Genomic DNA, 72089 nt, shown 5'->3' with positions numbered 1-72089 from the left:
TTACAACGCAACTTTTACCACGTAGTGCCTTTACAACGCAACTTTTACAACGCCAACCATTACAACGCATTGCGCTGGGGGGCGCTCTAGGATAGGGAATATGTTTAATGTACTATCCAACACCTTCCCTACTATCCACAGGGGACTGGAGTTGGAATAGTAAATTAAACAATTCACTATCCAGCGCCTAAAAACACTATGCGTTGTAATGGTATGCGTTGTAAAAACACGTTGTAAAAGCATGCGATGTAAAAGCATGCGTTGTAATGTCATACATCCGTGAAGATCGTTTAGTTTCTACTAAACCTTCCAATTAGTAAATATCATTTAACATATTCAGGCACACTTATGTTAATCAAATTCATCTTTATTGTTAATACATATGTACTAGATTAGATGGTTTAATAATTTTTTAGTCAATACAGTTCAAGGCACACATTAGGAGTAAATGTATTATTCCTACACTAAATGCACTTTAATAATAATGTCAAGTGCAAGACTTATTTTATTGTAAGATCATACAAGGTGCTAGGTACATATTCGTGTAAGGTTTTCTTTATGAAATTGTAACGAATGTATGACGTATCGAAGATGGACAAGTCATTTCATCAATGTCTTATCAAATGGGCAAATCACAATCTGGTTGCTTTCATTATCTTTCTCCTGGAATTCTCCAGAAATTTCACATCATCACAGTATTTGCTCTGTCTATCTTCTAGTTCTGCATCTGCTCTATTTCTCTTCACTCCCTTCCTTCCTTGTGCACGTTTGTATCCCTGATAGATTACAAATGAGAATAATCCTCAAAAAGCAATTACCACTAAGGGCTTCAAAAAATTTCAAAAAATTCCACTACCTAGCTTTCCAAACAATATGCCTATAGCAGAAAATCCATTCCCTATTGCTGTTAAACCTTTCAAATCCTTCTTTAAGTTGATAATGTTCATAATATATTTCTTCAAGCCCTGACTTTCGTCTGAAATGTAAGTACAACATGTTAAACTTTTAACGTCCACAGATTCCACCCCCTTTTGCTAGAAGGATGTCTAATGCAAGTCAATTCTGCAAAACCATTGATCTTTTTGCAATCATTTCAGAATCTATAACAAAAAATCCTCTAGGTGTACTAGAGGATAATTTATCAATTGCAGTAGAAAGATTTCTAATATTGTGTGAGTTAAGTATCACTTCTGCTGATAATATCGGAGCACCAAAAATGTCTCCTACACACGATTCAGGGTTGCGCAGGGTTTATATACCCTCCCGAGGGCTCAACGGATGTAGCTAGATCGCGTGTGGCACAAGGGGTATATGCCCATCTGGAAGGTTCTGGAATCTTGAAGAAAACACTTGTTAGTGCACTCTTTTTGAACTTGGGCAGAATGGCAGGCACAACTTGATGATCAGAACCAAATAACAGGAAACTAATGTATACTTTTTTGGTCAAACGTTCATAATGTAAAACAACACCAAGGCCCCAGTAACTGTGAGAGCAAGACTTGCCATTAGCTCACAGGATTCTGGGGGAAGCTTGCAGGGATTAAATGGAAAACAACGCCAAGGCCCTAGTAAGAGCAGGTGCAATATACTCTATTGGTTCATGGGTTCTGGGGGACGCTTGCAGTGATTCAAGCGCAATGTAATTATGGATCTTGGGAAACATCAGTCATGGTATCATAGCATGCCGTAAAGTGCTACAGGAGTGAAGCAACATGAGCCCTGCGCATTAGGACCACTACTCAGAGGGTGCAAGAGGGGGTCATGGCAGGATAACTATTAGTCAAACACTGGGTTCTGGCATAAGTTAACAAACCGTCTACAGAATCGGGGACCAAAAACTGTCAAAGGATGAAACATAACAATGCTCTCGCACTGCTCTATGCTGACACTTTGGAAGCCACAGCTTTAAGATGGCAGGGCAAAGCAGCAGCTACAGGATCAAGAGTGGTAGAAAAGTATTCATCACATCAAGTCTGCAAGCATTCCTGTGCATCTGGGTTAGCACTGAGAGAGTGCAACCATCCCTCTCACTGCTAAACAAAGCAACACATTTATTATATTCAGGCATTCCCAGTGCCAGGGCACAGCAGAGACATTCTCTCAGGTCTGGGAAGGTACGCATGCAGCTGTCATTCCATGGTAGTGGATCTGATGCATCCTTGTGTGTCAGCAACTGTAAAGGCTTGGCAATCAGGGAAAAGCTGGAAATCCACTGTTGACAGTAGCCTACCACTCCCAAGAACATTCTGACTTCTTTCTGAAAAATTGCTGGATTCATTTTCATAATCGCCAAGATTCTCTCTTGTGACAACTTGCTCGCTCCTTTCTCAAAGTGATGTCCTAAATACAGGACTTCTTACAGTAATGTGATTTGGTGTGGACAGTTTATGTCCATTTTCAGCTGGGAGGTTCAACTATGCAATTTTGTCTCTTTTGCAAGCCTCCTGTGTTTTTGACACTACCAGTAGGTCATCAATGCACTGGACTAGAACTGAATGATAATGCATCACCAGAGACTCCAGACTCTTTTTGAGTATCTGATTGTAAATTGATGGGCTCTCCATATACCCTTGCGGGACTCGGCACCATGCCAAAATACGGCTGCCGAAATGGAAAGAGAAAAGAAACTGGCTACTGTCATGCAATGGTACAAAAATTAAGGCTTGGCACATGTCAATAACAGTGAACCACTCGGCCCGAGCATGTGATAATGGATGTCTTGTTGGCTCAATTTCGGGGCAATCAACAGCAACTTTGCATTCAACCCACAAATCACCTGGAACCACAATTTCAAACAAGGTATTAAAATCATTCTATACAACTTGTGATATTTTTATAAATTGATTGACCTGTCTGTACCTTTCCACTGAGTTGTCTCTGAATTTCAGAAAATCATTTTTCCTGCTCCAAGGTATATGGATAAACACTCCCCCAGGAACTTCCTTTGGGAAGCATTTGTATATCCTCATTTTCCTCCTCTGTTCCAGACAGAGACAATTGCATCCTGACTGCGTTCAGTTCCTTTTTCTTTGCAAATCTTCCTCCCCATTTATCTAACTCACTCCACTTTCGAACATAGACAAATAATTCCTTGATATATAATTTCATTCCTGATGGTCTCATGCTTGCAAGATCTCTGTCACTAAAGCTTTACCAGTATTTTCTTTGTAAGGCTTTAGATTTCTGCAAATCAATTCCATATCTGTGAGCCAATTCAGTTAATCTGTCTGGTAATATCTTTACACCGGAACAGTAGCTCATCATCCTGGTAAGTATTCATTGTGACATGTCAGGAGTTCCAGTTTTAATTTCTTCAAATGTTTCTTTCAATTTAGCCACATCCATGACCTTTTCTCTCTCCGGCACCTGAATACTTTATCCACTAGTTCCAGGATTTCCACTTCAAACCTGGGTGTCTATGATTCTAAGCCAATTTTCAAGTTCTTGGGCAGTTCGACCTGGTTGTTCTGCTGGGGTATTAAGAATTATCTCTCCGCTCTAGGCACCACTACTTGCATTAAGTGGAGAGTTCAAAAGAGGCATGTCAGATGTTGGCATTTCTATTGGAATCTTATTCCTAGGGGTACTGTAATTCACATTTGGAAGCTCATTTGTTGTAATGCAAAAAGAACAATTGATGAATGGAATAAGGAACAATGTCAACCATTCACCCCTAAGCCTAAATCCATCCTTTTTTGTTCACCATGTCATTCCAGTTTGGACCCAGCCCAGCCATATGCAATTCAGTCTTGACTGTGCCCCCCATGGAAACAGTAAGCCTGAACTGCCAGGAAAGATCCTCCTTGGACTGGAAGCAAGCATCCTTGGACTTGTTTCAGGGTATCACCCCTCATCAGCCAAGCTAGATTGACTCCAGTGGCATGGTGAGCACAGGAGCAATCACTTGGCAAGACGATAGATTCAACCCTGATCTGTGGCTGGGGGTGAGTATTTGATTTGTTCAGCATTCCATCCATCATCTGTTCTTTTTGCATTCATTCTAGGCATGAAAAGGAGTGATGATGTCTGAGGAAATCCCCTTATTGTGTCAAACACTATCTAATTTAATGTAGGGTCTGCACCAGCAGCACATGAGGTATTCCCTTGTGTTGGAACCATGGGAGTCTGAGGGATTGGTTAAGTATGGGTGAAATTTGCGAATTCGCGATACGCGAATTCGTGCGAATACGTACTCTCGGTCCGCAAAATTTGCGAATCTGTATGAATTTGCGGATTTTTTATTTTTGCGTGTTCGCTGTTTTTTTTTTCAGCGCAGCGACCGCGTAGTTACCCATGCAGTCGTACATGGGTGTGGCCATCTTGTTTTCAGTGTTCGCGTTGCGTATTTCCGTTTCCGGGCGCTAGTTGCATGCTCGCGTTGGGCATTTTTACTACATGCGGGGCTCACGCGGAAAATATCGCGCAAACTTACCCATGTGGTCGCAATGGGCGCGGCCATCTTGTTTTCATTCACTGAATATCGGGCAAACTTACCCACGTGTTCGCAATGGGCGCGGCAATCTTGTTTTTCATTCACTGCTATGGTTCTTGGCATGCTTTTTCTATCCTGCTTTAATCTTTGCAATCCTTTGTTTGTTTGAACTTTTTAAAAACATTTTTACTCATTATCTATTCCTCTCTTATTCTACATCTATATTTTGTGTTTTTTTTCAACTTTTTGTTACTTTAATAACTACTTTTTTTGTTTAGCTCTCTCTTTTACTTACTTTTTTTTCCCTATTCTTTTCTTCTTTCACCTAGGACCATGGCAAAGGGAGCCGGCAAGTCTAAGGGGAAGGGTCCCGCACACCGTAGATGGCTCTCTTGCAGGCGCTTAAGGGGGGAAGATGTAACTGCCCGGGAGATCTTTAGTGCGGTGGAGGTGGCCGCACTGGTTTTCTTCGTCCATCGCCACCTCCCCAAGACCGTCGGGGCTGGCGGCAGGCCCGGTATCGGGTACGTGCTCCGGGAGCGTTGCCAGCTATGGGGGAAGGTGTGCCGGGCCATATATCGGGAGTCTGGGGTCCGGCGCACCTACAACCAGGCGACGCACCAGTGGTCCGACATCCTGGACCGGGAACACGACCTGCTCGACCTACTTGGAGTCGAGATCCCGGGCCTTGGTGAGTAGTAGTAGCTAGTATTTAATCACTACTTTGTTTTCTCCTGCTCTGTGTTATGATATTCCAAATATTTGTTTTTTCCAATTAGCCTTGGTGATTATGTATGAGTGTACTCTACAGAAGTGCGTAATACTAGACACCAGAGATTACATTGCAGATAAATTATGTTTCAAAAGCTTCTGTGATTGCAGGTGCTCGCCTGCTCACTGGCAGTGCTACTATGCTTACTTGTTTTCCATTTTGTGCTCATTTGGCCTGAGTGATTATGTATGAGTGTACTTTACAGAACTGTGTAATGCTAGACACTAGAGACTCAAGTCCAGTCCTACCTTTGTACTCCTGCCACTAAGAAAAGATAGTGCTGGTGGATTGATAGGTTGAGTATATTATGACTGGTTATTTACTATTTAGTAGGAAACTTTTTAGTGGTCTGCAATTATGACGGACTGTGTCTGTCACTTCGCATGCTGCGGAGTGCTGCCTGCCAGTCCTAGTAGAACCTTGTTGTAGTTGGTTTAGTGACTTACATAACTTTCCAACTAGACGGTCCGCGAATCCAGCAATACTAATATCCTAGTAGACCACCTCAGATAGGTCAATACATTTAGTGCAATTGTTGTCTATTTCCCCGAAATAATTTGTTATTGGTTTTTTTAAATGTTTGATTTGGTTGACAAAAATCATCCATGTTTGTGTCTTTCTTTCATGTTGTACATCAGCGTCCCCCAGGGGAAAGAGGACAGAGGAGGAGGTCGCGGCACCGGCGGAGCAGGAACAACAGGATAGGTCTGCCGAGGGCTCCTCTGCTGGCCCCAGTAAGTTTTCCTGTTAATATTATTAATTATACTTCCCTATCTTTTACAGCACCTATTTATTCCAAACGTTCCTCATAATTCTAATTTTTTCCTAAATCGTCTTTGATCTTCTTCTAGACTGTTTCTAAATTCTTATCCTGCCTCTACTATGACTCTCTGTGCTATCACTAGATTATTATTAGTCTGTCTGTGTAGCTAGCTAAGCTTGCACAGTTGGCAAAAGGTGTTAAACAAAACTTCTACTAAGCATCAATAGCTCTAGGCACTGAGTGCAGTCCTCTGGGTTGTCCATAATGTCTATTGAAATCTTCTAAATGTTTATGCTTTGACAATTCCCAACAGTAAAATGTCAATGGCCACCAAGAATAAGATACTGGTTTACTTTTTGATTGGATAGGAGGACATACTTTTACTGTTGCAGGGACTATTCTGCACAAACAGAACTATGGACAAGAAATAGGGCATTGGTGATAATAGGCTCAGTTAGACTTTCCACATACCTCAGTCATGACAGAAGTTGAACCCCCAATCTCCTTACTGACTAGCTAGTGTGTCAGAGTCCTTATTTAGCTCCTGAATGCAGCGATGATCCCCAATGATTATACAACCCAGAACATAAGACTATGGAGTCAGAGTCCCGACCTCTCAGAGTCACGGACTCATACTTGCAAATTGCGAACCCTTTCGCTCACTCACTCATGACCAAAAACCACAGAGTCTATGTAAGTTTTAAAGCTTTATTAAAAGTAAAACAACTGGCTCTGTGTGTACTCTGTAAACATTTAAATTGTGCATTATATAAAAACATTTATTAAAATCAACTTCATAATATAAGATAAACGGTGAACGACTGAAAAGTGGCTGATTTCACACATAAATGTGGGAGAGCCCTCACCTGGTTGGAACTTAAAGTCTTGGTGGGGATGAATCATTGACGACTCCCACTAACATTCAGATGATCTTGCTCTTGTTCGTAGAAGGGAAGCTTCTGTCTGTCATGAGAAAAATGGTGCATGTTAAAAAGCAAGCATTCATCAGTTGTGCCAAAAAGTGTAGCATCACATGTTATGGCTAAGCATAAATAAAAAACACCCTTCCCTGAAGAAAGGGACATTTTTAGTTTAGACTAGAGAGTCACAAGTTATTCAATTTGTTTATTGGTACTAATAACTTTTTTTCATTCCTAGACAAAATAGGGAGTGGTGTATATGGCATCTAAAAATATTAAATATTTTTTCAAGGCGTAACACCATCGGCACAGCCAACCACCAGTGCCGGGGCCAGCATGGAGGTGGGCACTCCAGGGTTGGATGCGGTGCCACAGCCAGCAGAAACTGCTGTGGGGGATGCCACGGTAGTGGCGGGCAGTGGTAAGCTATTATATTCCTTACTTATTTAGATTGCAAATTGGGCTCTCTGCAGGGGTGTGTATGTTGTACAGTTCAAGTATACTTTACTGTTAAGAAGACTTACAAATTTAAAACTAAGTTTTTGTCAACCAGGTAGAAGACAGTCACCCTTGACTTCTCATTAGTAATAGCATTAGCGGCGGGAGTTGACCAGTAATGGCCTCCTCTAAATTTGATTTCAACTCAGCTGTGAAAGTTTTATCGAGAAGCCAAGTCAGATTAGAGATGAACTTGATGGATGGGATGAACGAAAAGGGAAAGAAGGGTGTAAGGAAGGACGAGGGAGTTAAAATTAATGACTGGCAAAGAATGATACGTGTTTTTGAATGCTGCCCGAGGTGGCTGGGAAATTGGAATCTGATGCATGGCCGGTTGAAGGCTGAAGCAAGGATGGGTGGAAGGAGAAAGAAAAGAGGACTGCCTGGGTGGTTGAAACAGAAACTGTATGTGTGCGCAATATATCCTTTGGTTCAAATTCAAATGCAAGTCAAGCACGGATGCATGGCTGGCGGTTTACAAAATAAAATAAAAAGGGTTGTTTTTTTTCGTTGAGAAAAAGTAAGGTTTGTCCAGTTGAGACATTAAGAAGAATGATTGACATTAACTTTGAATGGATTGATGCCTGGATGGTATCTTCCTCATAGACAGCATAGGTGTATGTAGACAGAGTAGACGGTCACTGGATGAAGAGTGTTACTTTGAAGAGCATGTAACACCGCATGTCCGTGCCAGAGTAGCAAAGCCGAGGAAAGAAGTTGTAATTTTTCAGAATACTACCATGACTAGTAACAGTAGTTTGCAAGCACAGCATATACATGGCGATTACGGGCATCACTCACTACCTCTGTTAAATTCTTTTTTACAACCCTGTCATTGGCATTGATGTGTGGCCTATCGGTGTTCAGTCAATCAAAAACAAAGCACCTAAAGTCATCCAATATGTAAGCAAATATCCTGTGAAGGGATAGTTGATCATATTATCTTCTTCCTTTTTTTGTAGTAGTAGTCAGGGGCAGGCCAGGGTGAAAGTTAAATTAATTGAGCAGTAGCCCTTGTAACAGAGTATGGCCAGTGCCACCCGTAATAGAAAAGTAAGAGCTTCACCACCTGCATGTACTGGACTGGTAACAGTAACGCAAGTCTGTGTCATCATGGCTTGCGTCTGTTTTTCTCGGGTGTAAGTTGACTGCGCTGGCATTATGCCGGCTTCCACAAGTTTACGTACCAATTTCGCTAAACAAGAGAGAAGAAGAAGACTAGTGTACTGTCTGAGTCTAAAGTAGTGAGTCCATATAATGCTAGTAGAATTCCTGAAACTCCCACTAATGTTATAGCAGAGGCCGACGAAGTGGGAGGTTAGATAGATACATGCCACAAATGTTATGTGCTGTGCTTGCAAGTTGCTAGTGCTACTGTGACACAACTTTCTGCTGAATTATTTTGTGTTAATCTTAAAGAGCATTGGTTACAGTATGTTTTTCTTTCTTCATATAGATACTCCTTCTAAACTAACTAGGAAGGAGTTGGCTAGACGGGCCCGGCAACGGAAGCTGGAGGCAATTGTCGCCAAATTACGGCGGCTGGTGGCCCAGGAGGAGGAGGACACGCAGTCTCAGTCAAATACAACATCCACGACAGCAGCAGCATCCTCCGCTGCCCCTAGGTCATACGGTCAGCGTAAACCTCCAGCAGTACGGAGCCGCGGTCCGGCAGCCACCCGCCACCGCTGAGCAGCAAAAACAACAGCTGCCCCCCACAGTACCTGCAAGTGCAAGGGTCGTGTGCGCCGATTGACCCTGAGAGTGTCCCACCTTGAACAGGAGGTGGCGAGGCAGAAAGCCCTGCTCAAGGACCTCCAGAGAGAGCTGCGTGACTACCTGGCCAAAGGACACCGCCGGCGGAAGTAGAGGAGAGACTGTCCCTTGCCCCTTTTTTAAAGACTTTTGGGGGGGTTAGAATTGGGCGGTGGGGGTTTTTTACTTTTGGGGACTGATTTGATTCATGGACATTGGTTGGGGTTAGGGAGGGGGGTGGGTCGGGTCTTCTTGTGGGATAGTTTATTTTTGTTAGGGCCCAAATTATTATTTCTTTCTCTACTTAAACATAGCATACACTTGTTTTTTACTGTTTTGTGGGGGAGGCGGGGGGGGGGTTAACTGTACGTTTGTTTTCCTGAAACTTAACTGGCTGGTTGATTCAAATTGTCTAATCGCCCAAATTTGTACAAAAGTGCCACTGACAGAGTTAGTGAATTCAATTATCCTACTACTTTACTAGTACTACCATCAGTCTCTCCTCTCCTCCTACTCCATTATTCTTCCTCCCCAAAAATGCTTATCTTACCTGTGATTCATGTTTGAGAATAGGGATAGGCACAGGGCTGGGTGCATGGCAAATGGCGATTAAGGTTAGCTATGGAATCCTGGACAGATGAAATGTAATTGTTGTGGTGGTAGTAGTAGTGGTACACACTGGCAGTAGCAGCATATGAAAAAAAAAGGAAATGAAACATTGAGTGGCCTGAGCGTAGCATTAGAATAGTACGATAGATAGTACAGTATATAGTAAGAATATATCCTCGAATTCCTTCACCAGCCTTGAAATTGATTTTATGTTGCTTTGACCTTATCCTCCCCAGCAAGTGTGTGGAAATATTATTGTCATTTAGTCACACCTCAATGAAAACCACACAGCCCAGGGGGAAGAGGGTTAGGGTTTGAAAATTGGATGGGAAAAGGGTTTTTTGGAAAAGTTTTGTGGAGAGAGGAAAAAAAACACAGCATGGACAAACAACAAATGAAGAAAAACAAATCTTTGGATACGAAGATATCCATACATCTTTTAAGGGACATAAAGGAAGTGCACTACTGCATGCATGACGTTGTTTGCTAAATGGATGGTTAGGTTACTGAAAAGTATTACTTACTACAACTTACTAACTATGAAGAAACAATTTGACAGTACAGGGCTGCAGTAATTACTCAATTTCACTTGCCTATCTGCCCTCAGAGAGAATTAATAAACACTTATTAATACATTAAATTAGTTTTAAAAATAGCAAAGAAACTTATCAAATAGCTGGAGGGATGAATTTGAATCAGAGAGCAAACAAACGCACAGAGTTACACTCATAGAAGTTCACAACAATAACATTATTTAAAAGATAAGGAGAAGTGAAGAGGATACTGTAACTGTATGTTGCAGTTGTCCTGTTCAATTTGGGAAGTTGCATGCATCCAGCCATTCCTCTTATTCGCGGTACTCCTCCATTCCATCTGACGCTCTGTCGATCAATCTTGGTGACCAGACAGACACACTGTCCACTGCCTGCCTGGCGAATGCGGAATTGCGGATCGCTAATGGTAAGCCTGAGTTAATCGTTTTTCCCATCGCACAGGGTAAAAGCCGGCCTGTAATTGTTGATTGAAAAACAGGAAGTAATATTAAAAAACACCACGGAGAAAAAAATATAAGGTACGGTGTGTAGTGCAAAAATAACACTTTCAGTTTCAGAGGTGACAGTAGTATTACATACAAGCATCATTTCTAAAGTGCGTACTCTGAGTCTCCTTTTCTAGGATAGCAATTCACACACAGCACAGCAGGCCAGGGCCATGCAGACGGTCAAGCCAGGCACCACTGAGTGAAGCAACCTGATGTAGCATACCTCTTTGACACAGACAGACAAAGCATATCTAATTGTAAGCAGCAAGCCACATAGCCGCAATTTTACATGAACTGCTGTCTGGACACTGGCATAACAACACTACACTGGCTCGACCACTCCATACCACGACTAGACAGACATGTAGCTCTCCTGTAGTTGTTGCTGATTGGTTTACCTGTATGCCACTCACGAAATGGACATAATTTGTCCGTAAATCGACGATGATGATCGATCCATCCATCCTAGTGAGTGACTGTAATGAAAAAAGATATTATGTAACTTTGATAATCAAGACGCATCATGGTATATTGGCAAACTCAATGTTGTTCATGCAGTCACAGTCTACACACACAGTGAGTCCAAGGACATTTTGCATATTAAAAAATGCAACGTAGTGGCCGCTGCAGTAGAAGTTCAATTTGAATTAAACAAGGTAAAAAAAACAGAGTAGACTTGAGTTATATTTAGTGTGTAAAAGATTAAATAATAACAGAAGACATATGATGATTCATTTCATGCACAACAAACAAACAGCAATTGCTTTCATCAGAGCCAGACAGCCAGTGCTGTCCACTTCATGCCATCTCATTATTTATTACCTGTTCCACTTTTTGTCCACATCTTGTTCTTAAAGTGAAGGCCCACAGGGCAGCCTCTCGTGTCAATTTCAGAAGTAACTGTCAGCAATCAGCATATAGTCAGTAATTCCAATCCCACTTCTTTTGAGGGGACTCGTCTACGAAGCGACTGTTTCTTCCTTCTGCGTAATCCAGCCATCTGCCTTGAGGGAAATGGATAGGGGTAGTCTGGAGGAGGAGGATAGAGGAGCATAACTGAGTTGTGAACTTGTGAACTTCAGGATTGCAGACAGTTGCACCTTCAAAAAGGAAATAAGATGAAGACAGTGATGCTGGTGGATTTGTTGTGATTAGAGTTTTGTTGTGGTAAAAGTTGCAAAACCAAGTAAGACACACCGGAGTAAAAGTGAATAAGGAGTCAGGACGGAAAAAAAAGGAAGCCAGTTTCAGGCCTAGGTGTCAGGGAAGTAGAGCTCGTCCTCAAACCCTGTGAATTGAGATGGGAGTAGGTCAGCTAACAGAGAAGAACTTCCATCACCTAAGTCGGTGTCCTCTTCTTCCTGCGTGGATTCACCTATTTTGTAATCTGGTGGTATGAAGTGCTGATTCATCTAGATCATTGTTAACCTCTCCACATTTTTGGGAACGAGGCGGGTCCTTTTTGAAGTTACAATGGCACCAGCAGCACTGAAAACATGTTCAGAAGACAGGTTTGCGAGTGGGCAAGACAAATAATTTAGAGCCAGCTTGGTGATCAGTGGCCATTGACCCCTTTTCCCAACCCAATACAGCAATGGGTTGTGATCAATGTAGACCTCTGTTGGGTCATCCAGATAGGCCTGAACCATCCATTCAAGGTCATCCAGGGCTGCTCCACTTTGAGTACCATCTGTGGCCTTTGCATCAGCACTGGAACGAGCAAACTCTTGATGAGTTATCCAATCCACTTCCGACAATATTATGGCTGGGCCTGGTGAAGGTGAGGATGATGATATGGTTGCTGGTGTAGGTAACAGCTGTGAGGGAAAGTGACTGCCTTCGGCCACAGAAGTGGCGCAGGATGGCCTGCTGATTCAGTAGTACTTCTGCCGGTTCCTTCAATTTCCTGCCGCTCTTTTTCTAACCGAGTGGCTGACAGAGCTAGCCAATGTTTGTACTTTGAAATATCTGCTTCAGTAAAAGGAATGAATGCTTTGCTGGCCAGTGCCTTTTTGTACCGTGGATCCAGAATAGTGGCACAAATGTAATGTTGTTCTGTATGTATTTTTTTAAGCCTTTCATTATCAACTAGGCGGGCTAATAAGCTCTCCGCCAACGGATATCCGTTTTGCTTGTCAGTATCATCTTTGAACGTTGAAGACACCGCCTTCAGTTGGTGCTCTAGCATGCGCAACAATGGGATAGCTTTGCCCAAAGTACAGTCCTCCCTGTTGACTTCACGCGTGAAGACCTCAAAAGGACGAAGCATGTCTGTCAGGCTTTTAACTAGGTCCCATTCCTCCAACTCTAGCCTCATGTCTTTCATAGAAGAACCCCGTGCAAAGACATACTCATTGATTACCAAGCACTGCTCAGACAGACGTTCAAGCATGTAGAAGGTTGAGTTCCAACGTGTTACCACCTCCTGGATGAGTCCTCTGACTGGCCCTCTTTGGTCATGTTGAAATTTCCTCAGCTGCTTCAGGGCCTTAAAAGAATGGCTGCAATGTGTGCAGATTCTTCGGCAGGTGGTCAGTAACTTGCTGACTGTGTTTTCTTTTTTCAATAAATCTTGAACAACAATGTTAATACTGTGCGCCAAACACGGCACTCTGAAATAACCACCATCATTCATGGCCCTAACTATATTACTGCCATTATCCGTGGAAACATAACCAATCATGCGCTTTCTTGGATGCAACCATTCAAAGACCTTACTGTTAAACTCCAAAATGTTTACTCCAGTATGAGATTTCTCCATGGCAAACATGGCTACTGTTGCATGTTTCTGACTAGCTTGAAAAATTGTGTCAACAACACCTGCAGACATCTTTTCTCTAACCCCTGCAAAAGAGACCCAGTGTGCAGTGATGCACATGTAATCAAGGGCTTGGCAACTGGTCCACATGTCTGTTGTCAGGTGGAAAGTGTAAACAGCACTCTTCTGCAAAGCTGCCCCAATAACGTCCAGCACCTCTTGATGTAGGGCTGGAACCGCAACGCTGGCAAACTAGGACCAGCTAGGAACCTTCCATTTAGGGCAGACTGTTGCCACAAATTGTGGAAAACCCACCCCTTCCACGAAAGAAAAAGGGATAAGGTCCAGCGCTAACATTTTAGCCAGCATTGCATTATAAAGACATGCTGTTGGGTGATTGCGTTCAAATGGCGCCTCCGACCAAAACATGCTTTTAATGGTGGTCTGGACCGTTTTCATATGTGATGAGGAGGATCCAGACCTCTTCAACCCAGTTAGGTTCAGTGATGTACTTTTTCGCATTGGTGTCTCTACCAGACTACTCTGCCTCCTTGATGTTGTTGGGGCAGAGGAGGTGTGGGCGCTACCACTGCAGTGCTGCTGCCAGGGGTACTGTGTGCACCAGAAAAAATGTCTCTCGGTTGTTCACCTCCCCCCTGCACGATCAGCTCCTCTTCATCATTAGATGCAATATCAATGTCTACATTTGGATTTGTACTTTTGGCTTTCCGGATGTTACTTAGGTGCACCTCCCACTGGATGCTGTGGTGTTTTTGGAGATGACCTCTCTGGCCTCCGGTACCATAGTTGGTACCAAGCTTACCCCGACTAACTACTTGTTTACAAATCAAAGAAATAACGTGGGTTTCCGCCTTTTTGCTAATACTAAAGAAGTCCCAAACTGGAGAGTTGAGATGTCTGGTGGTGGTGGAGGTGCTACTTTCAATACCAGATGAAGCGGAGGATGAGCATGGCTGAATTTGACTCTGTTGTGCACTTACAGCACGACTACTTGAGGTAATGGAGGTCAAGCTGGATGGAGGTCCCTGCCGGCCCTTCTGACGAGAAAATATGAAAGCTGTAGGTCGTGTTGGTATAGTAGTTACCTGTGTTGGTGGTGGTACCAGTGCCACGCCGCCCACATCCCGCTCAGCAGCAATTCGGGATAGGGTAAAAATGTCTGTCTGCTGCATGCCCGCTGGGGCTGGAGTGACGACTGTGATGACTGGGTCATCATCGTCAGACTGTTCATCAGCAGCAGAATCCTCCTCTTCTACTTCTTGTTCGTCGTCATCACCCATAAGTGAAAGCCTTGCGGGAACCTTCCTTTTAGGCTTAGCTATCTTTGTCGGCTCATGGCGTGCCTCCCTCTCAGACTGCATTGGTGGGTTCCAACCAAGATCAAGATCATCAGAAGGAAGGGGGCTTGAAGAAGAACTTGTACTAGCCCTCCTTGACCTTTTTCTTGCTGGGAATCTGGAAGACAATGGATCATCAGGAGGAGTGGCTTGCTCGGATGATACCTCTGCTTGAATCTAGATTTCCTGATGTGCCCCTACTTCTGGAGGAACAAACATTGTGGGCAGTTGTGCTTCATTCCCATGCGCATCTCCATGCACCTTTACTTGCACCTCTACTTGCGCCTCTATTTGCGCCACTCCTTGCACCTCTACTTGCGCCTCTACTTGTGCCACTCCTTGCGCCTCTACTTGCGCTTCTACTTGCGACACTCCTTGCACCACTCCTTGAGCCACTCCTTGCGTCTCTCCTTGTTGCACCTGTCGTTGTCATTGCGGCTGTGGTTGAACACTCGTCAGATGAGTTACACCCTGCGTTGATTGGATGCTACTTTCTTGCGATGAGTCAACGCCAACATCACTGGTCGATGGTGATTGAGCAATTATAGTGGTTGCCTTTGCGGCACTCATGTTCAACAAGCAAAAGGGAAACCCTACTCACAGAGAACCAGGGTACGTATTATATATCAAGAAACAGTGGTTCTTGTGAAAACATTGGTTGGGTAAATTGATGATTTAAAAAGCGCAATGGCAATAAGTTTGGGTCACGTGGATTTCAGACAAAGAGGTAGCCAAGTACACCGTCCATGAACAAAAACCAATTGCACACCAAAATACAGTAAAGAGAGAGATGCCTCAATGGACATAAAAGTACAATTAACAGTGGTCGAAGCAGAGGAAAATGGTTGTTGGATGAATCCTCTTTTATTGCATGAATGGCCAGCCGACACGTGTTTCGTCGTCAAGCGGTAACAGTGCTTGCACGACTCATCAGGGCGCTTAGCCGGTGATACTTCCGACCCGGCCCTTGCTCGGGACCAGGCTAAAGGTGGTAAATGGATGTTGCTCCAGATCCAGTAGACGGGTGTGGTGAAGATAATGCTCAACGAAGGAAAACAGTGCTCCAAAGTTCTCAAGTGCGTAATGCCACAACCGAGCGATCTCTTGCCTACCATTACCGATTTTAACACTCCTGTATCCTAATGTGAATGCTCGTTAACATTGGGTGGCATTACGCACTTGAGAACTTTGGAGCACTGTTTTCCTTCGTTGAGCATTATCTTCACCACATCCGTCTACTGGATCTGGAGCAACATCCATTTACCACCTTTAGCCTGGTCCTGAGCAAGGGCCGGGTCGGAAGTATCACCGGCTAAGCGCCCTGATGAGTCGTGCAAGCACTGTTACCGCTTGACGACGAAACACGTGTCGGCTGGCCATTCATGCAATAAAAGAGGATTCATCCAACAACCATTTTCCTCTGCTTCGACCACTGTTAATTGTACTTTTATGTCCATTGAGGCATCTCTCTCTTTACTGTATTTTGGTGTGCAATTGGTTTTTGTTCTTGCTTTGTATTGCGTGTGCTCCGCACACACTTGGAGGGGTTTAGGGCCTTTGTCCCCTCACCTACTTGCACCCGGACCTACCTATACTGTACACTAACGTGCGCTGTGCGCCTAGTATTTCCCTGTACCCCAAAAAAACCCTTTTCTCCATAGGCTTTAAAGTACACCGTCCATATTTTTTTAAAGTTGTGGCACTCATGGCCTTGGGCCTAACTTGGCATGGTGGCACTGAGACCAATAAAGCTGAGGTGCTGCTCCCAGCTTGGTCCCCGGTGGACACCGCTGCTGCAGGCGTAGTTTTGTTTCCCCCAAAAAAGTGTCTGTAAGCACACCAGTCTCCTTGGTAAGTGGTGCCACTTGCTTCTTCTGCTCCTTCTTACTGTCAGTGGCACTGGCAACTTTCTTGGTAGAGGAGCTACGGCCACCTTTCTTTGGGCCCATCTTCTTAAGATGTCAGAACAGCAGGCCGCAGTTGCACGAGTTGCAGAGTTGTCTGTGGCCACACGTGACGTCACGTGATGTTGTGCTGCACACACCGCAGCAGGACTTCTTCCTGGCACTGATGATGAATGATGAGGATGATTCGTGGTTCTCTTTGTGCACCTGAAAGCAAAGAAAGCCAGAGGAACATCAGTTAAATAAATGTTGCATATGTCGTGCTTCAATTAATATTTGCAACTATGCATTTATTATTATTACAACACACCCAAAAACTGAAAGACCAAAAATAAAAATTGCAATTATTTCCAATCAAATATGGATGTTTACATTGAGAGAAGAGAGACCACACAGAGAGAGTTGTTTCATGCACCACTGAGTACCCCTGAGCATAATGGATGAAAGCAGGGCAGACTGGGTGCAGGCCTTTGGCACAAAGTACACTGCCTGGCTTCAAAATGGCCCCTTGACCCCCACCCACATGGCCCGGCCCTCCCTGGACCAGGCCTCAAAATGGCCCCCACCCACATGGCCAGGCCCCAACACCACCCCAAAAAATCGAAAAACACACAATAACACCACAATCCAATGCCATCCATGCCCTAAATGATGTTTAAAAAATTCAAGAGACATCCCACAGAAAGCCTTGGTCCATGCACCACTGAGTACCCCTGGGCATATTGGATGAAAGCAGGGCAGAGTGGGTGCAGGCCTATGGCACAAAGCACACTGCCTGGCTTCAAAATGGCCCCTTGACCCCCCACCAACATGGCCAGACCAGGCCTCAAATAGGTTTTGGGCCGTTTCCTGTAGCGGCACTTGGCCTACCAACACAGGTGAGGTACCATTTTTATTCGGAGACTTTGGGGAATGCTAGGAGGGTGGAAGTTTGTGGCTCTACACAGAGTCCAGAACTTTCCATCGAGGAAATGTGAGGAAAAGGGTTTTTTTGTTTACAACATTTGAGGTTTGCAAGGCATTCTGGGTAAGAGAACCTGGTGAGAGCCACACAAGTCACCCCATCCTGGATTCCCCTTGGTATCTAGCTTCAAAAAAGGTTTGCTAGGTTTCCCTAGGTGCTGGCTGAGCAAGGGTCACATTGCAAAAAAAGGGTTAGTTTTCACTGTAAAAATGTGATGTACTCACGTTGACTTTTGGGCCGTTTCCTGTCATGGACACTGGGCCTACCCACACAAGTGAGGTAGCATTTTTATTGGGAGACCTGGGGAACGCTGGGTGGTGGGAAATTTGTTTCAGCCCAGTGATTCCCAGACAGAAACGTGAGCAAATATGATTTTTTTCAGCTAAATTTGAGGTTTGTTGGGTAATCTCGGTATGAAAATGTTGGGGGAATCCACACAAGCCATACCTCCCTGGACTCCCCCCGGTGTCCAGTTTTCAGAAATGTCTGGGTTTGGTAGGTTTCTTTAGATGGCCGCCGAGCCCTGGGCCAAAAACCAAGGTGCCCCCCTTGTAAAAGCCAGGTCGTTTTGTGATTGGTAATTTTTATGTCTATACAATTAGTTTGGGGCCCTTTGCTGCCGTAGATACCTGGCCCACCCACACAAGCGAGGTACCATTTTTATCAGGAAACTTTGGGCAAAGCTGGGTGTGTGGAAGTTTATGGATCGACATCCTGGATTTCCCTGGGAGACTAATTTAAAAAAATGTATAGGTTTGCGAGGTGACCTAGGCTAGAGTTCAAAATCCACAGCTGGGCACATTGCAAAAAAAGGGTCAGTTTTCACTGGAAAAATGTGGTGTGCCCACTTTGTGTTTTGGGTTGTTTCCCGTTGCGTGCACTAGACCTAACAACACAAGTGAGGTATCATTTTTATTGGGAGACTCTGGGGAATGCTGTGTGGGTTGAAATTTGTGGATCCACACAGATTCCAGAACTTTCTGTCACAGAAACGTGAGGAAAATTAGTTTTTTTCTACAAAGTTTGTGGTTTGCAGGGAATTCTGGGTAACAGAGCCTGATGAGAGCCGCATAAGTTACCCCATCCCAGATTTCCCCGGGGGTCTAGTTTTCTAAAATGTATAGGTTTGGTGTAGGTTTGCTAGGTTTCCCTAGGTGCCGGCTGAGCTAGGGTTCAAAATCCACAGCTAGGCACATTTCAAAAAAATTATCAGTTTTCACTGGAAAAATTTGATTTGCGGGCCATTTCCGGTTGCGGGTACCAGGCCTACCCACACAAGTGAGGTACCATTTTATCGGGAGGCATAGAAAAATGCTGAGTGGGTGGAAGTTTGTGGATCTACGCAGATTCCAGAACTCTAAATCACAGAAATTTGAGGAAAATTGTAATTTTAAACTGTATTAGTCTCTGTACGATGACGAATCATAGGAGTTCCACTCCATGTTTTACCTGAGGCTGTCGCAGTGTTGGTGTGGTATTGATGCGGTGTTGGTGCTAGAGGCTGCTAGAGCAGCCGTGGCCCGTGGAGGGAGTTGCGGTGGGGCAGAAAGGCGGTGCGGGGGAGGGGGCGCGCTACGAAATTCGTTTTATTTATTACATTCTTTACTTACCTCCAATTATCCATATTTTGGTTTTTATCACCTCCCACCCTGCCCTTCCCCCGCCCCGCCTTTCTGCCCCACCGCAACTCCCTCCACGGGCCACGGCTGTGCTAGAGGCTGCAAGATACGGTGAAGGCTCCCGGTTGTCCTGATGCTGCCACAGCTCTGCTGCTGCCGCAGCCGCATCTGTGGTGCAACGGAGTTGCCATCTGTAAGGTCCCCCCTGCATGCAGACACATCGAAAACCAAAAACCGAAAAGATGAAAAGCTACATTGAAGCCCCCGAAAAGCCTCCAAAAGGCGCCCCCAGTAAGCAAACTTAATTAGGAGCCAGGTTGGGAGTCTGCCCTCGCGGGACTGCTCAACAGCGGAGTGAGCGGGGCAAGAGTCTGCCGACGGCGGACGGCGACTGGAGCCGCGATTTTCTTTGGTGGGGCCATCCCAGCAGCGGGGTTAGTGCCAGCCAACAGTGGCTGGAGCCACGAGTCCCCACAGTGGTAGGAGACACCCGCGGAAGAAGGAGCAGGAGCTTCATGAGCCCTACAAGACAACCCCAACTCTAGGCGCAAGGAGCTTGGTGCTACACCCGCACATGAGCCGCAAGCTCCCGCAGGGGCAGGAGCACCCCCGCAGCAATAAGTCACAAGTTACAAGCATCAAGCCATCAAGCCAGGAGCCGTGCAAGGGTGGGCAGGCAGTGCCACTAGAGCCTCCCTGTAGAGCCTCCACAGCCCTTCACAGCCCTTTCACAGCAGCGGTAAGGGCAGTGGGTACAGCAGTAAAAATCCCCTCAGCAACAGCAAGGATCCTGATGAGTGCTCAGCCGCGCTTGACTGTGGTGTTGGCCCAGCGCGGATGTCCGAGTTCTTCCATGTGCTCGCTGCTCTTAAGTTGACCAAGTCACAATCCACATCAACCCCTAAGGAGCATTTACCCGACCATTCTCCTAATCAGTCTCACTTTTCAATGCTAGGCATACGCCCATGAGTTAGAGGTTTTCTTGTAATAAATTACTTTTTTTGCCTTTTTTTGCCGTTTATTCAGTGCCAATTAACTAGTGCCTTTTAACAAGTGCTCTTAAAACAAGATTTAACTAAATCAAATCAAACAAAAGCACCAGCCTTTGCTTCACCTGAGCAGTTATTGTTTCACTAGAACTAGCCAAGGAAAATAACCAATTGTTTGCTCCCTGTGCTGTATAACTGAACCATGACCCCACCGGGAGTACCCTCTGGCGCACAAATCACCTTAAGCAGCGAGTAGCTTGTCAGTGGGGGCGTGCAAGGACCATCCTCAACCCTCACCCCGTTGCCCCCAGCGATAAGATCCGTAAAAACTAGGAAATCTCCATCTAATCTTTCAAAAAAAGATATTAAAAAAAGGCCCTAGACGAAACAGCAGCAGAACAATTGTTACATGAAGACCCGGCAAAATTAGCCGATTCACAGTTGCAACTGGGTATTGCCACAGAAATAGCTACAGATACAGCTACATTTCATCCAAACCCCAATCCCCAGTCTATATCTCAAGTCCAGCCTCCCCTCGTCCATCAAAAAATAAGCGGAGCGGGCGGAGCCGCTGTGCTCAAGGAAAATCAAACCCGCAAAGACACACACCCGAGATTGCCAGCCCCCCCAGTTTCGTCAACGAAAAAAATGTCTTTGCAGGACTATTTTAGAAGCTCAGTATCTTCCTCAAAGCTAAGATACATACCCCGGCCTCCTGCCTCAACGGATTCACCTTTACTCTCAGTCCCAGTCCAGCAACAAAGACTGGTTCAGCCCATGCTTCACGCGTATGCCAGTGATAAAGGTCTTAGTTCATCGCTTCCAGGCCTACCAAAAAAGAAGTATCAGCGAGCACTCCATCTCCTCAGGCTCACGTCCAGTCTCTCGACCAGTCCTTTTTGATTTCCAAGTAAACAATGCCCACATATCAGCTCACGTATTAGCCTCTGTCTCCCCACCCCCTTCACCCAAAACTGGCTGACCCCGCCAGGCCATCCCTCCGTTTGGATTCCCAGTCAGTTTTCCCCCTAGCAAACAAGCCCCATGTGCTCAACGTCCACTCAACAGCAACAACTAAAGTCCTCACCCCGCAAGTAGCAACCAGGGCAAACAAGCAACTAAGCAATCCCACAACATCATCACCAACTGCTAAAAGTTGTCGACAAAAGATCAACACAGGCTGGGGCAACAGCACCATTCCCAACACTCACCTGGACTTATCCTTCTTCACCAAAGAACCCAACAGATTGCCTGATAGCCCTTCATCTCTAGACCTAAATGTGCTCTGGTCACAACTCCTTCAAACTCTCCATTCTACAGTGTCAGCATTGAATTATCACTCAGACAAAATGGATCAACAGGTAGATTTATTAAATACTCTTGCCATGTACACCATAGGAATCGATCAAAAAATGGAGGCGCTCAATTCACTGATAATCAAGGCCCAATCTCAAGTGCAACTCGTTTAATCAGTATGCTTTTGCTCTCCCATCATCGACTCTTTATCCTCATCGCCCCAATTTCTGACATCAGTACTAACAGAAATTCAGAGGACTCCGGAGTCCAGGCTTCCTGACTCCGCGTTAATGGCTTCTCCTCACACAAACATTCCACTGACGAGCACATGCCCAACAATCCACTACCGTTTTCCCCACCATCGCCTAAAGCAACAGTAGTCTCTAGCGCTCTCACCGATTCAACAATTAACGACAAATCATCCCTGTCACCTGCCCACCGACTATCAAAATGGGAAAAAAAAGACTCCGGTAATCCAGTTAAAGGCTCACAGAGGCACCCAAAAAAACGATTCGTAATTATTTTACAAACAAACCAGCGATAGCACAGGCATCGAGTGCAGTGCCCACTGTCTCCACCAGTCAGACGCAAGTAGCCCAGCTCCGAACACCCCAAAAACAACTCTTACAACCAAAACGGAGTCATCACAAGCCTTATGGCACCCCCATACCCAATACATTACAAACCAATGATGAGCCAATAACTGTCAACAGGCTGGTTACAACCATGCCGCCCCCAAAGTGTCTATCATCCACCGAATCGTCGTCTCCACTCCAACCGACGATTATCAGCCAAGGCTCATATAGCACATCTAACTTTGCCAAAGAAGCCGGACCAGCAGTTCCCGGCAATCCAACCCAGGATACTTCGTTTGGCAAGCATGCACAAAATAGTTTTTACTTCAGCACCAATCAACCAAACAAGTGAGCAAGCCCCCACTAAAGCATTGTACATCAACCTCTGAACGACAGTTAGTAGACAATTTTACGTCATCCTTGCCTACGCCTGACGATATACAAACTCTGGCCATAGACTCCGATGAAACTAAACTATTGATAACACCAGAGTATACATCTCAAGGCCTGCACGACATATTAAATCGCGGGAACATAATCAGACTCTTCAAATCAAATCCAGATCTGTGCATGCTGGAATCAAAAGACATCCTTGCCATCAAATTTAAACCCACCATTGGCACTCACACGGGAGAATCAACCCTAATTACCTTAGCATCTAAAGCCATAAGGGAACAGGTTTGATCAAAAGCTGACCAATTCAAAAACTGGCGAATAAGAACAGCAACGCCCCGAGCTCCCCGATATCCTTCAATACTTGCTCCTAGCAAGGCTCCAGCTTCAAGCATAAACCATACCCCATTTTCAATTTTAAAGTCAGCCAGAAGTCACTCTCTAGTCGGTAACGGCGAGTACAGAGAAGTTCAGCAAACCACCAGAAGCAGAGATTGGTCATGGCTGCCAGCAGCTTTTTCCCAAAGCAGGATCGATTTAAATAACTCGGAACACAGTCTAACAATCTGTTCCTAGAGCATCGATGGTCTTTCGTCAAAACTGCAATCTCCGGACACACTCAGATTCTACAAAAAACATGACACCATCTTACTTCCGGAAAACTAACTATCAACAAGCAACCCACTCGAAGGGTATCTGGAATTTATATCGCCAACCACAAGACAGAGCAAGTATGGCAGACAGTGTGGTGGGCTGTCCATCTACGTGGCTTCCAGACTGTCAGTACATATTAGACATCGAACATTTGATCATGACTGGGTCACTGGCATCTTGGCCGACAATTTCTCTTCAGAGAGTAAGCTACTATTGTTAAATGTTTACATCTCTAGCGACAAAAAATCCAAACTGGACTGCTTGATCGAAATCCTATGCAACATCTTAACCACATACGGCGGTATACCATGTCTATTCTCTGGAGATTTCAATACTAACCTTTTTTACAACCAGTTGGAAAACTTAGGAATCACTTTCCCAGTGGTCCCCTCACATCTCGCCATGCAAACATTACCGCCTGGTCTCAGACCTTCTAAATTTGGCGAATATGCAGTTCTTCAACTTAGCAGAGTAGGCTTCATAGTAATAACCAATGGACAAACCCACTCATTTCTGGTCTTCACACTGGCAAACAGTGAAATGTTCACCCTAATTGAGTGCCATCACATCGCAGCACTGAGGGAAAGTGATCATCGACCCCAAATATTAACATTTATCCTTTGATATCCCTCACCATCAAACACTTGCTCACACAATATCAGACAGTCACACGGAGAATCTAAGATGAATGAAATGGTCGTCAAGCGTTGTCCCTATTGTTATGGAGAAATTTTGTCATCTTCTATGTTCACAAGGTTAAATAGACGTGCCTACTATCATCGGATGGGTAGCGCTTGTGAACAGTCTAGTAAACGAATTTCCGACAAAACCTCATTCCCGGGCAGATTCTCCCCAACCTCGGATTTCTCGCACAACAAAAACGTTAAAACAACAAAGAAACGCTGCTCTGTGCTGGACCAGAAAAAGCCCAGGAAACGATATTTTATTTAACCATTACAAGCAAGCTCAAAAAGCTTTTAAAGCATCTGTACATAGAGACAAACAATTAGCGTCAGACCAGTTCTGGTTGAAGTTAATCCATGCCAGCAAAAAGTCCAACACAAAGTTATTTTGGACCCTTGTGAACAGAGGCCCACTAGGAGGCAGAGGATACATCACCGCATACTAAGTGCAGATGACTGGACTAAGTTTCTATTCAATCACTTTAGAGAAAACTCAAGTGGGCAAGAGCCCTCTAGTCCCCATTTGACACTCAAATCCCGGCCACCACACACCAATGGTCATTCCACAGGAAACATTGGGCGTACTACCAAGGTTGAAGGTGTCTTGGATATACCCATACTTGAGTAGCCATGAATCGACTCCACTCCAGGGACGCTAATAAACACATGGAACTTTAATAAACAACATCGCCTGGATTATCAGGAGGGATAGGTCAAGTGGAGCACCCGGCCCCAACAGACTACCTCAGGCCTTGTTTAAATCAGACGAAACATGGTCAGGTCTCCTCGCACCACTGTTCTTACACTGCAGGCTTAACGATCACATCCTGGTTTCTTGGAAAGGTGCCATCATTCATCCCATCTATAAAAGTGGTAAAAGAGATGACCCAAAAAATTATAGAATGATAGCCCTCCTTGACATTGAATCCAAATACTATGCCAGTATCCTACTAGAAGAACTGACATCCTGGGTCGAATAAACACAGCATCTTCCCTTCAACCAGATGGACTTCGTAGCCACAGGTACAACCAGCAACCTACTTGTATTATCACTATTGATGGAGAAGGCCGACGTCCATTGCATGCAACCATATTGCTGCTTCGTTGAGTATACCTCCAGCCCTCCTACAAGCTATCATCCAACTCCACACACAGACCTGGATAAGGATAAAGTTGGGCGACGGGTCCCATGTCTCAAAAAAGATCCAAACAGGAAGCGGCGTCAAACAAGGCTGCATCTTGGCGCCCCTTCTATTTAACCTGTTTATTTCTGACCTATCCCCCATACTTGCCAAGGTCATCTCTCATCCACCCCAACTGGACGGGACCCGCATTAGCAACCTGTTATATGCTGACGACCTTGTATTATTGAGCCACACAAAGGTTGGTTTGCAGTGGCTTCTTGACGAACTTCTAGCTTACACATCTGAAAGCGCCCTCAAATTGAACTTTTCAAAAACAAAAATAATTCATTTTAGCAAACAAGCAGCAGAAAAACAGGTGTTTTTTAACAACAAACTATCGACATAGTGCCACACTATAAATATTTGGGAATTGTCCTTGATTCCAGAGCTTCTTTCACCAAACAAAAAGACGCCATCAAGTTTAAGGCACAGTCGCTGGAGTTTGCATCGGCAAAACTCTCAAAACACCTACTAGGACCAAGCCTAACCCCTCTGCTCAAGGTGATGAAGGCCAAGTTCACAAATTCCCTATCATATGGCCATGAGATTATGATGGGCTCAACAAACATCTTACTAAAGAAATCAACCACCAGTATCTTCAAGAGAGCATGGTGTTTGTTGAGGTCCTCATCTCCGGCACAAGTCAGACTAGAACTCGGTCTACTAGATCATAATGGTGTAGAGGCTGGTGCTTTTATCAAGTTCTGCAACAGACTGCGTAATTCCCGGTTAAACAGTCTTGAGATCAAAATCTGGAACAAAATATCAACCAGTGCATCTAGCCAAAAACATTGGCACCACTTGGACCAATCCCTACAGCTCCTCAGAGTTTTGGAATTTTGAGGAACAAACCCACCACAACAGGTACTGAAGAGCATAATGACGTGAAGCGTTCGGATCTGGTCTTTCCACTCCGACAGAGCAAAATTATCCAGAAGAAAGCACGCTTTGGCCGTTGTCTCCGATTATAAACTGGGGGTTGAGTCATCCTACCTATCAAGTACTTATTCATTCATCTGGAAGGTCAAATCCATGTCCCTAAGGCAAGGTGAATGGCCCTTTGTAAAGCATTTACCAACACATTGGTGCCTTAATCACACAATCGAATCTAGGGAATGCGGCACCCACTCCGAAAGTCTGGAGCACATAGCCTGCGCATGCCCAGCTCTGCTACATGACAGAAGGATCTTGCTGAGAGCGGAGTGGATCAAATTAGGCACTCGCACATGTCTCCAGGCAATAATGGCCACTATGAATCAAGAAAATATAAAGCTGAACATCCGGTTCACCAAATTTGTTGCCAGAGCTGCAAAAAGGCTGGGGAAAGAAAAGCAGCAATTATTTCGCCGGTTGGCCCAGCTATCACCCTGCAATAAAAACTCTAGCGCCCGCCGGCCTCCCTCAGCAATGCCCACATAGGACACCATATTCAGCATTTCAAAGTCAGCTGTCATACTTACTTTACTCTCTTTTTTTCAACTTTTTTTAAAATCACTCCGTGACTGCCATGTTACTTAACGAGCTTGATCTGTAAAAGACAAATGCATATTCTGACAACTTTTACATTTTATCCAATTTTACTGCTAGACTATTGCACTGCTGCTGTACTAACCTAAATTCTCTTTTTCGCTCCTTTTTTAAATGGTACATGTATACGTGAGTCATATGGTTTTAACATTTTGTTAGGATTTTTAGTAATCAAACAATAAAATTTCAATTTCAATTTGAGGAAAATGTGTTTTTCTTTGACAACCTTTGAAGTTTGCAAGGGATTTTGGGTAACAGAACCTGGTGAGAGCCACAGAAGACAACCTATCCTGGATCTCCCTGGGAGTTTAGTTTTCAAAAATATACAGGTTTGCTAGGTTTCCATTGGCGCCAGCTGATCTAGGGTCCTAAAACCACAGCTAGGCACTTCGGGAAAAAAAAAGGTTTGTTTTCACATTGAAAATGTGCTGTGCCCACTTCGTGTTTTGGCCCATTTCCTGCTGCAGGCACTTGGCCTACCCAAACAAGTGAGGTACCATTTTTATTGGGAGACTTAGGGGAATGCTGGGTGGGTGGAAGTTTGTGTATCCACACAGATTCCAGAAATGTCCATTTCAGAAATGTGAGGAAAATGTGTGTTTTTTTACACAGTTTGAGGTTTGCAAGGGATTCTGGTTGACATAACCTGGTGAAAGCCACACAAGACACCACATCCTGAATTCCCCTGGATGTCTAGTTTCAAACATGTACAGGTTTGCTAGGTTTGCTTAGGTGCCTGCCTAGTTAGTGTCCAAAAGACACAGCTAGGCTCATTGCAAAAAAAGGGTCAGTTTTCACTGGAAAAATGTGATCTGCCCATATTGCGTTTTGGGCCGTGTCCTGTCGCGGGTACTATGCCTACCCACATAAGTGGGGTACCATTTTATTGGGAGACATAGGTAAACACAGAATGGTGGAACATGTGTTATTGGCAATTGACTTTCTATGCATTTCTGCCTTCCTAATGTAAGACAGAGTGTAAAGAAGAAGTCATTTTCAAAAATGCCCTCTAATTCACTTGCTGGTATAAGTACCCACATATTCGGAGTTGTTAAAAATACGACTGCTTCTAAACTTCATATGTTGTTCCCATTTCGGATATACATAGTTTGTCTTGATACCTATTTTTCACTCTATATATTTTACCAAGTGAATTGCTGTATACCCGGTACACAATGAAAAATAATGGCAAGGAGCATCTCAGTTATTGGCTCTGGTCATTTCCGGTTCTTGGTGAACCTAACATTCCTATATACCCCTGCAACCATAAGGATCCAGTGGACATAATGGTATATTGCTTTCAAAATCTGCCGTACTTAGAAGATGTTACAGGTGAAAACGAAGGCACAAATGGTTGTTTTTCTCAACTCGTTTTCAATATATTTTAATTTCAACTGTTACTTTCTATAGGAAAACCTTTAAAGTTCTACACAAATGACCCCCTGATGAATTCAGAATTTCGTCCACATTTCTGAAGTGTGTAGCTGTCAAGGATCCATTAGTGTTTTCACATCAATTTCTACCACTAACTGAAAGGAGGTTGATAGCAAAACAAATAGGAAAAATAGGCTATGTCCCACATCAAATGCCAAAACTGTAGAAAATGTGGGCTTTCTGACAAAAGTCTGCCTGTGCCTGAAAACTGGGAAGATGGTGCTTTTACCACCACACACGCTTTGTAGATACCATTTGCAGAAAAAAAATGGAGGCTTTCTTCTTCGGCACTTTTTTCCAATTGTTCCCCAAAGACCCAAAATGTAGCTGTATATTGGCAAATTTCTCGGGCTCTTCCAGGGGAATCCACAAACCCTGGGTACCCTTAGAATTGCCTGGATATTGCAACAAAAAGGGCGCAAATTATGCATGAATAGGTAATGTGGAAAAAAGTTATGAAGCCCTAAGCACAAACTACCCTAAATAGCCAAAAAAGGCTCAGCACCAGTGGGGAAAAGGCCCATTAGTTAAGGGTTAACAAAGGAACACTATGAGTCTAAATTGCAATATTTCTAGAAATCTCCACCCAGAGAAAAGTCATAGTTCACTGTAAACAATTTATAAAAAGCCGCAGGAAGAAAGTAATGGTATAGTCGTTTATGAAAACCTTGTATGTATGCTGCCAAATCACACACTCTTATTTGCCAGTGCATTTTTGTAGCTGCTGAAAGAATACATAATACTTGCCATCAAGTGTGTACTTTCAGGATAAGAAATTGCTCTCTAAATATTCCTGCGACAGTTCACAAACTTTGCCCAAAGAAAAAAACAACAAGGCCATTGTATGTCAAAAACAGAACTTCTGTGTTAATGATTTTCACAGGACAACTTCAGTATATTGTTCTTAAGTAAAGAAGTGATTCTAGGGAACAGTGACACTTTGTGCTTCCAATATCGTAATAGGTACACAGCAACAAGGGAGAACATTTTGTTCACATCTTATGAAAAAGGATCCAGTCACTTAACCCCTCCCATGCTTGTGACGGAACCGCACCGTCACGAGCCTCGGGTGGGCTGTGCTGGTGACGGAGCGGTTCCGCTGATTACGCGCCTGCGCGGCGCGTTCTATTGCGCGGGCGGGGCCGTGACGGAACCGCTCCGTCACAAGCACAGCCCACCGAGGCTCGTGACGGAGCGGTTCCGTCATGAGCATGTGAGGGCCACGCGGCCTCCCCTTCCCCCTAGTGCTGCGGTGGGATTGCCGCCGCAGCGAAGGGGTTAATATGAATTGCTGAAATAGAGGAGGTTTGGTTGTCCTAGGGCGAGGGAGTTCTCTTCATGAATCCCCAATGTTTGAGTCAGTTCAAGTTGCAGAGTACTGGAGTGGTGGGGGCACAGGAATATTGCATCCAGAATTACTGCATATGGTCATATTTCCAATCCTATACCATGCAATACCACGTTTTCGGGACAGGGATGGAGAATAACATGTGGGTCCCAAAATTACCTGGCTCCTTTCCTCAAGTGACTCCCGAATTCTGTGCATATTTTCACACACAAAATTCCACTTGGTACATATATACATCTAAAATCTATATCTGCCTACATCTATCTACATTTATATATATATATATATATATATATATATATTTATATATACATATATCATAGCAAATCCCAACTTCACACACGAAGAAGGGGCACGCACACGAAGATTCTCAAATTGGCTGTTTTAATGAAGCGTGGTGTCTCCAGACCAGGCAAAAAAAATCACTGAATATATATATATATATATATTACCTACTGGCAGTCGCCAGTAGGTATATATAGTTAGGATTTTTTCTCTATGGGATTTTTGAAAATTCTATGTCTAATAACTTTGGCGTTTGTGGACGGAATTAGCTAAAATTTTCAGGAAAATTGCACATTTTGTTTCTGAGCAGCCCCTGAACATTTGGGGGGGGTTCGTTAAAGGGGGGCCGAGAAAAAAGGGGGGTCCAAAACGTGTTTTTCCCATGCAATTTTCCATAGGGCGGTTGGACTCGCTTTTAGCTCGAACGGCTGAATGGATTTGCACGAAACTTGGCAAAATTGTAGATATTGTTTGCCCGATGTGCCTTTGCTAGGTCTCAATATATGTGCTTCAGTTGATTTTGAGAAATTAACGTTAAAAAAATAATATATATCTGTAACAGCGCTCCGGTTAGCGCTCCGGTTCGCGTACCTGACGCGTAACGGAACTTCGCGAAGCGAAGCTGATTGGCTCTCCGGTGTCTGTCAACATTCTAAACAGTCCTGAGCGGCCGCCATCTTGTCTCTCGGTAGGATCGAGAGACAAGAGGAGGCCAAAACTAAGGGGGGAAATGACCATAAGGGGGCATAGTAGATCCTCCCTGACCCCCTAAGTTTGATGTAGAGGCTTTAAAAGGGCCCCGCGGGGCAAAAAAAAATAAAAATTCGTTTTTTTTGCGTGGGGAGCGCCCGGTACGCGCACCGGGAAGCGGTCCGGGGAGCGTACTATGAGGAAAAAAGAATGATAGACTTTTGAAATATTGTATGTTTATTGATTGTTCTTTTTGTTGTTTTTTTTTTTGTTTTTTTATTTAAGTAGCAATATTTATGATTATTAAATATAAATTTATTTTTGTGATTGTTTTTCAAAATTTAATAGAACGTCTAACATTTGACTGTCCGAAATGTCGTCATTTTCAGTGTCCGAAATGTCACTATTTTGAATGAACATAACTTGCAACATTTGAGTGTCTGAAATGTCCTCATTTTGAAGGAGGAAATCTACAGATTGTACACATTGTAGTAGTTCATGGTCCTGTGATTCATCCATGAATTCAATGTCATTTGGTTCAATGTTTTCTTGATTGGTCTCAGCAAGGACAATTTCAAATGACACTTTTTGTTCTCCTTGCATTTTGCCCGAAATTTGCATTAAAAATATATATATATCAGTAGAGATAGGGCACTGTTGGGATTAATTTTAGATAGGTAGTTTTTAACAGTGAATTTATCTTTGGGCAGTGTATGGTATCAGACTGGAAGTAGAAATTTAAAAAAGTGTATGTGATGAAACCTAAGTAAATTCAAAATTATACAAGACAAGCCTAAATCCATCCATAACTATAACAGAGAAGTCTATCTAAATCTATAACTATTAAAGAGGGATAGTATATAACTATCAGAATAAGTTTTTCATATTAACTTAAAGTGCACAATATACTTCAGTTTTCAAAATAACATCTTACCTTTTAAAAACAAGTTTAAGTTGTCAGTGAAAATGCTCTTGCAATGTACTTCAGGAAGTAGTAGTCAAAATGGCTGTGTTTCTCTCTCTTTCTTTATATATATTCAGGTACATAACCAATGAAATGTCAGGTAAAAAAAGTAGAAAATGAAAGTAACATTTTCATTGGTTGTCAATTCTAACACTTTAGATGTGTTTTGTGAAGTAATTTACCTCAGGGTATTTAGAGAGGTCTACAGGCTAAATGGCTAAATGGAATTCCAACCAAATTTGTGAAAATGGTAGGGATTGGTATGTAGTATGAGCTAATCTATATTTGGTGAAATTGTCTCCAGTGGTTTTTCTGTAAATTACTTTCCCACCTTTTTTAATTGAGCGCTTCCCGGTGAGCGCCCCGGTACGCGAACCGGCAGCGTTACGGTAGTCCTCCATTTTGTGTTTCGGTAGAATTGAGATACAAGATGGAGGGCAAATATTGTTCAGAATGGGTAGAAGGGGGCACGGTAGACGTATCCTGACCCCCTAGGTTTTCTGAGGGTGGCTGAGGAGGCCCATATGTGCAAAAAAAACCCATTTTTTTTCAAATTTTCGCGCGGTTAGCGTCCGGTGCGCGTACCGGGTAGCGCTCCGGAAAGCGTAAATTGTGAAAATTTGTAAAAAAAAAAAGTTACATTTAAAATTTGTTTATAGTGATCATAGTTAGGGTAGCTCTGAGAAGAGCTTTTGGGTATGTGGTAGATTTAGGTACTTATAAGTAGGTACCAATACATAGTTTTAAATTCAGGATGAAAACTCTGTTCCCCTCATCTGAGAAGTGAACTCCATCTCCTCTGTAGATATCTTGCATGTAGTAACGCAAGTTATTGTTGTACATGGAGCCCATTCCATGGTCTCTCATGTAAGCTGAAACAGACTTATTTACATGCTTCCTCGATTTCTCAATTTGTGGACAAAATTGGTTCGACCAACTCCATTTCTGTCTTTGGCATATATTTGAATATACCAAGGCATTTTGAGGAAAAAGTGCCATCAATTGGTCAAAGGTGTCCTTTAAAAGCATTTCCAGACCTACCCCAGTCAAAGTGCCCAAGTCATTTTCTCCACAGTGCACAATTAACAGGTCAGGTTTTGGCAAATGCAAAAAGGTTTTCACCAATGGTATCAATTGGTGACATCTTAATCCTCTGTGGCCAATCCACTTGATTTCCACATTTTGTAAATTGAGGTTGTGTAAATTTCTGTTATCAGCATACCTTTGAGCCCAGTGGATGTAACTATGTCCAACAATCCAGACAGAAAACATGGTGAGAGGAGGTTCTGCTGCAGTCAGATGAAGTGTGGGTATGAAATGGCAGTTTATAATGAAAAAAACTGTGGAGTTTCTGTGCTAATGATTCAGTAGCAGTGATTGGTGGATTTTGAGTTCTTTGAAAGATGTAATTTGAATGGTCAAGAAAAAATCATTTTATGAAAGATTGCACTGGATACGCAGGTGTACTGAGAGTTCAGAGTTCAATTGAAACATTGTTGTGTGAACTTGTAAACATGACAGGTCTTTCAGGAGGTGGTTGCTATGGAAAAAAGGCAGAAAGGGCAGAGGGGGGAAGGGTGTTGATTTGAAAAAAGTGAGGGAAGAGTTTTGATTGGGTGACATGAGAGATATGTGTGATGAATTACAGCATTTCTGTGCCTTTGTTGGTTGCAGCCTCTGGAGTGCATACCCTTTGCTCTGCTAAAGAAAAATTGGTGTGTGTCTGAGACTGTTTTGAAACTCAAAAAGGATTTGCTAAGGTGAGAAAAGATTCATTTAATTTAGATAGAGAATAGTATGCTTTAGGGAGAAAATTATGAAGAAAGTTGTGTATTTAAAATGTTGCTTTGTGTCAAGTGTTTTACAAATAGATTTAGTTTCTTTGAGTTTCATAGCCATGTTAAAAGTGACGCAAAAATGGTGCAAGGGCCTTAAAAATACGCTTTCATGGGTGTTAGGGCATTTTAAGTCACTTCCCCATGAATGTGGTTGAATAATTAATTTACTTGATGTGTTTAAGAACGTTTCTTGAAGTCATTTAGGTTTTCTTGATATGTACTGCTAGAGTTTCATAGGTTGCTTGGGGCATATTTACAAGGCCTTTGAGTCCCTTTGATGTTATTTTCCCCATTTTAATTTAAGTCATTTCCCCGTGGTGCAAGGTCCTTGTAAATACGCCCCCATGTGTGCTTGGCAAATTTAGATTTTGTTTCTTTGAGTTACATGGCCATGTTAAAAGTGATGCAAAAATGGTGCAAGGGCCTTAAAAATACGCTTTCATGTGTGTTAGGGCATTTTAAGTCACTTCCCCATGAATGTGGTTGAATAATTAATTTATTTGATGTGTTTAAAAACGTTTCTTGAAATCATTTAGGTTTCTTGATATGTACTGCTAGAGTTTCATAGGCTGCTTGGGGCATATTTACAAGGCCTTTGAGTCCCTTTGATGTTATTTTCCCCATTTTAATTTAAGTCATTTCCCCGTGGTGCAAGGTCCTTGTAAATACGCCCCCATGTGTGCTTGGCAAATTTAGATTTTGTTTCTTTGAGTTACATGGCCATGTTAAAAGTGATGCAAAAATGGTGCAAGGGCCTTAAAAATACGCTTTCATGTGTGTTAGGGCATTTTAAGTCACTTTCCCATGAATGTGTATGAATAATTAATTTATTTGATGTGTTTAAAAACGTTTCTTGAAATCATTTAGGTTTCTTGATATGTACTGCTAGAGTTTCATAGGCTGCTTGGGGCATATTTACAAGGCCTTTGAGTCCCTTTGATGTTATTTTTCCAATTTTAATTTAAGTCATCTCCCCGTGGTGCAATGCCCTTGTAAATACGCCACCATGTGTGCTTGGCTAATTTAAGTACTGACAGGGTGTGCTTCTACATAGGACCTGTGTTGTGTTTTCAAATTATGACCAGAAAAACGTTTTTTTTTTAAAAAACGCTTTTCACATTTATGAGAAGGTCATATTGGTGTCTGTTTCTTTAAATAAATATTTCAGTTTCCACTATGAATCTGTGAGAATAATATTCCTTGTTTGCCGGTTTAAAAACACGTTTCTTGAACTCATTAAGGTTTCACAATATGTTCTGCAAGAGTTTCATAGTCACTATGATGATAATGATATACATTTAGAACTGTGTAGGAGGCATGGAGAATCTGAGGCTTCTGTAAGTGTCAAGGGAGGTGAGTAATGTACATTGCTCTGTTGCATACAGTCCTCATCTTCTGCGTACTCTTGGATATGCTAGACTACATCTGCACAATGAGATACCTAAGCAAAGGAAACACAGGTGATGTGATTGTGAAATGAGCAAAAAAAATTGCAAGTTTTTCAATTACATCACCTGTGTTTCCTAATATTACGAATCACATTGTGCAGATGAGGTTTAGGCCTGTCCAGGGAGACAGAGGACGTCTGGCCTTTGTTCAAGAGTGCAGTGAACATGACTCACTTCATTGGTAGGCCTGCACATGTATTATCTCATTTGTACTCTTTAACAAGCCTAAATTTCATCTGCATCCCTGAGTAGGCCTCACCTCAAACAAACCTCTGGATAGGCCACACCTTATCGTCATCCTGAATCAATCATTTAAAGTGTTAGGGGCAGATTTATGATAGCCGTGCGCCTCTTTTGTGCCGCTCTTGCGTCAGTTTTGTGACGCAGCAGTGATGCAAAAGATGCACCATGTTGCAAGATAGGCCTCACTTCATTTGCAACAAGATACTGTCAGTTTAAACTGTAAACATTTAGGACTCTGTAGGGGGCATGGAGAAGCTGAATCTTCTGTTAGTGTCAAAATTGATGCATACCGTGCTCACCTTCTGCGTACTCTTTGATATGCTAGACTACATCTGCACAATGAGATACCTAATCAAAGGAAACACAAGTGATGTGATTGTGAAATGAGCAAAAGAAATTGCATATTTTTCAATTACATCACCTGTGTTTCCTAACATTACAAATCACATTGTGCAGATGAGGTTTAGGCCTGGTCAGGGTCACAGAGGAGGTCTGGCCTTTGTTCAAGAGTGTAGTGGACATGACTCGCTTCATTGGTAGGCCTGCACATGTACTATCTCCTCTGTACTGTTTAACAAGCCTAAATTTCATCTGTAAACCTGAGTAGGCCTCACCTCAAACAAACCTCTGGATAGGCCACACCTTATCAGCATCCTGAATCAATCATTTAAAATGTTAGGGGCAGATTTATGATGACAGTGCGCCTCTTTTGCGCCGCTGTTGCGTCATTTTTGTGACGCAGCAGCAGTGCAAAAGATGCACCATGTTGCAAGATAGGCCTCACTTCATCTGCAACAAGATACCGTCAGTTTAAACTGTAAACATTTAGGACTGTGTAGGGGGCATGGAGAAGCTGAATCTTCTGTAAGTGTCAAAATTGTTGCATACAGTGCTCACCTTCTGCGTACTCTTTGATATGCTAGACTACATCTGCACAATGAGATACCTAAGCAAAGGAAACACAGGTGATGTGATTGTGGAATGAGCAAAAAAAATTGCACGTTTTTCAATTACATTACCTGTGTTTCCTAACATTACGAATCACATTGTGTAGATGAGGTTTAGGCCTGTCCAGGGAGACAGAGGAGGTCTGACGTTTGTTCAAGAGTGCAGTGGACATGACTCACTTCGTTGGTAGGCCTGCACATGTATTATCTTCTCTGTACTCTTCAACAACTTAAATTTCATCTGTAACCCTGAGTACGTGACGCATCTGTGCTGTTTTTGCCCCATGGTGCTCCGCATTGTAAATGCGGCACACCATGGGTGGCAGAGCAGCGGTGCACGTTAACTGGTGCATCCCTGGGGATGCGCCAGTTAACATAAATCTGCCCCTTTACATTTAAGTATGAGCAGGGGATACAGAGTCGGTGAGGCTTATCCAAGGTTAAGAAGAGATGAGTCCTGTTCACTGAAAACTTGGACATAGGCCTCACCTCCTCAGCATCGCTGGACATGGCTAAATAATATCTGCAAAATGTTACTCTTGTTAAACAATTTTACTATTATAGTCTCTGTGATTTGTCTCTTACTCTGCAACATCTCATTGTTGTTCTCTTTCTTTAAAGATAACAACATCAACCATGAGTGATGATGAGCAATCTGTTGATCTCGATCTTATAATTGAACTTGTCATTGAAACGTCAGTGGAAGTAGATCCCTTGGATGATTTAAATCCTGTGGATGATGAAGAATATGATGAGGATGCCGATTTGTCAGAATTGTATGACATAGGGTGGGCAGCTGACCTGCTCGAGTCTATTAACCTATAAAGACTTTTAGAAATAAATTTAAGATACTCGAAATGAAAAGTAACCATGCAAACCGTTTCATATCAAATTAAAAACAACTTCAAAAACAGCTTGTGTGAAGTGTCTTTAATAAAATAGTGAAATATGCTAATAAAATTAGTTCAGATTCACATATAAAAGAGCACAGGTCAAATGTAGAAGTATTCTATTTCTTTGCTACTATTTGTGAGTTCTAAATTTGCCAATGCACTAAAAATTATTGTATGTAGAATTGACAAGTAGTGTGTTAATTTTTTGACGACTGTTATTGATTTACTGTTTGGTAATAGTGGTTAATAACATTTTTTATTATATTTTACCACAGATTCAACTGCAGATCATTTCAAAACTACAATATGCCATCTAAAGAAAGAAGCCGAAATGCTACAAAACGTCAAAGACAGCAGCTTACTACATGCTTGCAGCAGTCCTCTACAATAAAAACTCGTCAAGTCACCAAGAAACCTCCGGGTAAGACAACGAAATCATTCCTAAGAAATATTTTCAGAAAAAAATATATTACTACAGAACATGGTTTAGTCCAGAAAAAGAGAGCCAATTTAAACGGAAAAGAAAGGCCAATCAAAAATGTTACTGCTAGACCAGGAGATAACTCTGTGCATGGTAGTAGAAGGAAAAATCAGTTTAGGGACATTCGTAGACGAATGTTCCGCAACAGGATCATTGGCAATTTGTTAAAAAATATTAAGAAAGGTCAACAGAAAGTGGCTTTTTATAAAAGAAAGAAAAATATTGAGAAAATTATTGATCAGGCATTCGAAATTAAGCAAAAGTTATTTATTTTGATAATCAATAGAATTAGGAAACCAAACAAGGCAATTTATGATTTCAAATCAAATAGTAGATGGAAGAGAACAGTTAATCGTAGTAATTTTTGTGAAGTATTTTCAGGAGAATGGATGCATAGTTCAAGTTGTGAGGCATTTTTTAATGAGGAGAGTTATTTCCAGGATAATGATTTGGTGCATGCAGTTGACACCAGTGGTCGAGCTTATGAGGTGAAAGATGGTTGTCCGGTTGAAAAAGAAAAACTTATGACAACAGAGGTAGAAGAGATCTTAGGTAATGAGGTTTTAGGAAAACGTCCTAAGGGACCAGTGTATACCTGGAAGTGTAGTAGTATTTGCAGTGTGCGACAGGATTCCATCAATTTGCTTTGTGATTTTGTACGGACATTTAATAGGAAAAGTTTGAAACAGAAAAGGAAGTTGTTGCAAGAATTAGATCCTTGCAGAGTGAGAGAAGTGACAGGTTTGCATGGTCATTCATTGGCTTGTCTTTCCAGGAGAGTATGCCAGAGTGTTTTTCATCATTTCAGGATGCTAGCAGTGCATCATAATAAAGTGAGGAAATTAGTTAGAATGTTGTATTATGCTAAGAGTCCAGCAATTATGCTTAAACAATTATGCACTGCTCTTTTGCATGGTTCAGAAGTAGATGTGAAGAATATTTGTGCAGAAATTGAGTTTTTTTACTTTACAAGTTAAGAGGAGAATGTTGAAATTAACCCAGAAGAAGAAGGTAATGTGGAAGAGAGTGTACAGGTTTCCAGTACAGATAATTTTCAGAAGGAAATTGCCACGTTTGAGGTGAAATCAAGTGAGAGGCCTAATTTGACTTGTGTGTGTTGTCGACGCACTTATTATAAGAATCAGACTAAGTTAGTGGATTTATATGCAAAAAGTGAAAGGGAAAATAATAGTGAATGGAAGGATTTCGCAACATACTTGATGGTAGAAAATTGTTTTGATTTGGGATCAGATCAACGTGTGTGTACTTATTGTTGTAACAAATTAAATCAAAACCAGATGCCTGCTAGAGCGGTTCATAATAATCTGGAATTGGTTGACATTCCTTCTGAATTGAAGGATTTAAATACTTATGAATCTATTTTGATTCAAAGTGTCCATCCCTTTCAGGCTATTGTACGAATGGAGCCAAAGACTGGGAAATTGCCTCCATCAGATTTACAGAGAGGATTAAAGGGAAGAGTTGTTTATTTGCCCTAGATTTGAAGAAAAACATTAATACAATTGGAGTAGAGAAAGTGGAAGAGGAACCTCTGGTTATCTTAGTTAATGGGGTTCCGACAAAGAGTAAGAAAATCTGGCAAGATTAAGTGGATGTTAGGAAAGTCAAAAAGGCAACATTGTATTTGAAGAAAAACAATAAGTACTACAATAATGTATATGTTGCAGAAGAGGAAGTAAGTGAAGAAGAGGATAGCGATTTGTGTGCTGGTCAAATTGAGAAAGTAGAAGCCTCTAAAAATGAAGAAATATATGAACATTATAGTGTTCATCCTTTGCATTCCAAGGAAGTCATGGGGAATGCTATTGGGTTGTTTCAAATGAAACAAGCCAAAGGGAGTCCCATTAGTGTTTGGGAGGAAAGTTTGGAAGCTCGGTGTTTCCCACAACTATTTCCAACAGGTCAAGGAGGAAGATATGATGAGCGACCTGATCAAATTCCTGCTTTTGAATACCGGACTTTACGATTGTATGCAGAAGATCCTAGGTTTCGTCAATGCATTCCCTATTTGTTTCATCTACTGTTTGAAAGCGATCTGTCTGGACTGTCATATGCAGTGAACCACATCTTGAAAAGTGGTGTACAGATGCAAAATATCTCGGCAAGGGACTTTATGGTTAAAGTCAATGTGCAAGACAGTATTTTGGATTCTCACCTGATTAATCTCATGGCGTGTCAGCGTGGTACTAATGAGTACTGGTACCGTCGTCATGGTGATTTAAAATGTATGCTGAGGAACTTAGGAACTCCCACATGGTTCCTCACTCTCAGCTGTACGGAGTATGGCTGGGAAGACTTACTTGAATTTCTACGAGAGGCAAATGGAAACATTGAAAATATTGAATTCAAGACACCCGGAGAACTGTGCTCTTTGGATCCAGTGAATGTATGCAGGTACTTCAATCATAGATTTGAAGCTATGATGTCTTTCATCATGAACAAGAAAAATCCACCTCTTGGAGAGGTGTTGGATTTCTTCTGGAGAAAGGAGTACCAAGCAAGAGGTGCTCCTCATATACATATGCTGCTATGGATCAAAGATGCACCCAAATTTGGAACAGATCCGGATGACTTAGTGATGAGTTTCATAGAACAGTATTCTACATGTGCTGTTCCAAACACAAAGGAAGACAAAAGCCTAAGAGAACAAGTTTTACGCTTCCAAAGCCATCGTTGTGGAAAGTACTGTCGTCGTAAATTCAGAAACAAGGACAAGTTCTACACAAAATGTCGTTTCGCCTTTCCACGACCGGTGATTTCCAAAGGAAGAGTGAACAGTTTGATGTCTTCGCTGCGACATAATGTGATGAGAAAATCACCCAAAAATACATACAATTTGAAAAGGAACGAAGAGTCCAAGTACATCAACGACTACAACCCAGTGATTTTGTCCATGTGGAATGCTAACATGGATATACAGTTTGTGGCTGATAACTGTATGGCTGTGGCTCGGTATGTGACATCTTACATCACCAAAAAAGAAAAGACAGAATTGAAGGATATGTGGGAGGACATTTCCCATGAAAAGAGCCTCAGTAAGAAGTTGTACAGTTTCAGTCTGAAGATGTTGTCGCATCGAGAAATCGGAGCTTACGAATGTTCTGACCGGTTGTCTTCAGCAAGTCTCTATGCCAAATCTAGGAGTATAATTTGGGCGAGTCTTGGTCTTGCTGCAACGCATAATCGAGTTCTGAAACCTGTGCGGGAAATTGAGTATTTGGCGGAAAAGGAGCCAAACAGTACCGATATTTTGAAGACCAACATGTTGGATACATATTATCCAAATAGAAGCAGTCACCTCGAGAATGTTTGTCTGTATGAGGTTCTACAAAATTACATATTCAAGAGGAACATCAAAGAAGATATTGATAAAGGAGTGTATGCTGTAATTGGAAGTGAGGGATGTCTGGTCAAGCAAAGAAAATAATTACAAAAAGGGGGTGGTGATGGACAGAGTATCTGAGTTAATCAGAACACTCCTACCCAGTCAACAGATCAGGGCTTGATCCATCACCGTTTTTTAGCTCACTGCACCATCCCAGTTCAGAACCTGGCTATATGCAAATTAGTCTGTCCCTGGCCCAGTGCATCATGGGAACAGGGCAGACCAAACTACCAAGCCAATTCTTCACTGGAAAGGAAACAAGCTTCCGGGGACCGGTTTCTGGCATTACAGCCGTCTTCGGCCCGGCTTGCTTGAACCTGATGGTGCAGTGAGCAAGGGACTCATGTCTGAGCATACCCTTCCACACTTATGGTGGCCAAAATAATTACAAAAAGGGGGTGGTGATGGACAGAGTATCTGAGTTAATCAGAACACTCCTACCTAGTCAACAGATCAGGGCTTGATCCATCACCGTTTTTTAGCTCACTGCACCATCCCAGTTCAGAACCTGGCTATATGCAAATTAGTCTGTCCCTGGCCCAGTGCATCATGGGAACAGGGCAGACCAAACTACCAAGCCAAATCTTCACTGGAAAGGAAACAAGCTTCCGGGGACCGGTTTCTGGCATTACAGCCGTCTTCGGCCCGGCTTGCTTGAATCCTGATGGTGCAGTGAGCAAGGGACTCATGTCTGAGCATACCCTTCCACACTTATGGTGGCCAAAATAATTACAAAAAGGGGGTGGTGATGGACAGAGTATCTGAGTTAATCAGAACACTCCTACCCAGTCAACAGATCAGGGCTTGATCCATCACCGTTTTTCTGGAATCAAGCTAGCCGGGCTGATGAGAGGTGTTACCTCGAAACCGGGCCGGTCCTCAGATGCTTGTTTCCGTTCTGGGAAGGACATGGCTTTTGTAGTTCGGACTGGACTGTTCCCATGGGGCAACAGGGTCAGCGCTGATTTGCATATCGCCATTGTCTAACCCAGGGTGGTGTGGAGTGGAAAAACGATGGATTTGGGCCCAGATCTTTTGACTGGGGTGAATGTGTGACATTGATCCACATTCTGTCCATCATTGTTGTGTTTGCAGTTACCGCTCTAAGTGTACTGGGGATGCTCAGACGTGAGTCCCAGACACTCCACACCACTGGAATCAAGCTAGCCGGGCTGATGAGAGGTGTTACCTCGAAACCGGGCCGGTCCTCGGATGCTTGTTTACGTTCTGGGAAGGACATGGCTTTTGTAGTTCGGACTGGACTGTTCCCATGGGGCAACAGGGTCAGCGCTGATTTGCATATCGCCATTGTCTAACCCAGGGTGGTGTGGAGTGGAAAAACGATGGATTTGGGCCCAGATCTTTTGACTGGGGTGAATGTGTGACATTGATCCACATTCTGTCCATCATTGTTGTGTTTGCAGTTACCGCTCTAAGTGTACTGGGGATGCTCAGACGTGAGTCCCAGACACTCCACACCACTGGAATCAAGCTAGCCGGGCTGATGAGAGGTGTTACCTCGAAACCGGGCCGGTCCTCGGATGCTTGTTTCCGTTCTGGGAAGGACATGGCTTTTGTAGTTCGGACTGGACTGTTCCCATGGGGCAACAGGGTCAGCACTGATTTGCATATCGCCATTGTCTAACCCAGGGTGGTGTGGAGTGGAAAAACGATGGATTTGGGCCCAGATCTTTTGACTGGGGTGAATGTGTGACATTGATCCACATTCTGTCCATCATTGTTGTGTTTGCAGTTACCGCTCTAAGTGTCCTGGGGATGCTCAGACGTGAGTCCCAGACACTCCACACCACTGGAATCAAGCTAGCCGGGCTGATGAGAGGTGTTACCTCGAAACCGGGCCGGTCCTCGGATGCTTGTTTCCGTTCTGGGAAGGACATGGCTTTTGTAGTTCGGACTGGACTGTTCCCATGAGGCAACAGGGTCAGCGCTGATTTGCATATCACCATTGTCTAACCCAGGGTGGTGTGGAGTGGAAAAACGATGGATTTGGGCCCAGATCTTTTGACTGGGGCGAATGTGTGACATTGATCCACATTCTGTCCATCATTGTTGTGTTTGCAGTTACCGCTCTAAGTGTACTGGGGATGCTCAGACGTGAGTCCCAGACACTCCACACCACTGGAATCAAGCTAGCCGGGCTGATGAGAGGTGTTACCTCGAAACCGGTCCGGTCCTCGGATGCTTGTTTCCGTTCTGGGAAGGACATGGCTTTTGTAGTTCGGACTGGACTGTTCCCATGGGGCAACAGGGTCAGCGCTGATTTGCATATCGCCATTGTCTAACCCAGGGTGGTGTGGAGTGGAAAAACGATGGATTTGGGCCCAGATCTTTTGACTGGGGTGAATGTGTGACATTGATCCACATTCTGTCCATCATTGTTGTGTTTGCAGTTACCGCTCTAAGTGTACTGGGGATGCTCAGACGTGAGTCCCAGACACTCCACACCACTGGAATCAAGCTAGCCGGGCTGATGAGAGGTGTTACCTCGAAACCGGGCTGGTCCTCGGATGCTTGTTTCCGTTCTGGGAAGGACATGGCTTTTGTAGTTCGGACTGGACTGTTCCCATGGGGCAACAGGGTCAGCGCTGATTTGCATATCGCCATTGTCTAACCCAGGGTGGTGTGGAGTGGAAAAACGATGGATTTGGGCCCAGATCTTTTGACTGGGGTGAATGTGTGACATTGATCCACATTCTGTCCATCATTGTTGTGTTTGCAGTTACCGCTCTAAGTGTACTGGGGATGCTCAGACGTGAGTCCCAGACACTCCACACCACTGGAATCAAGCTAGCCGGGCTGATGAGAGGTGTTACCTCGAAACCGGGCCGGTCCTCGGATGCTTGTTTCCGTTCTGGGAAGGACATGGCTTTTGTAGTTCGGACTGGACTGTTCCCATGGGGCAACAGGGTCAGCGCTGATTTGCATATCGCCATTGTCTAACCCAGGGTGGTGTGGAGTGGAAAAACGATGGATTTGGGCCCAGATCTTTTGACTGGGGTGAATGTGTGACATTGATCCACATTCTGTCCATCATTGTTGTGTTTGCAGTTACCGCTCTAAGTGTACTGGGGATGCTCAGACGTGAGTCCCAGACACTCCACACCACTGGAATCAAGCTAGCCGGGCTGATGAGAGGTGTTACCTCGAAACCGGGCCAGTCCTCGCATGCTTGTTTCCGTTCTGGGAAGGACATGGCTTTTGTAGTTCGGACTGGACTGTTCCCATGGGGCAACAGGGTCAGCGCTGATTTGCATATCGCCATTGTCTAACCCAGGGTGGTGTGGAGTGGAAAAACGATGGATTTGGGCCCAGATCTTTTGACTGGGGTGAATGTGTGACATTGATCCACATTCTGTCCATCATTGTTGTGTTTGCAGTTACCGCTCTAAGTGTACTGGGGATGCTCAGACGTGAGTCCCAGACACTCCACACCACTGGAATCAAGCTAGCCGGGCTGATGAGAGGTGTTACCTTGAAACCGGGCCGGTCCTCGGATGCTTGTTTCCGTTCTGGGAAGGACATGGCTTTTGTAGTTCGGACTGGACTGTTCCCATGGGGCAACAGGGTCAGCGCTGATTTGCATATCGCCATTGTCTAACCCAGGGTGGTGTGGAGTGGAAAAACGATGGATTTGGGCCCAGATCTTTTGACTGGGGTGAATGTGTGACATTGATCCACATTCTGTCCATCATTGTTGTGTTTGCAGTTACCGCTCTAAGTGTACTGGGGATGCTCAGACGTGAGTCCCAGACACTCCACACCACTGGAATCAAGCTAGCCGGGCTGATGAGAGGTGTTACCTCGAAACCGGCCGGTCCTCGGATGCTTGTTTCCGTTCTGGGAAGGACATGGCTTTTGTAGTTCGGACTGGACTGTTCCCATGGGGCAACAAGGTCAGCGCTGATTTGCATATCACCATTGTCTAACCCAGGGTGGTGTGGAGTGGAAAAACGATGGATTTGGGCCCAGATCTTTTGACTGGGGTGAATGTGTGACATTGATCCACATTCTGTCCATCATTGTTGTGTTTGCAGTTACCGCTCTAAGTGTACTGGGGATGCTCAGACGTGAGTCCCAGACACTCCACACCACTGGAATCAAGCTAGCCGGGCTGATGAGAGGTGTTACCTCGAAACCGGGCCGGTCCTCGGATGCTTGTTTCCGTTCTGGGAAGGACATGGCTTTTGTAGTTCGGACTGGACTGTTCCCATGGGGCAACAGGGTCAGCGCTGATTTGCATATCGCCATTGTCTAACCCAGGGTGGTGTGGAGTGGAAAAACGATGGATTTGGGCCCAGATCTTTTGACTGGGGTTAATGTGTGACATTGATCCACATTCTGTCCATCATTGTTGTGTTTGCAGTTACCGCTCTAAGTGTACTGGGGATGCTCAGACGTGAGTCTCAGACACTCCACACCACTGGAATCAAGCTAGCCGGGTTAATGAGAGGTGTTACCTCGAAACCGGGCCGGTCCTCGGATGCTTGTTTCCGTTCTGGGAAGGACATGGCTTTTGTAGTTCGGACTGGACTGTTTCCATGGGGCAACAGGGTCAGCGCTGATTTGCATATCGCCATTGTCTAACCCAGAGCTGTGTGGAGTGGAAAAACGATGGATTTGGGCCCAGATCTTTTGACTGGGGTGAATGTGTGACATTGATCCACATTCTGTCCATCATTGTTGTGTTTGCAGTTACCAAGCAAAGAAAATGCCACTTGGTAAACCATCGAAAATTGAGTGGCGAATCTCCTGAAAGAAAAGAGTTTTTCTATTTAGCACTTTTGCAACTTTTCAAGCCTTGGCGTGCAGAAGAGGAACTGCTTGGAGATTTCGTCTGTTACGAAGATTCTTTCAATGCCGCCAAGGAGACCATAGAATGTCCTGTTTTTCCCAAATATCTAGAAATGTTGAATGCGGTAATCGAGCAGGAAGCAACGATTGCAGCCGAGATTGCTAGAGACAGTTCTCAGGACAGTCAGAGTTCTGTTTCATTGAGTCAGGATCCACTAGGAGGACCAGTTATCGAAAATGAAGCTGCCACTGCCATGATTGAAGTGGAAAGAGCCATGGCACATGCTCAGGAGGATGCGGTTAACTTAGAAGACATGGAAAGACAACTCAACGTTGACCAGAGGAAAATATATGACGAAGTTACCAACCAAATTGATCATGGATTAAGTCATGAGAAGAAAGAGTGCTCATGTACGTCGTTGAAGCCTGTCCGACTGTACGTGAGTGGAGAAGCGGGAACTGGAAAAAGTTTCCTCATTAAAGCAATTTCATGTTATTTGCAGAAAAGGACTGAGTCATCGCTGTCTTGTGTTGTCACCGCACCAACTGGACTGGCAGCACATAACATTAAAGGTATTACTTTGCATCGTCTACTGATGCTGCCAGTGGAGCATGATAACAAATTACAATACCACAAGTTATCTGGAGATGCTTGTTGTGAAGTTTCCAGAGTGCTGAAGAAGATGAAACTTCTTATCATTGATGAAGTAAGCATGGTTTCCAATGTCATGCTTGCCTTTGTGCATTTGAGAATGCAAGAAGTTCTCAAAACAGAGTATGATGTGTTATTTGGTGGCAAACACATCATTGTTTTTGGTGATCTTCTGCAGCTGACACCAGTGAAAGGACAACCTGTGTTCAAAATGCTCACGCATGAAGATACCAGGAAGTGCCTAGGGAGCATTGGCAACGTTAATATATGGTTAAACTTCAATTATGCTGAACTGCGTGAAAATATGCGTCAAGCGAAGGATGAAGATTATAAGAATATTCTACAAGATGTTAGAATCGGAAAAGTGACCGAGCATGGGAAAGAAGCTTTACATGCACGATTACTATCAAATTTGTATCCAGAAGAAGACGTTCTGCCAGAGAATATTTTTCGGAAAATTATATGAGAAGAAATCTGGAATATGTTTGATGCCAACTCTTGCAGAATGTGCCATCTTCAACAACAAAATGTTGAATTTAGAAAACCAAGAGATTGTGAAACTGGAAGCTATTGACAGAATAGAGCATATGGGAGCAACAATTATTTTGTCTGAGAATTTGAAATCAAAATTGGATTCATTAGAGAAGACTATATCTAAAACTGCTGGTTTTGAAAAGACTCTGAATGTGTGCTTAAATTGCCGTATAATTTTAAGAAGGAATTTACATGTTGAAAGAGGTCTGGTAAATGGATCAATGGGTAATGTTGTTGATTTTGAGAAATACAGAAATAGAGATAGAATTGAATTTAAAAAAAATAAATTTGATGGTATTGAGGAAGTACAGCTAATTGGTCGTTGCTCTGCTAGGTTTTTGCTTGTAAAAGACTTATATGTTCGCCGTAAGCAGTTTCCTGTTTGCTTGGCATATGCGGTGACAATCCATAAATCGCAAGGTTTAAGTGTAGACAGTGCATTGGTGAATATTGGCAGTTCTGTGTTCAAGGAGGGTATGGCATATGTGGCATTGTCACGAGTCAGAACTTTATCAGGATTGTACTTGATTGAGTGTGATGTCACAAACATTTGTGCGGATCTAGATTGTGTTAAGGAATACAATAGGTTAAGAAGAGAGTATGCGCCACATTTGCCTCAATATCCTTTCTTTGAGAAACGTGTGGTAGGCCAGAAACGAAGAAATGTGACCAATAGTACGGAGGTTGTAGCAAAAAGACGAAAAGTTGATGAACCCAAAATTATAAGCAGAAAAAAAATGGATTCTGTTGAAGATGTTGTTGGTTTTCAATTTGAAAATAGTTCTGGTGTCAACTGCTATGCTAATGTAGTGGTTAATGTTGTCTTTTCTCTAGAAACTTTAAAAGAAGAGATTGTGGTCAATTCGGATCAAAGATTTTGCAGTTTGTTGAATTCTGTGTTAGAGAAATGTAGCACTGATAGAACAAAAATAGAAAGTGTGTCTGAAGTTCGAAATCTGTTAGACAAATGTTCAGGTCAAACGCAATTCTCTCAAAATATTCAGCAAGATTGTCAGGAGTTTTTAATGTATATGCTTGATGTATTGCAAGATGAAGGCGTAGATGTAGATCATCTGTTTGGCCTTTCTTATCAATGGCAGCATGACTGCGACAACTGTAGGGTATCAAGTACTACTAGTGTAGACTCAGAAAGATTTATATATTTAACTTTGCCAGACAGTAAATCAGTGTCCTTTAATAAGCTAGTAAAAGCAGCCGATCACAACATGGAGTGTAGCCAATGTAAGTCTGCAATGATGTCCACATTATTTATACGAACATATGGCCAGTATGTCATTTTAATGTTCCAACAATGTAGGCCTGATGGAACAAAATTGACAACTTTAATTAAAAAATTTGTGGCTTCACAGTTGTCAATATCAGGAAGGACTTTTGTAACTGCAGCAATTATATATCATGACGGTCCTTCAACAACATCAGGACATTACACAGCTTATTTGAAGTCTAGAAACGGCTGGTCATTCTGCAATGATTCTGTTTTAACTTTAAAAAAAAAATTGCCTTTTGACCTTAAAAATTCTTACCTGGTGTTTTTACAACCAAAATTTTAGGGAAAGAATCTCGGGATTTGCTCTGAGGAATTTCAAGAGGTTCTAATGGCTCCTACACTATTTGGCCTTGAGGATAAGTGTAGTACAGAGTGAAAAGTTATTTTTTAGTATTAAGTAGTTCCTGAAAAAAAAGAAGGTTTTCTTACAGAAAGTGGTGGGCACGGATTAGTTAAAGGACAACAGAGTATTTCCCAAAGCAAACGGTGTTCTTACCATAACACTTGACGTCATGGAAAAATAACTGCACTTTGAATGAGTTCAGAAAAACTGTTTGTTTTAATAAGCTAATTCAAGCAGCCAATCAAAACATGGAGTAGAGGTAATGTAAGTCTGCAATGCTGTCGACATATTTTGAACAGACTTTTGGTTATAATGTCATTTAAAAATTCCAACTATATAAACCTGATGAAAATAAGTTTTCAACTTTCATTACAAATGTTGTGGCTACACAGTCGTTGATTTTAGGAAGAACATTTCTAACTGCAGCTATTATATGACATGATGGTCCTTTGACAACATCCACTTATTACACAGCTTATTGAAAATGTAAAAAAAGCTGATTTTCCGGAAATGATTCACATTTCACTATGAAACAATGTTGCCTTTTTATTTAAAAATATTCTTACTTTCTGTTTTCAGAAGAAAGAATTTAGGGTAGGTAACTGGCCTATAATGATTCTAGGAGTTGATATACTTTTATGTACTGTTTTAAATTGCTTTGTGATTAAAAGTGATGTAGAGAATTAAATAATTGTAGTAGTCATAGAGGTAGTGTAAGTCTGCTTCATAGTAAGCAGTATCAGTGTCATAGGAAATGTGGAACATGAGTGAGCAAGAAGGGTGAGATATTACTAGTACAGGATTGTGAAAGTGATCTTGAACGTTTTCTTTCTGAAAGTTGCGGAAAAAGAAAATGACGGGATTTGCTTAGAAGAATTCCAAGAGTTATAAATGGCTCTTACACGATTTGGCCTTGAGGAGAAGTGCGGTAGAGAGCGAGAAGTCATTTATTGTATGTAACATATTTGTCAAAACGATTGAGCTTTACTTTCAGAAAGTGGTGGGCTGAAAATAATAACAGCACAACAGAGTATAAGCTGTTCATAGGACATCCTTCGACGTCATGGAAAGTAAGTTACTTTTGAGGAGTTCTGATTTCTGATTGGTTATGTTATATGGGTTTTTTAAACACAATCATTTTGATTGTGGTTTTTTTTCCCCGCTGTTATATGATGAATACCTTCAAGACACTGTTTTAAGTGAAATTTGATATATTCTGAGAACAGCAAAAATAAAGCATTTAACATGTATAATTAATTCTGTACTTTTTGTATTTATGATATACATTTAGAACTGTGTAGGAGGCATGGAGAAACTGAGGCTTCTGTAAGTGTCAAGGGAGGTGAGTAATGTACATTGCTCTGTTGCATACAGTCCTCACCTTCTGCGTACTCTTGGATATGCTAGACTACATCTGTACAATGAGATACCTAAGCTGAGGAAATACAGGTGATGTGATTGTTAAATGAGCAAAAATATTTGCATGTTTTTCAATTATATCACCTGTGTTTCCTAACATTACGAATCACATTGTGCAGATGAGGTTTAGGCCTGTCCAGGGAGACAGAGGAGGTCTGGCCTTTGTTCAAGAGTGCAGTGGACATGACTCACTTCGTTGGTAGGCTTGCACGTGTATTATCTCCTCTGTACTCTTCAACAAGCCTAAATTTAATCTGTAACTCTGAGTAGACCTCACCTCAAACAAATCTCTGGATAGGCCACACCTTATCGGCATCCTGAAACAATCATTTAAAATGTTTGGGGCAGTTTTATGATGGCCGTGCACCTCTTTTGCGCTGCCGTTGCGTCACTTTTGTGACACAGCAGCAGTGCAAAAGATGCACCATGTTGCAAGATAGGCCTCACTTCATCTGCAACAAGATACTGTTAGTTTAAAATGTATATATTTAGGACTGTGTAGGGGGCATGGAGAAGCAGAGGCTTCTGTAAGTGTCAAAGTTGTTGCATACAGTGGTCACCTTCTGCGTAGTCTTTCATATGCTAGACTACATCTGCACAATGAGATACGTAAGCAAAGGAAACACAAGTGATGTGATTGTGGAATGAGCAAAAAAAATTGAACGTTTTTCAATTACATTACCTGTGTTTCCTAACATTATGAATCACATTGTGTAGATGCCTCACTCAGTCTGTATCTGACACTCTTTCCTTCACTTCCTCTGTGTCCTCTCTCCCTCACTCTCTTTTCCTTATTCACCCTTTCCTTATATAGTTTACCTTACTCACTTTCTTTTAGTAACTTTCACAACTTCAATTTAGTTTTCTCTTCTATCCTTCTTTTCTGTCACTGAAAGTATCTTCTTTTTTTTCTCTTAGTAATTTACTCTATTTCAATTTCTTTTTGTCTCTGACTGTCTATCACCGTTTCTTTCTCTTTGTTTCTGCATGTTTATCTCTAACTTTATTTCTTTGTAAAATTGGATGATTGTCAATCTTTTCCCTTGTCTTTTCTAATTTTTAAATACATGTTTTAATATTTTTCAAATTTTTGTTCTTTCTTTTACAGATTGAAAGTATAAAAATAACAAGTGACTAACCGCCTGATTCATCAAGCTAAATTGCACTCGCAAAGGGCAAGATTCTCAGAATCTTGCCTTTTGCGAGTGCAATTTTTGCATTTGGGATTCATCATCCCAAATGCAAAATTCGCTGTTTAAGAATTCGCACATTTGCGAAGAATTGTATTTAAGGAATCTCTATTTGAGATTCATTAAATGCAATTCATGAAGCATTTTAAAATTGCAAAAATGCAATTTTGGGCCGCTATTTACCGAGAGGTCAGACCTCTCGGTAAATAGCAAAAACTTAGAAAAATGCTTTTAAAAGCATTTTTCTAAGTTGCATGTTGCACACACACATGTCCTTTGGCCATGTGTGTGCGCAACACCTGTTTCAATTTGCATTTAAGGGGTGCTACAGGGTGTCCTTTGGACACCCCTGGCACCCTTTAAATCTCTGTCTTATTTGCGATTAGCTAATTGCTAATCGCAAATAAGGAATACTCCCCATTCATTCCTATGGGCCTTTTGGCCCATAGGAATGAATGGGGAGGTATTCCTTATTTGCGATTAGCAATTTTCTACTCGCAAATAAGGAATGTGTAGGAATCGCATTTCTTTATGCAATTCCTACATGAATCCCGTTTTGCAAGTCCTTAATAGCGATTTGTTATGAATCGCTATTAGGGGCTCGCAAAACGGGAGATTGATGAATCAGGCTATAAGTTAACGACAATTATAAGGTAAATGTTTTGTACTCTTTTCGTTACATTTCTATCACATTTAACTTCTATTAGTTCCACTGCTTCATTTCTTTAACCCTCAGTTTCCTGCCTTTGCTGCTTCCCTCATTCCTTTCTCTATTACTTACTTAGTCTACTCCTTCCACTCCTTTTCTCAGTCCCTCTGTTCTCATAGTTCCTCACTCCTGTTCACTCACTCCGTCTCTATTACTCTCACTGTCTCTGACTGATCACTCTTTCACTACTTGTTCATTATGCTTTCTCCCTGTATTTCAAGCACACTAAGGGGCATATTATCAACACAGGCGATAAAATTATCGCTGCTATTATCGGCAGAAAACTGCCGCAAAAGCGGCTTTAGCGGCAGTTTTCTGCCGCAAAAGCGGCTTTAGCGGCAGATTTCTGCCGATAAAAGCAGCGATAATTTTATCGCCTGTGTTGATAATATGCCCCTATGTTATTTATATTTCTTTGCTGTTTCAATCATTCCTTTTCTGTCACTTCTTCTTTTCTGCTTTCTGTTTTTTCTCTCTGTTATTCCACATGTTTTAACCTTAGTCACTATCATACATCTTGTTTTATTCCTATTTACTTTTGCTCACTGTTTTCTTAACACTTTCCCTCAGGATTGTTCTTTTAGTCCGGTTCTATCCCTACCTCTCATTCCACATCCTTTACTATTTTTCTTCTTATTTTGAACATTCACTCACATTCTCTAAGAAACTCTTGTTTATTATTCTTCTACTCTCCTTTTTTTCTTTCACTTCCTTATCTATTTTGTTTTTCACAATTATACCCTCTTTCATCTTTTCTTCGGTAAATAGATCTAATAAATAGTATCTCTGTGTTACTCCCTCTAGCTGTCTTTCTTTGAACATTACTCTCTGTTTCCTTCCCTTATACTTACTCTTCTTTTTTTTTTTAAATTTTTTTTGTTTCGCTTCCGGTTTGCGTACCGGGAAGCGAACCGGGAAGCGAATCAAAAGAAATAGAGGTTGCCAGAGTGCTAAACATTCTAGCAATTTTTTATAAAGGGGAGGTAGTTCTGAAAATAACTTTTTTTTTATTATTTTTGTTGTTTTATATTTTTTTTATTATTTTTCTGAACATTTTTTTACTTTTTTTGTATTTTTTGAACGATTCTATATTTTTTTTTGTTTTTTTGGGGGGGGAGAAACGAAAATGATTCATTATAAAGGGCTCAACAGGAGCAACAAAAAAAAAAGATAATTTATTTGCTGGGGCGTTTTGGACAATTATGATTGTCGATAGCTCTGTTGATTAGAGTGATGCTACTTTCCCTGTAGCAAATCAATTGGCCGCAATAAACGCAGACTTGTTTGACTCTCCCAAACTTCATCTGTATATTTGGGACCGTCTCCCTTGCCTCTGGTCCCGTCACTGCCTCTACATTTGATGTTCTGGCCACAGGAGGGGGGTTATCCTGCAGGTCACGTACTTGTGCAGCACTATAATTATTAGGGTGCCACCTCTGCATATGGCGATGCATGGTGTAAATGCCATAGCTATATTTTTTATCTGTCCCTCTGGACAGATCTTTCTTGCAGATAAGGCAAGTTACATAGCGGGCATTCACTTTCTTTTGGCCCTGGAGAAATGAATAAAATTGCCATATGAAATCTTCCTTTATATGGGAAATTCTTGGCTCCTCAGGCAAAAACTGCCTTTCCCCTTGCGTCTCTTCCTCTTCTTCCTCTTCTTCCTCCTCTTGCTGAATGATAATCTGAGGAGGTGGTCCTCTCTTCCTAGGAGGTGGTGGTGGTGGTGGGGGTGCACCAGCTGCAGCTACAAGACTTGCCATTTCTAAGTAATCAAAAAAGGTCTTCCTCTCACAAAGTTGAAAGTCAGAGTGAGGAAACAAGGAGGGGTTTTCATCATTTGGGAAAAAAAATAGTTCTAAACCAATGAAAAGTGTTATTTTTAGGTCACATGACCTAGCCTTACATCATTAGGAAACCAAAAGTGAAATGAACCAATGAAAAGTTTTGATAACAAGTTACAGGACCTGTTACGCTTACGTTACGCGCTGCGCGCCGCGCCCCGGATCGCTTCCAGGGCGATGCGCTTCGCGCCTCAGTTCGCGCTCCGGAGCACTTCCGGGTGCGCTAACGTGGCGCGTCATAAGACGCATTACGCGAGAACGTCATACGTCGCGATTACGCGCCGCGTCACGATGTTGTTTTCTAACGCGGCAGTTGCGCAAACGTAACGTTTACCGGTTCGCGGACCGGGTCGCCGCACCAAATTGAGCTAACGGGAAGCTACTCGGTTCGCGGACCGGGAGCGAAACAAAAAAAATAATAGAAAAAAATACATAAAAAAATTGTATTAAAAACATATAAAATATATTTTTCGAATTAAAGAAGAATACATTTTAAAGCTTTTGATATTTGCTATTAAAAAACCATTGAAATTCACTGAAAAAACCATAGGTTATAGACCATATATAGTTAGGAATTAGCATTTACAAAACCTTGAAAATTCACTGAAAAAACCATAGGTTATAGACCATATATAGTTAGGAATTAGCATTTACAAAACCTTATTTTACTCACATAAAACCATTGAAATTCGCATATATAGTTAGCTGTACTAACTATATATCGCGCACCCGCAATCCACTGCTGATCATGTCACATATTACATCATTCATGACATGGTCAGTGACATCACTGATGACATCACTGATGACATCTCAAATGACATCACTGATGACATCACTGATGCCATCTAAAATGACATCACTGATGACATCACTGATGACATTACTGAGCACATCACTGATGACATCATTCATGTGATAATACGATGAACCTCTTCAGACTCTAATATAACCTTAGATACACTCAGTGTAAACAGACACTCACAGACTGTCACTCATCCATGGATTTACTCACACACCTAGTCAGTCATGCAAAGAATCAATCACACCTCCATTTCCTCAACTATACAGTTATACACACCTTACTTATTCAAACATATACTAACACATATTTACTCTCTTATACAATCCCTGATACAAGTTCACAATGATCCATACAGCCACTCACACATTCACTTACTCTTATGCACAGTTATTTATATATGTCAACTCTCACATGTACTGTGTTTTACATATGTACTTACTTTGACATGTAGCACTGAGATATCCATTTACTCACCAATACACTCATGCACACAGTCAACCGCCCATACAGCTGTTTCCACATGCACTTTTGAACCCATACATCTAGTGAATCAACTGCTCACACATCTATGCACAGAGTCATACACCTCCCAGCCACCTACACACACACTCAGTCTCCCATACAAATACTTGGGCAACCAATTAATAACCCATATAGGTACTCATATAGCAAATGGTCAACACATGCAGCAGATTACAGAACAACAGACAAAATGATGCACAAGTTAAGACAGTTTAGTCACTAACCCATGCACTCAGTGAGACACATTTAATCATTCACTCATACAGTCAGTAATGCATCTACTAAATCCTTCATCCAGACACTTATAAATACACTCATTCTTTAATTTGTAAGACATATTTTAACTTTACAGAATTATACAGTCACTGGATGTAGTCATCTGTGATGTCATCAGTGATGTCATTTGAGATGTCATCAGTGATGTCATCAGTGATGTCACTGACCATGTCATGAATGATGTAATATGTGACATGATCAGCAGTGGATTGCGGGTGCGCGATATATAGTTAGTACAACTAACTATATATGCGAATTTCAATGGTTTTGTGTGAGTAAAATAAGGTTTTGTAAATGCTAATTCCTAACTATATATGGTCTATAACCTATGGTTTTTTCAGTGAATTTTCAAGGTTTTGTAAATGCTAATTCCTAACTATATATGGTCTATAACCTATGTTTTTTTCAGTGAATATATATATATATGTATTCACTGAAAAAACCATAGGTTATAGACCATATATAGTTAGGAATTAGCATTTAAAAAACCTTATTTTACTCTCACAAAACCATTGAAATTCCATATATAGTTAGTTGCACTAACTATATATCGCGCACCCGCAATCCACTGCTGATGATGTCACATATTACATCATTCATGACATGGTCAGTGACATCACTGATGACATCACTGATGACATCTCAAATGACATCACTGATGACATCACTGATGACAACATCCAGTGACTGTATGTTTCTGTAAAGTTAAAATATGTCTTACATATTGAAGAATGAGTGGAAGTATAAGTGTCTGGATGAAGGATTTAGTAGGTGCATGACTGACTGTATGAGTGAGTGATTAAATGTGTCTCACTGAGTGCGTGGGTTAGTGACTAAACTGTTTTAATTTGTGCATCATTGTGTCTGTTGTTCTGTAATCTGCTGCATGTGTTGATCATTAGCTATATGACTAACTATATGGGTTATTGATTGGTTGCCCAAGTATTTGTATGGGAGACTGAGTGTGTGTGTGGGTGGCTGGGAGGTGTATGACTCTGTGCATAGATGTGTGAGCAGTTGATTCACTAGATGTATGGGTTCAAAAGTGCACGTGGAAACAGCTGTATGGGCGGTTGACTGTGTGCATGAGTGTATTGGTGAGTGAATGGATATCTCAGTGCTACATGTCAAAGTAAGTACATATGTAAAACACAGTACATGTGAGAGTTGACATATATAAATAACTGTGCATAAGAGCCAGTGAATGTGTGAGTGGCTGTATGGATCATTGTGAACTTGTATCAGGGATTGTATAAGAGAGTAAATATGTGTTAGTATATGTTTCAATAAGTAAGGTGGGTATAACTATATAGTTGAGGAAATGGAGGTGTGATTGATTCTTTGCAAGACTGACTAGGTGTGTGAGTAACTCCATGGATGAGTGACAGTCTGTGAGTGTCTGTTTACACTGAGTGTATCTAAGGTTATATTAGAGTCTGAAGAGGTTCATCGTATCATCACATGAATGATGTCATCAGTGATGTGATCAGTAATGTCAAATGAGATGTCATCAGTGATGTCATCAGTGATGTCATTTGAGATGTCATCAGTGATGTCATCAGTGATGTCACTGACCATGTCATGAATGATGTAATATGTGACATCATCAGCAGTGGTTTTCTATCCCTGGAATTCCGGCGATTTCGACTCTTTCCGCCGCTTTTGCCTGGATTTCTATCGCCTGGGCGATACGCTTTGCTGATAGTGCGCTCACCAGGCAATAGAATAAGGCGACATGCGGCGTTAATTTTTTGCACGCTACACACGGACAATGATAATTATCGCTGGCCGTTGATGATATGCCCCTAAAAGCGTGGGAGTCACATGTCATCCATTCTGGTAGGCAGTATAGTTTAGGAGTGCTTGGTGTGGAGAAGCACAAACTCGGAGTTGAAAAAGAAACCGCATAGTTGGGAGTTTTCTTTAAGAATAAGAATCCATTTCTACCCAAATTAACCCTTTTTACAACATTAATCAATGTTGTATACTAAACAGAGTATATGCACTTCTATGATGAAAGTTAATACCTCACTATTCTATATTAGGACTTTAAGTTATAAATTGCAAGTAAGAAACGGATAGCTCTTTTAAAAGCAGTAACCTGCTGATCTATTTACATTAAATGCACTCTTTAATCTACTTGGTACACGTTCTTTGCAGCAGGCATATTAATCCTCTGTACTACCTTCACATAAGTCAAAAACCTCAACTACACAAAGCTCTGATCTCTGGCCAGGAAGAACATAAATCACAGGAGTTATCTTGACATTTTTGTGAGGCCCCGTAATTGCAGGAGGAAAGGAACGCACAGCAGGTGCTTTTAAAATCATAATTAAGATGTAAACACGGCGCCCCCAGGAAGCCAGCACTCGGTGCGATGGCACCGGTCACACCGCCCTAGAGCCGGCCCTGGCAGGGGGGCAAGAAGGGGCACTCCGGGGGGGGGCAAGCGCCCCTCCTTGCCCCCCCCCCTGCGGACGCCCATGCATTCCTGCCCTTTCACTTTGGAGTGGAGCAGCACAGCAAACAGCAAGGTGACTTGCTGTGCTGCCCTACGCCAAATCCTCGTAAATGAGGGCCAAAGTGTAACACCCATGTACACAAAACATGGTCTGAAGTTTAGAAATGCTGGCCGTGCTTGGAAGATAAGAAATTGTACTTACAATTAATATAAAGGACCATTGGCTGTGTTTGGTTCATCCGAGTAGTTCACATACAGTATGACCTGTATTAAGTGCATACATCTTAAACTGTTCACATAATTTGAAGCCAAACACTTATGGATGCATTTTCAGCATATGCCTGGAGCAGGCAATGTATTGTGTGAACCAAACGTGTGCACTAAACAGTGACCCCCAATGAAGTATCAATAATGAAATCTAAATGCAGTCAGAAGATTACAAACCATACCTAAGTTCAAGTCAAGTCAAGTCAAATAAGTCTTTATTTCGACTACAAGTCATAAAAGACAACACAGTAAAAACAATAAAAGAAGCTCGACATTTCATACTTATTACATCCATTATTCGTATTGAGCAGAGAAGATTCATTGGTTAATCCATCCAATTGATACCATGTACAGGGTGTCCCAAACATAACAATTTAAAATAATAAATATTTGTGGATATAAAAAATTAAAAAAATGTATTACCAGTTTTATAATTCAAACATTTTTGATTTTAGGGCCAGATTAAAACAATGCAGTCTACAATAATTTCAGTTTATCCCTGCGTATTGATCACATCCATTTAAAAAAAATTGCAAGTTCATTTACCATGCTATCCGTACAGTCTGTTTTTACAATCCTTAGCGCTTCGGTGCCACTTTGGATGCCTTTCTGTATGCAAATTGGTCTAATCCATTTAAGGCGGGGGGCTTTATATGATGGGCATATAAACAGAACATGGGCTAAACTTTCAGATTGGGCAACACAATAAGGACACAAATACGGATCTTTGTTAGTTGACCATTTGCTTGTAAATGTATTGATAGGGAGAGTTCCCACCCTGTATTGATGGAAAAGTTTCCTATCGGCAGGGATGGTAATGAGGTCCCAATAACGGTCGTAGGCAGGAGTATGTTTTTGTTCCAGAAAAGTCCTAGTAAATGATGGATCAGTGTGTTTCTGAAACTCCCTTTGAGCTATCATTGCCCAATACATCTCTTTTAGGGTCTTTCGTGAGGGAAAGATATTTTCAGATGGATTTTCCCATAATTCCATCATTCCTAAGGCTTTATATAGCAACTTGACCTGTCTAAACCATGGTATTTTACACCCAGTATCCATATTTCTGGTTTCCAGTAGCGCTAGAGCATAGTGAGAAAGTTCAGGCATAACCCATAGCCTCCTCCAGTATGCAACTGATCTAAAGCTAGCTATGTCCTGAATTTTCTGACATCCCAGATCCATATACAAAGGTATCAGTGGTGTTGATGGTGGAAGCCTTGTTAGGCACCGCAAAAATTTATTTTGTGCGTGTGTCAGCGCTGAGACATCAGAAGTCCCCCACAGTTCAGCCCCATATAACATTGATGCCCTAACTTTCGTCTCATATATTTTTAGGGCTGGGGCTATTGGTTGTGTAACTGAGGATCTTACTTCTCTCAAGAGGACGCCTGCCAGCTGTGCATGTTTTGTGGTTAAGTAAGTCATGTGTGGCTTCCACTCCAGCCGAGATCCCAGTGTAATACCCAAATAGCTGAAACAATCGGTCTGTTCTAAGAGCTCTCTGTTCATAAAGACTGTGCCCCTCACCTTCTTGTGTCTATGCATTGCCATAAATTTAGTTTTAGACACATTGATAATTAATCCATGGTCATTGCAGAAAGCCTCAAAACAACCAATTGCTTTTTGAAGCCCTTCTTGCGTTTTGGAGATTAGAAGGGTGTCGTCCGCAAACATTAGCAGGGGTATTGGGATGCCGTTTTGTTTAGGTGCATCTGTATGTACCTCCCTATAATATTCGGTAACCCTATTTACATATAACGTAAACAATGTCGGTGCCAGAACGCACCCTTGTCTGACTCCTCTTTCCGTTACAAACTTATTGGTAACCTGGCCCTGGTCTCCCCACCTAACCTGAGCATAATTATTTTAATGAAATTTGATCAGGAAGGCAAGGATTTCATGTGGCATACCTTGCTCGTGAAGCACTCGCCACAGCCTAGTGCGCGGCACGAGATAGAAAGCCGATTTCAAATCGACAAAGGCAGCGTAGAGAGTGCCCCCTCCAAGGATTACCCATTTCCAATATATGGTAGAGAATCTAAAAACTTGATCCACAGTACTCGTAAATGGGCGAAAGCCTGCTTGTAGCGCGGACATGACCCCGGAGTCGTCTATCCATTGCTGAATTCTAAGGAGCACGAGCCTGGCCACCACCTTCTGGATACATGCAATTAGGCTGATTGGTCTATAATTTGCAGGATCGGCACGGTCCCCTTTTTTAAAAATAGGAATTATTTCCGCTCCCCTCCAGACATCTGGTATAGGGGAGCCCCTGGAAATGGCATTAGTCAGCAGCTCTAAATACGGCACCCATACCTCTTTGCTATGAAGAAAAAGGTCTGCTGGAATCATGTCCGGACCCGGGGCTCTTCCTCTGGGAATTGTATTTAAAGCATGTTCGATATCTCTCCGGCTAAACACTAACGGAGTAATAGCTGCATAGTTTATAATGTGATCCAGACTTTCTGCACATACCTGTACGGGGTGTGCAAACTGCAATTTAAAGTGTGATACCCAACGTTCAGGTGGGACAGAGTTTTCTGGCTGGGGCCTATGACACCCCTTGCCTCATTTCACTAAATTCCAAAAGCCTGTCATGTTTCTAGACTTACTTGCTTCGTAAAGCTCTTCCCAGTATTTGTTGTCCCAGGTTTTTTTCGCTTCCTGCTGGGTAATTTTATAATGACGCCTAGCATCACGTATTAGGTGCCTGTCCATTGATCGCACTGCTAGTGCTAGAGATTTGTAAGCGATTCTGCAGCTTTTGCCATACCAGGATTCTGGCTTCTTTCTACTTTTGCGGAGTGGATCCTTTCTTTCCTTAATAAAAAATGTACTAAGATTTCAAAAAAGGGTTGTATGAATTGGAACCATAATATCGTCATTTGATGTGCAGCCATGAAGCTCAGTGGTTGCACTTAATACCAGTGCATCCATTTCTGTGATGCATTGGAATTTTTCTAAGCATTCAGCCCATTTAAGTCTTCTTGTGTCGTTCGCAATAACGATATCTTTGGTTATATCCCTGGCGACTTCTACCTTGTCCTTAAAAAGCTGTAGCTCTAGACTAAGAGGATTATGGTCACTCTTAATTCTTTTTATGATGGTCATATCCCTGATTGCTGACCAGAATTCCAGGTTAACTAAAATATAGTCTATCCTGCTTGAGCTGTTACCATTATCAAATGTGGGACTTCCGTCCTTATCCCCTTTGGTTCTTCCATTTGCTGGTCTGAGTCCATGCTCAAGGCTTAGGATCTTGAGTTGGAGAGCTGCTTGGGTCCACCTCTTTATGGGGGGTATATTTAGTTGGGGAATTTGCCAGCTACCATCTTCTGCCTCTGTAAGATCGATGTCAAATTGGTCCAGGGGCTCGAAGGAGCAGTTGAAATCACCACCGATCAGTACATTTGCTTTCCCCCTATATGTTTTTATATGATGTCCCAATTGACTAACTGTCTCAGAGGGTTTTCCTCCCGGTTTGCCCCTTGCATAGACATTAAAAACTATTAAATCTCCAAAGACAAGGGAGTGTAGCTTTACAATTAGGATATCATTGGAGTTAGAATCCAATTGCACAGTAGTATACCTGTCATCCTGCTTAACCCAAATGGTCAGGCCCCCCATTGGCCTTCCTCTATTCGTGTGGGTTGCGGGTAGCGAGAAATTTAGATAACCCAGCCGATACTGGGATTCCGTTACCCAAGTTTCCTGCATGATGATTACAGTGTAACTATCAATAAAATGTAACCAATCCTTGGAAACCATCTTGTTCCTGAGACCAGCTACGTTCCAGGACACTAAAAACTGACCAGACTGGTCAATACTTTGTTCTCTTTGAGCCTGGTCATACTGTACTTGTGCATCCCTCCCAAGGATAGTAGTTCGAGAGGTGTCAGTGGGGTCAGTGGACCTATTACTCTGTAAGCTATCATTTAGTTTTGTAACAGCTACTTCTGTTGTGCCTATAGTCCTCCTATTATGTTTAAGGGATGTTGAACCATATTTTATATTACCTTTCACTAGTGCCCCCCTGCTGACTACCTGAGGGTTTTTTCTAGTCGTATTTTGTGGTCCCACTATAGCTTCTTTCAAAGCCGTTACTTTTTGAACTCTTTGTGTGCTAGAGGGTTCAATAAATTGTGGTTTCACATGGGTAATACCCTCAGGGGAGGCTGAAGATGAACAGGTTAATTTTTCCCAGATGTAACTGGCTACCTTATTTCCCCCCAGGGGCTGATGTAACATCGGTTGAGATGTAATTTCTATGGGGATCCCATGGTCTATACCTTCTGGGCTAATGGCGTATGATCGGCCCCCCATGCCCCGCGTGGACTGTAATCTTCAGTCGCAGTCATCCATACCAGTAAACACATCAAACCTGTTTGCTGTCTCCAGGGGTTTGAAGGGTTTTAAATGGTCCATTCTCCTGTTAGTATTTGTATTAAATCTAGGGGGCACAATATTCCACCCATAGGGATCAGCAACATGTGCTGGGTATTGTTCATGTAGCAATTGCCTAGTGTTGTACGGTGTTGAAAAATTTGTATAGGTATGTGTTTGTCCTCTTATTTAAGTTGGAGGGAACACTAGGGATCTGGGATAGAAATATGTCAAAGCACGAGGGATGATGCAGTTATTGCCATTTCCTGTGGGCCAATTTAGTATGTAATTGACTGCACAGGGATCTCTAAAACTAACTACAACTACATTTCCCTCAATGTCTTTGCATCAATCATTTTATTGTAATACTAGCTTACCCGTCGCGCGTTGCTGCGATCTCCGAAGAAAGGAAATTCAAGGAAACTCGTTATGATAACGTTCAATTACATTGTGTCATTTTTATTGAAACTTATTCATTTTAATATGGAAAACATTTCAAAGTGTTGTTTTAATTCTCTTTATTACTTTGAGTGCTTGTGGATACACGATTTTTTTTCTGTCTGGTGCGTACATCAGTATTTAAAAAAATGTTATGCCAGAAACCTTCGCGGGAGTGTACTCAACAACTTCCCAAAGTTTCCTGGCGATCGGATGAATGCTGTTTTAATTCTATTTGATTATTCGAGTGCTTGTGGATACACGATTTTTTGTTTTTCCGTCTGGTGCGTACATCAGTATTCGAAAGATTATGCGGTCCCTGGGGGGCCGATATTTAAAACAAATTTATGCCAGAAACCGGGAGTGTACTCAACAACTTCCCAAAGTTTCATGGCGATCAGATGAATGGTGTTTTAATTCTATTTCTTTATTCAAATGCTTGTGGGTACCCGATTTGTTGTTTTTCCATCTGGTGCGTACAATTTGAAAGATTATGAGGGCCCTGGGGGGCCAACATTTAAAAAAAATGTATGCCAGAAACCTTCGCAGGAGTGTACTCAACAACTTCCCAAAGTTTCATACCGATCGGATGAATGGTGTTTTAATTCTATTTATTTATTCGAGTGCTTGTGGATACACAATTTGTTGTTTTTCCGTCTGGTGCGTACAATTCGAAAGATTATGTGGGCCCTGGAGGCCGATATTTTAAAAACAATTATGCCAGAAACCTTTGCAGAAACGCCTGGGGATGTCTGCTACGAGAAACTACCTTTGGATATTTAAAACGGGCTAGATTCAAGACTCTGCTTAGCTCATTTAAGGTCTTCCGAAGCATCCGTAGATATTTTGGTATAGGCAGATATAATCATTACTCTCCCATTTTAAATAATACTAATCTCCCCGACTTCTTTGGAAAGACCTACTTCTCTGATTGGTATAGGGCAGGGATTAGAAAACTAGGTGACCTAATTATCAGCAAGGGAGTTATCCCCTTTTCTGACCTTCTAGCCAAATTCAGCCTTAAGAGAGAGGACGCTTTTAAATATCTGCCTCTCTACGATTTTCTCTCCAGAAAGGTCGGGGGTGCCTCAGGATTCACGGAGGTAGAATTCCTTAATGTTTTGCGGAAACCACTGACTCCTCGAATTGGCCTCCTATACACTATTATAAATAGACAGACGCCGGATGACCTACAAACCTTCGCAGACAAATGGCATGTTAAACTTGATACCCCTGGAAATGTGTTCTTTAACTCACTCATTCTGTCACAAAACATTTTACTCTCAGCTAAACTACAAGCTCAGCATTTAAAAACAATTTTCTTCTTGTATATTACTCCCAACAAAATTGCAAAGTGGGGGACTGGGCAAGGCACTCTCTGTCCTAGATGTGCCGAATTTGGGGCCAACTCTGTGCATATGTTTGCTTCTTGTTTAAAGCTCTCACCCACTCTGAACCGAATACAGGGGTTTTTAAGAGAAGTTTCCTCTCAGGTGACAACCTTGAACCCCACCATTATTATGCTTGGAACACAAGCAGAAACACCATACTTTAAAAGGGAGGGCTTAATTTTCATAGCAATGGCCGTTTGGAGAATCTGTGTTGCTACCGCCTGGTTAGACCCAGAGCATCCCACATTTTCTCAATGGCTTGCAAGATATGTAGCAACATACCACCTTGAAAAAGCAGTCTACTCCAAAAAGGGACGCAGGGGCCGGAAGAAGGGCTTGGAGGTGTGGGACAAACTTACTGATTGGCTTACTCCGCTGGAGTAGACGGTGTACTGTTGCTTCTGCTCATTCAACGCCTATCTGATTGAGCAGGGTCTATCTCCCTGTAACCATTATATATAGGAATGTACATTCATTTATTGTTATTCACTTTCTTGATTTTTCTACTTATTGCTCCAATCTCACAATGTATTTTTATCTTGATGTGGGAGGGTGGGGGGCGGGGGGATCATCGTCGGACCTTTGATGTGAACTTCTTTTGTACGTACTTTGCAATTTGAAAAAAAAAAGAAACCTCAACAACTTCCCAAAGTTTCATGGCGATCGGATGAATGGTGTAGTAATGCATAAAGGATAAACAGACAGACAGACAGACAGACAGACAAATAGATAGACAGACATACATTCGTTTTTATATAGATAGATTGCAGTGATATTATCAATGATGTCATGAGTGATGTAATATGTGGGGTAATTAGCAGTGCATGGCAAGAGGACGAGTTATAGTTACTTTAGGGCTCGATAAAAAAGGCCCCGGAGGATGGTGTCTGCAGGGCCTAATAAGGTCCAGGGAGAAATAAATAAGGCCCTGTGGATGGGATCCTCAGGGCCTAAGGAAGCTCAGGGCAGGGGCCATGTGCACGGCCAGACAGTCCGTAGTGGGCACAGAGCATTTCCCAGGAAAGCAGGGGCCAGTTTTGCAGTGGTGAGGGCCAGTTTTTCTACACACGTGCCCCCATTCATCCCCCCACCCAGGCTGGTCCCACAACAAAATTTGCAGAGCTGCTTTGTGTTCCCAGTCTGGTCCTTGGCCCTGCATCCCCCCTCCCTTAAAAAGATGTATGGCACTGGGGACCCTAGATTCTATAGTTTACGCCCTCGTCATGCACTGCTAATGTGCAAGGTGGGGCGCGAGTTATAGTTACCTTAGGGCACAAGTTATAGGTATCGATGATAACTATAACTGGTGAATTTCTGTGTTTTTCAGAGTTTAAAACATTACATTGTTACTAAACATTTCCCCTAACTATGACATTAATTTAACCTTTGTTTTTCTAGTGAATGTATATATACATATATGTGTGCGCGTATGTGTGTGTATAATGTATATATGTGTGTGTGTGTGTGTATATATATTATATATATATATATATATATTCACTGAAAAAACCATAGGTTATAGACCATATATAGTTAGGAATTTGCATTTACAAAACCTTGAAAATTCACTGAAAAAACCATAGGTTAGAGACCATATATAGTTAGCTGGACATTTTATTGACATAAAACCAATGAAATTCCATATATAGTTAGTTGCACTAACTATATATCGTGCACCCGCAATCCACTGCTGATGATGTCACATATTACATCATTCATGACATGGTCAGTGACATCACTGATGACATCACTGATGACATCTCAAATGACATCACTGATGACATCACTGATGACATCTCAAATGACATCACTGATGACATCATCTAGTGTCTGTGTTTTTGTAAAGTTTAAATATGTTTTACATATTGAAGAATGAGTGGATGTATGGAAGACTGAGTGTGTGTGTGGCTGGCTGGGAGGTGTGTGACTCTGTGCATATCAATGTGTACTTGTATCAGTGATTGTATAAGAGAGTAAGTATGTGTTAGTATATGTGTGAAAAAGTATGGTGGTCTGTGTTTAACTGTATAGATGAGGAAATCGAAGTGTGATTGATTCTTCACAGGACTGACTAGGTGTATGAGTGCATATGATAGTGTTGTAATAATGAGTGACTGTATGTATGAGTGATTGTATGGGTGAATGAGTGAATGTGTGTGTAGACGTAGGAATCAGTGAGTGCGTATGTAGTAACTGGTATTGGTGTTTCATGATGTCATCAGTGATGTCATTTGAGATGTCATCAGTGATGTCATTTGAGATGTCATCAGTGATGTCATCAGTGATGTCACTGAAGTATGGTGTTCTGTGTTTAACTGTATAGATGAGGAAATGGAAGTGTGATTGATTCTTTACAGGACTGACTATGTGTGTGAGTAACTCCATGGATGAGTGGCAGTGTGTGAGTGTCTGCATAGGTGTATGAGTGCATATGATAGTGTTGTAATAATGAGTGACTGTATGTATGAGTGATTGTATGGGTGAATGAGTGAATGTGTGTGTAGACGTAGGAATCAGTGAGTGCGTATGTAGTAACTGGTATTGGTGTGTCATGATGTCATCATTGATGTCATTTGAGATGTCATCAGTGATGTCATCAGTGATGTCATTTGAGATGTCATCAGTGATGTCATCAGTGATGTCACTGACCATGTCATGAATGATGTAATATGTGACATCATCAGCAGTGGATTGCGGGTGCACGATATATAGTTAGTGCAACTAACTATATATGGAATTTCATTGGTTTTATGTCAATAAAATGTCCAGCTAACTATATATGGTCTCTAACCTATGGTTTTTTCAGTGAATTTTCAAGGTTTTGTAAATGCAAATTCCTAACTATATATGGTCTATAACCTATGGTTTTTTCAGTGAATTTCATTGGTTTTTTAACAGCTAATATCTGTAGCTGTAAAATGTATTCTTCTTTAAATCCAAAAATATATTTTATATGTTTATTAATAACTTTTTTTTAAAATATTTTTTTTTCTTCGGTCCCGCTTCGCGAATCGGGAAGCTTCCCGTTAGCTGACCTTGATGCCGCGAAATAGACCACGAGCCGGTAAACGTTTCTTTACCGCAACTGCCGCGTTAGAAAACAACATCGTGACGCCTCCCGTCCGCATGACGTTTCGCGTTGTTGCGTGATACGTCATATGACGTGCTACGTTAGCGAACTCGTACGCTTACCGAGTCGCAAAGCACAGGTTTCTGGAAGCAAACCGGGAGGCCCTGCAAAGCGCGTAACATACACACAGCAGGTCATGTGACTTGGTAATAACACTTTTCATTGGTTCATTTCACTTTCGGTTTCCTAATGATGTAAGACTAGGTCATATGATCTAAAATGAACACTTTTCATTGGTTGAGAACTATTTTTTTTCCCAAATGGTGAAAATCCCTCCTTCTTTCCTCACTCTGACTTTCATCATTGTGAGAGAAAGACCCTTTGTTACCAGTGAGCAATGGCTTCTTTACTAGCTTCAGCTGGTGCTTCCCCACCACCTCCACCACATCCAAGGAAGAGTGGACCACCTGCTAAAGTTATAATTCAGCAAGAAGACGAAGAAGAGGAACAGGACGACCTAGATAATCTCCCTATTATGGCCAGAAGATCTGTTGTACCGGAAGTAACGGGACCAGAGGGCAGGGAGATGGTGCCAAATATACAAACGAGATTTCGTGAAGTAAAACAAGTCTGCCTACATTGCAGTGGATTCATTTGCTACGCAGAAAGTAGCATCACTCTGATCAACAGAGCTATTGACAATCATGCTCATGTTTGTCCGAAACTCCCCAAACAATAAATTCTTTTTTTTTGTTTTCTTGCTCCTGTTGAGCCCTTTACAATGAATCGTTTTCGTTGCCCCCTCCGAAAAAAAAACAAAAAAATTATAAAACTGTTCAGAAAAATTCAAAAAAAGTAAAAAAATGTTCAGAAAAATAATAAAAAAAATATAAAACAACAAAAACAATTTAAAAAAAAGTTCTTTTCAGAACTACCTCCCCGTTATTAAAAAATTGGTACAATATTTGCAACTGTGCCAACCTCTATTTCTCTTAGTTCGCTTCCCAGTTCGCTCCCCGGTACGCGAACCGGAAGCGAACCCAAAAATTTTTTTTTAAAAAAAGAACAGTAAGTATAAGGGAAGGAAACAGACACTTATGTTAAAAGAAAGACAGCTATAAGGGAGTAAACTAGAGATACTATTACCCGTAATCCACTGCTGATGATGTCACATATTACATCATTCATGACATGCTCAGTGACATCATCAGCAGAGGATTGCGGGTAACAGTATCCCTAGTTTATTCCCTATAGCTGTGTTTCTTTTAACATAACTGTCTGTTTCCTTCCCTTATACTTACTGTTCTTTTTAAAAAAAAATTTTTAGATCAGTCAGAAACAGTGAAAGTAATGAAATATAAAAGACTACGTAGAATATGAGGACTGTATGCAACAACTTTGACACTTACAGAAGCCTCACCTTCTCCATGCCTCCTACACAGTTCTACATGTACATCATAAATGCAAACAGAACAGAATTAATTATACATGTTAAATGGTTTATTTTTGCTGTTCTCAGAATGTATCAAATTTCACTAAAACAGTGACTTGAAGGTATTCATCATATAACAGCGGGGAAAAAAAAACACAATCAAAATGATTGTGTTTAAAAAACCCATACAACATTAGAAATCAGAATTCAGAACTCCTTAAAGTTAACTTACTTTCCATGACGGCCAAGGATGTCCTATGAACAGCTTACACTCTGTTGTGCTGTTATTACTTTCAACCCGCCACTTTCTGAAAGAAAACCTCCATCGTTTTCAAAAACATGTTACATACAATAAATGACTTCTTGCTCTCTACCACAAGATTCCACAAGGCCAAATCTTGTCAGAGCCATGTATAACTCTTGGATTTCTTGTTAGCCAATCCCGTCTTTTCGCATTTCCACAACTTTCAGAATTAAAATGTTGAAGATCATTTACACAATCCTGGACTAGTAATATCTTCCCCTTCTTCCTCAATCATGTTCTACATTTCCTATCACACTGATACTGCTTACTATGAAGCAGACTTACACTACCTTTATGACTAGTACAATTATTTAATTCTCTACATCACTTTTAATCACAAAGCAATGTAAAACAGTAGACAGCATTGCAGACTTACATTCCCTCTACTCCATGTTTTGATTGGCTGCTTCAATTAGCTTATAAAAAGAAACAGTTTTTCTGAACTCATTCAAAGTGCACGTATTTCTCCATAAAGTCCAGTGTTATGGTAAGAAGTTATGTCTCTGTACTACACTTATCCTCAAGGCCAAATCGTGTAGGAGCCATGAGAACTTCTTGAAATTCCTCAGAGCACATCCCGAGATTCTTTCCCTAAAATTTTGGTTTTAAAAACACCAGGTAAGAGTTTTTAAGGTCAAACGGCAATTTTTTTTTGAAAATTAAAACAGAATCATTGCAGAATGACCAGCCATTTCTACACTTTAAATAAGCTGTATAATGTCCTGATGTTATTGAAGGACCATCATGATATATAATTGCTACAGTTACAAAAGTCCTTCCTGATATTGACAACTGTGAAGCCACAAAATTTTTAATTAAAGTTGTCAATTTTGTTCCATCAGGCCTACATCGTTGGAACATTAAAATGACATACTGGCCATATGTTCGTATAAATAATGTGGACATCATTTCAGATTTACATTGGCTACACTCCATGTTGTGATCAGCTGCTTTTACTAGCTTATTAAAAGAGACTGATTTACTGTCTGGCAAAGTTAAATATATAAATCTTTCTGAGTCTACACTAGTAGTACTTGATACCCTACAGTTCTCGCAGTCATGCTGCCATTGATAAGAAAGCCCAAACAGGTGATCTACATCTACACCTTCATCATGCAATACATCAAGCATGTACATTAAAAACTCCTGACAATCTTGCTGACTATTTTGAGAGAATTGTGTTTGGCCTGAACATCTGTCTAACAGATTTCGAATTTCAGACACACTTTCTATGTTTGTTCTATCAGTGCTACATTTCTCTAACACAGAATTTAACAAACTGCAAAATCTTTGATCAGAATTGACCACAATCTCTTCTTTTACATTTTCTAGAGAAAACAAAACATTAACTACTACATTAGCATAGCAGTTGACACCAGAACTGTTTTCAAATTGAAAACCAACAACATCTTCAACAGAATCCTTTTTGTTTCTGCTTGTAATTTCAGGTTCATCGACTTTTCGTCTTTTTGCTACAACCTCCCCAGTATTGGTCACATTTCTTCGTTTCCGGCCTACCACACGTTTCTCAAACAAAGGATACTGAGGCAAATGTGGCGCATACTCTCTTCTCAACCTATTGTATTCCTTAACACAATCTAGATCCGCACAAATGTTTGTGACATCACACTCAATCAAGTACAATCCCGATAAAGTCCTAACTCGTGACAATGCCACATATGCCATACCCTCCTTGAACACAGAACTGCCAATATTCACCAATGCACAGTCTACACTTAAACCTTGCGATTTATGAATTGTCACCGCATATGCCAAGCAAACAGGAAACTGCTTACGACGAACATATAAGTCTTTTACAAGCAAAAATCTAGCAGAACAACGAGCAATTAGCTGTACTTCCTCAATGCCATCAAATTTAATTTTTAAAAATTCAATTCCATCTCTATTTCTGTATTTCACAAAATCAACAACATTACCCATTGATCCATTTACCAGACCTCTTTCAACATGTAAATTCCTTCTTAAAATTATACGGCAGTTCAAGCACACATTCAGAGTCTTTTCAAAACCCGCAGTTTTAGATATACTCTTCTCTAATGAATCCAATTTTGTTTTCAGATTCTCAGACAAAATAATTGTTGATCCCATATGCTCTACTCTGTCAATAGCTTCCAATTTCACAATCTCTTGCTTTTCTAAATGCAACATTTTGTTGTTGAATTTGGCACATTCTGCAAGAGTTGGCATCAAACATATTCCAGATTTTTTCTCAGTAACTTTCTGAAAAATATTCTCAGGCACAACATCTTCGTCTGGATATAAATTTGTCAGTAATCGTGCATGTAAAGCTTCTTTCCCATGCTCGGTCACTTTTCCAATTCTAACATCTTGTAGAATAGTCTTGTAAACTTCATCCTTTGCCTGACGCATATTTTCATGCAGTTCAGCATAATTGAAGTTTAACCATATATTGACGTTGCCAATACTCCCTAAGCACTTCCTGGTATCTTCATGCGTGAGCATTTTGAACACAGGTTGCCCTTTCACTGGTGTCAGCTGCAGAAGATCTCCGAAAACAATGATGTGTTTGCCACCAAATAACACATCATACTCTGTTTTGAGAACTTCTTGCATTCTCAAATGCACAAAGGCAAGCATGACATTGGAAACCATGCTTACTTCGTCAATGATAAGAAGTTTCATTTTCCTCAAGACTCTTGAAACTTCAAAACAAGCATCTCCAGATAGCTTGTGATATTCTAATTTGTTGTCATGCTCCACTGGCAGCATCAGTAAACGATGTAAAGTAATCCCTTTAATGTTATGTGCTGCCAGTCCAGTTGGAGCGGTGACAACACAAGACAGCGATGACTCTGTCCTTTCCTGCAAATAACATGAAATTGCTTTAATAAGGAAACTTTTTCCAGTTCCCGCTTCTCCACTCACGTACAGTCGGACAGGCTTCAACGACGTACATGAGCACTCTTTCTTGTCATGACTTAATCCATGATCAATTTGCATGGTAAGTTCGTCATATATTTTCCTCTGCTCAACGTTGAGTTGTCTTTCCAACTCTTCTAAGTTAACCGCATCCTCCTGAGCATGTGCCATGGCTCTTTCCACTTCATTCATAGCAGTGGCAGCTTCATTTTCGATAAGAGGTCCTCCTAGTGGATCCTGACTCAATGAAGCAGAACTCTGACTGTCCTGAGAACTGTCTCTGGCAATCTCGGCTGCAATCGTTGCTTCCTGCTCAATTTCCACATTCAACATTTCTACATATTTGGGAAAAGCAGGACATTCTATGGTCTCC

Source organism: Lissotriton helveticus, chromosome 4_1 (assembly GCF_964261635.1).
Source record: "Lissotriton helveticus chromosome 4_1, aLisHel1.1, whole genome shotgun sequence".
Lineage (NCBI taxonomy): Eukaryota > Metazoa > Chordata > Amphibia > Caudata > Salamandridae > Lissotriton > Lissotriton helveticus.
The sequence above is the reverse complement of the archived record's forward strand: the minus strand, read 5'-3'. Positions refer to the sequence as shown.